We start from the raw sequence: 72,089 nt of genomic DNA on the forward strand, positions 1-72,089 counted from the left end.
ATGGAACCTTTTGCGGTTTTTGCCATTCCAATGGTGGGGAAGCTTTTTGCGTTGTAGACCTGCCAGCTTGTATGATCCCCCTTTGTAGGCTTCAAGGATAGTGTATGGCACTTCCCACTTAGGGCCAAGCTTTCCTTGGCTTTCTTTCTTGCTGACCTCATTATTTCGAAGCATAATGTCCCCAGGCTTGAAGCGTTCATGCTTCACCCGTGTATTGTAATATGATTCCATGTTTTGCTTGTACCTTGCTTTTTGTATGGCTGCTTGATCACGAGCCTCTTCGAGGAGTCCAAATTCAACATCGTCTCTTTCTTATTTGACTTGAGGTTGAGGTTGATGTTGAATGTTCTTTGTGCTGTTACTCTGATTTCAGCTGGGATTACAGCCTCTGATCCAAACACTAGGCTGTAGGGTGTTTTCTTGTGGCTCGTCTTCTCGTTTGTTCGAATTGCCCATAGCACATGGGGAAGTTCTTCGAGCTAGTTGTTGTCGTATCTCCCCAATCGAGATTTAATCCCTTCAACAATGATGCGGTTTGTCCTATCAACCTGGCCATTGGATTGTGGGTAAGCTACGGAGCTGAATACTTGAGTATTCTGAACTCCGTACACCAGGAGCTCGAAAACTACTTCCCGTTATCCGTGACTAGTACTCCTAGGAGACCAAAACGACAGATTATGCTTTCCTAAACAAAATCAATGACCTGTTTCCCTAATATTCCGTCAACTCAAACTGCAGATCTCTAAACACAACATACATTTCAACCAAATCACAATTTGAATGAATTCAAACCCTAGCTCACAAAATATGTCAAAAATTGTGTGATTGGTGGATAAATGTTGAATAATTTATCTTCTAATAAGGTGTTTGATAGATCTGGTGAAAAATTAAGGTAGGTGAGAACGAATTTGTTTACCCATAGGTTGAACTGGAAAGCCCTGTTTACAATCAATCTATCAAATAATCGATAACATTATCTGCGAGACTCAAGCAATTCGATCCAAACCCTATCAATACAAAGTGACCAACACGAGATAGGATTTGAATCCGGCAAAAATCGAACCATCTTCTATGAGGCAGACTAAATCTGGTCATCTTGAAAACCGAGAAATTGAGGTGGCGAACAACTTGAATCAAAGTAGAACTGAAGAGATATATCAGTAGCCAAAGACACAAAGTGAATGATGTGGATTTTGAATAGATTTTGCGAGAAGCGGCAAAGTGAAAGTGGTAGATTTTGAGAGAAGCGAGCAAAGTGAAAGTGTGAGATTTTTAGGATTTGAGATATTTTAGGAGAAGCGGGAGGGTGAAAGTGATCAAATAGTTAGCGGGAATCATAATTTTTAAGGGTTGAAATTTATGAAATACTCGGGGGAATTATAAACTTTAAGGCTTGTATTAACTTTAGGGTATAAACAAGGCGGGGCGGCTCGATAGTTACTCAATAGGAACGCTAAAAAACTCAAATGAACCTAAAATATGACTCGTTACGAATCATATACCGAGCTTTACATAAAAAAAACTCACCTACGCTCGCGTGCGAACTTATAACCTAAACATTGGTGAGCCGAGTTCTAGCCGATCTTTGGCTTGTTTAAGTTATCGAAGCGAACTTAAGCCGAGATTTTAGTTCGTTTATAATTGTTATCCAATTACCTTGTGTCGAGCCAATAATGATCCACTAAGAGCTATGATATTCATTAATATCTAGTGTGGTCCATTAAGACATATATGGTCTAGAATGTTTCACTAAAAACTACAATATCAAGCAACAACACAAAATACATCAGTAATCGGTACATATTTCCAACACCGAATCTGTTCTAACTAGAATAGCTCAATTAAAGGAGAAAATATGAGTAAGAGATACAAATATTGGAATACAATGCTACAAGAAAGAGAAAGGGGTAAGCAAGCATACTAGGTTTGGTCTTTGAAATGTTGAAGACGAGAACTCATAGCTTGTGTTATGCGAGAATCCATGCTCTCTTCCTCTTTTGGCGTCACAATAAACTACGATATCAAGAAACAACAGAATGACTTTATTACATCTCATTAACCTACAAAATAACTGTGTACCTCAAAAGATAACCCGTTGTCGGAATGCGGCATCGTTCTCTTTACTGGATTCATCGATGTCATATCTACATAATCCATCTTCAGGCTATTAGCAATTGAAATCGTCACCTAAATCGCTGGCCTCGGTGACACAGGGATTTTACATCGTCTTCGTCCATAAACTTAGGGTTCCTAATTTCTTAATTTCAGAAATTGAGAAAGGTAGGCGAAGTCGACGAAGCGGAGGGATGAGTAGGCATGGTAAAAAGGATAGAGTTGAACCATACTTTTGGCCACACATAAAATTTATATATGGCTAATAAAACCTACTTTTGTCACACGACCTAATATAAATGGCCATTATGCAGTAGCTTTTAGCCACACCATAAAAAACTATATTTTAGTCGTAGATCACATTTAGCCACACTTTTTACGTGTGACTAATAAATAACACAGTTTTTTTCTTAAATTGTGGGTAAAGGTTTCGAAAACATGTGTTTTTGGTCACATGCAAGAAATACTATGTCCGTAGATTACATTTTGCCACACTTTTTTACGTATGACTAATAAATGTTATAGTTTTTTCTTGAAGTGTGGCTAAAAGTTTTGAGCTATTATACAATGGTCACATGAAAACGTAAAATTGTGTGGCGAAAAGTGGACTGGAAGTTTTTCAAGTGTTAGAAATGACCTTTAGCCACACATTTAATCAAAAGTGTGGCATGGGTGTTTTGGGAAATGTGTGGCTAAAACCTTATTTTGGCATAGTGTTATAAGACCCTAGTGTCAAGTGTCCTATTAAGTTATGTTATAATAGAACTGTAGCGAATAAGAGTCCTATAAAACTGATGGTTTATGACTCAAATATCAGATGTCCTATTACAGTCTATTATAATAACACCACAATGATCAAGCGTCCTATAAAGGTTAAATTTATAAGACCCAAGTGTCAAGTGTCTTTTTAAGTTATATTATAATAAAACTCTAGCGAATAAGCGTCCTATAAAACTAATGTTTTATGACTCAAATATCAAGTGTCCTATTACGGTGTATTATAATAACACCATAATGATTAAGTGTCCTGTAAAGTTTAAAGTTATAAGACCCAAGTGTCAAGTGTCCTATTAAGTTAAGTTCTAATATGACTTCGACTAGAAAGGGTCCTATAACATTGAACATTTATGACTTAACTACAATGTGTCCTATTAAGTTATGTTATAATAGGACCTTAGATGATCAAGGGTCCTAATACAGTACCACATAATGGGACACTAACAATTAAATGTCCTATAAAGTACTTTATTAGGATCTACATTTTAAGTGTCCTATTAAATTATATCATAATAGGACCCTAAAAAGTCATCCATTATATTAAATAGCTTTTTAGGACACCGTTTTAGTAGAGTATATTATAAAGGGACCCCAAAAGTTCATTAGTCCTTTTAAATAGTTTTTTAGGACCCTTTTTTACAAGCTCCCACAGAAAAGGTCCTAAAAGCCATTTTTGTTGTAGTGTCTGGCCACTTGGTGAAGTAATCTACGGCTACCAATAAGAACTTGACTCCTCCTTTGGTGGGAATGGACCAACAATGTCCATTCCCCACTTGTGAAATAGCCAAGCCGAGGAGATGGGAACGAGGTCATGTTTGGGGCTTTTGGGTATCAGAGCATGTAACTGCCAAGCTTCACATTTTCGCAGTTGTTCGGAGGCATCTCGATGCATGGAAGACCAAAAGTGTCCGAGGTTTATCAACTTTGACACTATCTTGGACCACAGTGAGCCCCACATATCCCTTCGTGAACCTCTTTGATCAGATATTGGCTTTGTGCTGGGACAACGCATCGAAGTAGTGGTGCAAGGTATCCTTTTTTGTAAAGGATGTCTCCTTGTAACACATACTACCTTGAATTGATACGAACCCTTTCAGCCTCAGTCTGGCCATCAGGTAATTCACCATTTTTGAGGAACTTTTCCATGGGAGTCATCCCATTTGGCCCTTCTTTAGTGATCACATCCTAAACCTCAAGTTTTTGGATGGATGGGGTTTTTAATACCTCAACTAGTACCTTTTTGGTGAGCTGGGCAAATGTAAGATATGCAAGCTTGCTTAGTGCATCAGCTCTCTTGTTTGAAATATGTTCATCAATTCCTTTGATTTCTCTCGGTACTTTTTCATTTTGGGTTCTTTTGCTATGTAGTTGTTATTTTCATGGCTTGAGAGAGTCTATGAGGACTTGAAGCTTTTGAACCCCCATTTCTTTAGCTAGCTTTAGCCCAGCGAGCAATGCTTCATACTCGGCTTCATTATTGGTAGTCTGAAATTTAAGCCGAAGAGCATATGTGAATTCTAACCCTTCAGGGTTAATTAAAACTAGCCCAGCCCCTGACCCTTCGATACTGGAAGCTCCATCGGTAAAAAGCTTCCAGGTTTCAGGGTCAGATGGTTCAGCGGTTGTTGTGTTAACTTCCGTTGTAACTTCTTTAGGGACTTCTACGATGAAGTCAGCTGGGACTTGGGCTTTGACAGCTTTTCTTGGGACATAGGTGATTTTGTGTCCACCTAGTTCCACAACTCATTTGGCTAGCCGCCCAAAATTTTCTGGTTTTTCAAGCACACTCCTGATAGGTTGGCCAGTGACCACATGTATTAGGTATGCCTGAAAATACCTTCGAAGCCTTCTGGCTGTTTGGACTAGGGCTAGAGCAAGTTTTTCCAAAGGAGGATACTTGGTCTCTGCTAGCTCTAGAGTTTTGAAAAAGTAAACGGGTATCTGAACTTTGTTTCGTTCGATGATTAGAGTCGTACTTATGGCCTTTTTAGCAACCGAAAGGTAGACAGAGATCGTTCCTCTTGTTTCCGGGGCTGAAATGTCTGGGAGTGAAGCCAAGTGTTGCTTCATTTGGTTGAAGGCTTCCTTTTGAGGTAAAACGCTTCAAAGCTGTAAGCTTTCCATCGAAAGTCTTTCTTGTTAGCACATCCCTTGAGGGTTGGCTTTTTTGCTTTGTTTCCCCATGATGTGCCCTAGAAACTTGCCTTCTTCAAAACCAAATGAGCACTTGACTAGATTAAGCTTCATGTTGATCTTTCTCTAGTTTTGGAAAGTTTCTTGTATGGCATCGAGCATTTGGTATTCCGTTTTGCTCTTAATCACCAAATCTTTAACATAAGCTTCCATGTTCTTGCTAGTTTGTTCGATAAACGCTTTGTCAACCAGACGTTGATAAGTGGCACCTGCGTTTCTTAACCAAAAGGCTTTTTTTGATAGCAAAATATACCTTTATTTCAGTGTGTAATGCGGTTTTTTCTCCGTCTTCTTCTTTCATTAGGATCTGATGGTAACCCTTTTCGGCGTCAAGAAAACACTTGAACGGGAAGCCTGTGGGCGAGTTAACCTTGAGGTCTATCTGGGGCAGAAGGTAGCAATCCTTTGGGCATGCTTTGTTCAAGTCTTTAAAATCGATACACATTCTCCAAGACTTGTTGGGTTTTCGAACCATTACTGGATTGGCCACCCATGATTGATACTTGACCTCTCGAAGGATTTTGGCTAGAACAAGCTTTTCCATCTCTTGGCACTCTGCAAGGCTTCTTTCAGGGGCTTGACTCTGTTTCTTTTGTACAATGGGCTTAACATCAGGTGGGATCCATAACTCATGTTCAACAATGCTACGAGGGATGCCGGTCATATCTTTGTCACACCCCGATATTTCCACATATTACCGGTGGGCCCGGTGGGGAGTATCGTGACGTAGTTGATATCATCATAATCAAATAATCATAGTTCAGTGCACAGCGGAAGTCAAAAGTGAATATATTACAAACTGATTCAAAAGTAACATCAATGTTACAAACAGATTGTAAGGTGGATCCGCAGGCGTATCTTAAAACAGAAAGATAAACACTGTTCAACAGACTTTAGGCATCTAGAACTTGCAAGATTCCCTATTAACACCCTGAGCTCCCAGCCAATTACGTACAGTACCTGTCACTTAATCTTTTTGGAAAAATACGTCAGTTTACACTGGTAAATACAATTAACTGACTCATTTTAAAAATGTTTTAGAAAATTGATTTGAATGCTCAAGGCACAAAATTTCTTTTATAACGAGGGACAATTATATAAAAATAATCTTGTATACAGATTTACATGTTCGTTATACATTTAGGGCCCGATGTTAGAAACCGGGTCAAGATTAACAGACACGCCACAAGTATAGGCCCACAAGAGAGTGGGATACCGTTTCCCTTATGCAACTGTCAGGTGTATGCCTACACCCCGTGCTTAAGACGTGGCCATTTCTTTATAATGATGCCAAGGATATCCGGGACATGGTCATTAACCCCTAAAGGCCTTTATTTCAAACAAGACAGATTAAAACGGGTTACCTCAATAATTTAATCACAATTCGATTAAACATTCAATACCCGACCAAGCGGTATTGTTATAATACCGTATCCCAAGCCCGTATAGGGAAAATAAGTTAAGAGTATTTACATGAGCTAAAATGCAATTTATACTCAGCCGTATATTCTAATCAGCAAGCACAAGTACCTCTACTGCGACTCTCAATCTGGAATAAAGGTTTTATTAACCTATTAGATTCCTAATGGGTCTTATTTAAGTTGAAACTTAGACCGGTTAGTTTTCAGGAAAGGTTTACGGTTCAAAACGCAAGATTAAGCGAAGACCGGATTAGAATGTGATTTAGACCCAACAAGTATGGAGACTCGTATAATATGGGTAAACTAAACACATTCTGGATTTTGAGGTGAAAATGATAAGGTTTGACCAGTTTCAGTTAATTTATGCAAACTAGTTACATAAATCGTACCGAACGCGAAAGATGCATAACGGGTAACCAAAAGAGTCATGAACATGTTTCACAAGTTGATATACCTTAAATATGTTGTGATATCAGATACCTTCCATTATGCCCAAAACGAATTTAAAATCAATTTAAGCCCCAAAGGGGTATTTTGGTCATTTTAAAGATTATAAAAGAGGTTAAATAATAATCTGAGGTTCTGGTCTAACATGATCAGTAAAAATATTTAATTTAATAAGTTATATCAGTAAAATATCTCATATATGTGAAATTTATCATTTATGGCCAAACTATACACCGTAGGGGCATTTTGGTCATTTCACATATGCTTTAAGGGTTAAATTTGGAAATCTGAGTTCAAAACTTTTACTTACTATTAAAGTATAAAAACTTATTCATAACATCAGTAGGTATCAAGCTTTAGGTGCCTAATATGGTTTTAAACCATACTATGCGCCTAAATCGCATAAAAGTCGGTATTTGACGATATTCGGTTTAAATAGGGAAATCTGAGATTTTGACTAGCCTTTATAGTTTAAAATAACTTATTTATCATATAAAATTAGTAGAAAAAGGTTTGACATGTAAAGGATGTATAAAACTCATTTTATTAGCAAAAAGGGCGTTATCGTCAATTACCGAGCCTATGCGAGAATTCTATGTTATGATTATCTTAAAATTTAATAAAAATTTCCAAAAATCTCAAAATATTATATCACATCAGTAGGTAAAAGGTTTGATGTCAAAATTTGGGTTTAAATAGGCTTTATGCCGAAAATGCCGTTTAATTAATAAAAAGCTTTCAATTTACGCTATTGCGCATAACTCCCATTTTAGACCACGAACTGATGTGAAATTTTATGGACATGTTTATAAAGCAGTAATAAAGTTTTTGTCCTTTCACATTTTCAAAAATCTCATTTTAATCTCAAAAGGGCATAATAGTCAATCTTTAAGCATATAACAGAAGCATGCATATAAACTCTAATTCTAAAGGACCAAGTAGTATAACTTCAGGGGGTTATACTAACATATAATATGGTCACAAAGAAACCCTAAGGCATAATCAGACTAAGCTAATTTGAGTCAGAACTGAAAGTCAAAGCAAAAGTCTACTTTTCCGACTTTCGGTTTCGAACCGATTCTAAACGTAGAATTGTCGGGTTGAACATGCTTAGACATGTTCAACTAATATTTACCAAGTTATTAAAGTGACAAAACTGATTTTATTTCCTTTACATCATTAGTTATGAATTTTATTTAAAAACCGACTCGTTTGACTTTTATTTTAATTACTTTGACCCGACTATTAACTAAGCAAACGTGGTAATTAGGAGGTGCCCTTTTGAGGGTTTAATACCTACCTAATTACGATCATGTAGCCATGTTCGTTGCGAACAATGGCTCGATCGTTTAAAAGTCAAAGCGTTTATCGCGAACGCTTGACTTTTCCACTTTAAGAGCCAAACAATTAAACTAAGCACGAAAGGACACTTACAAAGGGTCCAAGCAAGGATGGAATTGATCTAGAATGCTCAGGTATGAAGCATAGAAACTCCAACTTAGAACAATTCAGATCAAGTGTGAAATGAGAGCAAGAACAAGTGGGTTTATATAGGATTTCAAGAAACGTTAGGATCGTTTCTCGTAACCCGTGCTTCAATATTGGCCCTCCATGTGTGCCCATGTTTTCTAAATACAATGGGGGTTCAAAACCAGCTCATGGTATTGAGAATTTTACATAAAAGCCCTTGAAAAATGACCAGAATGCTGAAAATAAGAATCTGCCCAGACCTGGGCGTAGGCTACGCTGCAGGGGGCATAGGCTACGGCCTGCACAGATCAAAAAACTTTCAGAAGTTGCAGTTTTGGTCCCTGTTGATCAAATAAGTTTAGTTTTGCGCACCAAACACCTCTAAGCCTATTTCTAAGCTATGTAAAGGATATTTAGGGCATGTTTAACTTATGATCATATTCCGGAAGGTTTGATACCATACGAATCGACAGACTTTTGCAGTTTGACGTAAATAGTCCCTCTAATGCGCAAACTTGCGCATATCATCGTTTAATAGCATCGTAGCCTTATCTAATCCATATTAGGCATTCTTGAGAGTATTATTAAACATCACGATGCTTTGGATTCGTAAAAAGGTCATTCAGAGGTATGATTAAACATATTGACGCTTTTAACCCCTTAAACTTGCAAAGTTGCGCGTAACGTCACTTAAAGGCATAAAAGCCTTAGACGGCCAATAATTGCCATTCCCGAGAGTATAATCAAATATCATGAAGCTCCTGGTTTGTTAAAAGGTTACTCAGAGGTAAGAATTAACATGTTGATGCTTTTTACCCTTCATCGCGCAAACTTTCAATTAATCACGCAAACAGCTACTCTCGATCAATCAAGCGGCTCATTTGTGAATATGAATACCATAATAGGTTATTCAGAAACTTATTTTAAGTATGTTAACACTTCCAGTCCTTCCATAATCAAAGTTTTCAATTTTTCGAAAAATTAGTCCCTAAAATTCAACGTTTGACTTTATTAGGGTTTATTATACGTGTCAATACATCATTGGACGTGATTTTACGAGGTGTTACAATCTTCCGGGCACCAAGCAATGACGTCGACATAGTGCAAGAGCAGTTTTTCAAGGTATGAGGGGGTTTCATTGGAAAGGTTAGTGTTTACCCTTATACCCTGTTGAGGATATTTTGGGTTTATAACCCACCCTTGTTCATCGTCTTCGTTCTTTCTTGAGCTTTCCTCTTCAACCAAAAAAGCTTCTTGGGTAGGTTGAAGGGCTGCTATCCCTTTTTAGTGGGAAACTTCACAGTGCCTTGACCAATTGAAACTGCCATTCCGAGCACACTTTGCCCTGGCCTTCCTATGATGATATCATAGTTGGAAGGAATATTGATCACCGCAAAAGTGAGTTATTCGGTTCATCCCTTTGTTCCTTTGCTGAACAAACACTAAGGGTTGTTTGCCTAAAGGCTTGATAGGTATGTCAGCGATACCCTTGATGGAGGATTCAGACTGTTGAAGCTTCGAACGTTCATCGTCTCCGAGATGGTTAAAGCATTTCTCAAACATGATTTCGGTGGCTGCACCGGTGTCAATGTAAGCCTTTTGTGTCTTGATGGTTCCTATGTTAGATTCCATCACCAGAGGATTTGAAAGCAACTCTTCTTCCGGTGGTGGGAAGCAAACATATTGACGTTCCCATGCCTTGAAATGATGGTGTTTGTGGGAAGCTTTGTTTTCAAGGTTGACCATGTTCACTTCCTACTACTTTTTTTCTTCAACCATCTTGTCCTTGACCCCTTTAACCAAGTGAGCCAGTTCGGACTTGACGGCTTCTTCGATCCTCTTTTTGAGTTGGAAGCAATAATTGGTATGGTGACCTTTCTCTTCGTGAAACTCACAATACTGGCTTGATTTTTCCAATCTTTTGTTTTTTGGCAAAGGTTGAGCAGGGCGAAAGCTGTGTTTTACCTCTTCGGTTGCCAAGATCTCTTGTGGAGTGTTGGTTAAGGCTGTAAAGTTTATGGTTTTTTCTCGGCTTGGAGGGTTTCGGCCTTCAGGCCTTCTGGAATCTGAACCTTTGAACCATTTGTCATAAGATCCATAGTTTCCTCTTTTCCTGTTCGGACTATCGTTTCACCAGTTAAGAGTTCTCTCTTTTTTTGTTCTTTGATGTCTACAGCTTATTCTCCTCGAATGTGGGCTTCAGCCCTTTCGAGTGCTTCTTCAAGGGTTTTGGGGCAAGCATTTATTGAAGTGTCTTGTGAGATATTTGGAATTTATAGCATTCATGAACCCTGCAACCCTAATTTTTTCATCGGCGTAAGTTAAACCTTCCTTCTTGTACCTTTCGATGAAGTCTCTAAGACTTTCATCATCACGTTGTTATGGGAAACCTTTGCTAAGATCTTTAAAGGTCTGAATGCTTCGTTCAGGAAGGTCATTGAACCATATCGTGAAGACCCTTCAAGGGTTCGCATGAACATGAGACAACATCCGGGGTTGGGCCATTTTTCAATTCTTACAGCCCTGGCGAAGATTTGGAGGTAGTCTTCAGTACCGTGATGGCATCTTTATCTGGGTTTGAAACTCGAAATCAACGATTTGTTGGGAGAAACAAGACAAGTTGTTGGGCTTGTAGGGTTTTGAGAGGTCTTCTACTACCCTTGAAGCTGGGTCACCGCTTAAGGTACCCTGGTGAGTGGTTGGCACTTGATTGATGAAGTGCTGCAAAGGAAATTGTGCCATCATTTGTGTCATCAGCTAGGGCATAAGGTTAAATCCTTGAAGGCATTCTGATGGTATTGTATAAGGCATTCCCAGGATGTGCTCATGACCGCACCTCTAGCCAAAGGCAGGGTGGCCATGGCTTATTCCCACGAAGTAGCAATGGGAGGAGGAACACTTGAAGCTGGTGACTACCATAATTGATCAAGAGTGGTTTCATGCCCAATAGGTGCACCGGTTGTAACGGGTTGGGAGGCAAATAAGGGAAAAGCAGTTGGACTTGGCCTCCCAAAAGCTCAAGGGCTTGAGTCGTTGGTCTGTCACACTAGGACCAGCTTCAAGGTAATATGTGGCTGAACGTGAGCTGCTAAAAGGAAGAGATGGATGGCCAGGTGACAATGAGGGTTTAGACTCCTCATAATCTAATCTTGTTCTCACCCCTTTTCCCATTCTAGGCTCACATGCTAGTTGAGAAGAGATCTTAGTTGTAAGAAATTTCTAGTTACTCCATCGGGTGTTAGATCTGTGCGTTCCGGTGTACGCATTGCACCGATTTGAGGAGATGCAACCCCTGATCGAGATGGAGTCGGCGTTTGAAAAGAAGTGAACTACGGGAACATAGTCCCCGTTGGAATACTTCCGAGAGTAGAGAAAGGTGACCAAAGTTTGGTGTTAAATCGGTGTTGTTAGGCTCCCGATTTACCTCGCCGGGAGATTCGCTTTCAGACATGATGTAAAGAGAAAATGGAGCTACACAACTGGTCTTTAAGATAAAGTAAGCGGCGTAGCCCCACGGTGGGCGCCAACTTGTTGCTACAACAAATACAAAACCAAGGACTGTAGCAATATCTCTGGGGTAAAAGGGTTCAAGGTTTCGATTAGCCTAACGCAGGTCGTGGGGTCCCCCCACGTTTGTAGAACGTGGAGAGAGATCACTGCTTTTATTGTTGTTATTCACTTGTTGATTTTGGATTGAAAAGTATTCAACCCAGAAAGCTAGTACCAAATGTTATGGTGTTGTGCTAAGAGAAGAAAGAACTAGCATAAAGCGAGTTCTTGAGAGGAGAAGAAAGATTAGAGATTGAGAGCAATCTCAGGTGATATCGAGTGGGCTCCTGCATATCAAGAGGTTGTGATTTATAGGGAAAGGATTCTCTCTAAGAGGAAACCTTTGACTAGTGATCTTGTCTGCAATGAGGGACTTGCCCATTTTGGAAGGTTGAAGGGTTTGGATATGCGGGTAAAAGAGTGTGCTCTCCCACATGCTCTGGTTGCGGTTGGGCATGAGGATTCACACGCAAAGGGTGACGTGACAAGGCTCTGACTCGTCTTTTTTACTGTTCATGACAGCTGACAATTTCCAAACCTTTTAACCTTTTAAGTTGTTATGTACTCTAATCAGTTTATTAAGGTTTTAACTACTCACATCATCAATATACAAATTATAACTTATAAATTTTAGACAAAGTATACATTTACGGAACCACCATATGCATAATAAAATACCGATAAAAGCAAAAGAATGGTCATCAGTTTAACTATTTGACTAAAAGCCTTAAGTGTACTCCATTCATTTTGTCTAATAAACCACTGGCAATAATGTAGCATTTACCAACAATGTTGGCTTTGTGGATAAGCATGAAGTAAGAAATTATATAAAACACACACCTGGCTTTGCGGTTTTGTTTGGGCTAGAAAAAGAAAAGAATGTTATGGTGGCGACAAGCAGGGCTGACTCTGAGAATTCGTGTATATTGTTCGAGTTTGAAAAAAATGTGCCCTTACGTTGTGTTCCAGAATTTTATTTTCAAGAGAAGAGAAGAGATTTGGAAGGAAAGAAAAGAGTTATGGTGTTCTAGAGATTTTTTTATGGATAGAAAGAAAGAGAGGAAGAGATGGAGATGTGGGAGAATGAAAGAATTTGGCTTACTAAAGATCTAAACCTAATGCCAAAGAGATTAATAACTAATCTAAACCATAAGAATAGTTTTGTAAGGGGGCCTATGTTGGCGTTTGTATGGATGTACCCGATTAAAAAAAATATTTTACCTATACATATCGGTTTTTTTTCATAAAAAACATGCCCCTCGAAATATCGGGCCCTGACCGGTGGTCCCCCCGCCCACCTCCATGGCCGGCCATGGCGACAAGGGTGGCAGGTTGGGATTGGATATGCACACTGAGTTTCAACATCAAATGTAACCAGCTGCAGCACATCACAGGTCTCTTGCAGGGAGTATCGATGTCCACTCGAGCTGATAAATGGCGATGGGAAGCAGCGAGCAACGACATGTTTTCACTGGCCTCATTCCAAGCTATGCTCTCCAGGTTCGCGGTTTCGTTTTATCTATACGAATAGATCAGATGGGTCCCTTAAAAAGTGATCGTATTCGGGTGGCGTGGGGTTCAAGATCGGCTCGCAAACACTACACGGATTTAAAAAAAGACGTACCGTTTAAGGCTCGGCTGAATGTCCATTGCGGGGAGCATGAGGAGGACGCAGGTCATTTATTCACTGCATGTTATGTGGCATCCGTTCTATGGCATAAGGTGAGTCCGTGGTGTAACATTTAACCTATGCAGTTAATATCGTTGATATGGCGGTCAGAATATCGATACCGATATCATCAGAAATATTGACCAATATAACTGATATATCATCGATATAACCGATATATCACCGATATTTACCTGATATAACTAATATTTCACTGATATTTGACCTACATAACCAATATATCATTGAATTATTGGTGTTAAATTGTTGTATATATAAATTTTGCATTATATTGAAATTACCGATATCCCATCGTATCTCACCGAGATAGCTTATATCTCAAATATCGGTCCTTGACAGATATCCGATATTTTACCGCATTAAGTGTATAACATTCAAAAACTGTTCGCCTTCTCCATGAAAGATCTTCTGGAACTACATAAAAGTATGGTGACCGAGACAAGCAAAAAGAGATATGCGCAAACTATCATCTTGGCGATGTGTTGGGGAATATGGAAGGCAAGGAACGAAAAAAAATTCGGTGGGAGATGTAGTTTTTGAGGAGATGCAAGCGACAACATTCCTCTTGGTCAAAACCAGGGCAAAGCAGAGGACACTCGAGTGGTCTAAATGGGTGTGTTTTGATGTGTAAAATTAAAAATTAGAGTAAACTTCCGTTTTGCTTCATGTGGTTTGGTCGTTTTAACGGTTTTGCCCAAATCTTTTAAAAATAGTCATTTTACTCCCTAATATATAAAGCCTATCTCTATTTCACTCCCCACCTCTAACGCCATCCAATTTAACTGTTAAATCCTGATTACATGTCCTTCACATGAGGGGCATTTTTTATACACGCATTTTTAACATCATTTTTATTGATAAGTAATACAATTTATTTATTGATATATTATAATTTTACTATTATACACGCATACATATATAAGAAAAAACTCATCTCTCTCTCTCTACCTGCTCTACCTGGTCTACCCGTCTACCAGCAACCACTAGCCACCCTACCAGCCACCACACCAGATGACCAACACCACCACCTCCTCTTCTTCGTCAATTTGGAAAATAATGGTCTGGAAACCAATTTCTCCTTTAATTAACCAGATCTATAAAGGTTATTCAAGTCCAAAAGACTTGTTACGATTTGAATAGAGGATTCAAGCCCTAAGATCCTCATTTCATTCTACCTCGTCTGGAAGCGATGGTGGTGGATCTGAACCAGAGCAACCTCCACATACACTCTCTCAATTTGTAGGCTAAAACTGATAGATCTGAATAGAGGATTCAAGTCCAATTTGTAAGCGATGGTGGTGGATCTGAACCAGAGCAACGTCTGGAAGCGATGGTGGTGGATCTGAACCAGATTTGAACCAGCAGTGATGGTAGTTTAAGTTCCGGTACCGACGAAGTTTGGCTTGGATCTCAGAAATGATGGAACACGACGAAACTAATGATGATTCCAGTGTTTTTTGGGGCTAGGGTGGTGATTCTTGGCGGTGGTGATGATTGCCGGCGGCGGCACTTGCAAGAGAAGAGTTGGCGGTGGTGATTGCCAACGAGGCACTTGCAGAAGAAGAGGATGGTAAACTCCAATCTTTGCTTTCGATTTCAAAGATCTCATGGATATTCATAATGCAAATAGGGGGGGGGGGGGGGGATGAAGAAGATTTTACGAGTGTTAGGTTATTATTCCGTTTTGGAGTATCTTGAAAAAACAGGAACCAGTTAGTTTTCAATCACATCAAGAGAAGTCCGCATGATATTTTGATTGAGATTAAATTGAAAGGTTTTGGTTCGTATAAAAATAGATCAACATGTATAGATATTACTTGGAATGACTAGTGTAAATATCCTATGTATATATTGTAATTTGACCCTTTGCCCGTTTAAGTCGGAGGCTGTGTGTTGTATTAGTCTTTTGCCTGTTTGGGTCGGATGTATGTTTTAATGAAGTGCTATTAAAAAAAGATAAAGTGGGTGAAACCCTAGTTGATGAATTATCACTGTTTGATTTTAATAATTATGTTAATATTTACTTATCTTTTATTTTTATTTTTTTCTCAATAAAGAAGGGAAATTAAAAAAATATATGGGATGGAAAAAGACTAAAATGCCCCTCATGTGAGGGGTATGTGACTAGGATTTAACAGTTGAGTTGGATGGGGTTAGAGGCGGGGAGTGAAATAGAGATAAACTTCTTAAATCAGAGAGTAAAATGACTATTTTTAAAGGATTAGATCAAAACCGTTAAAACGACCAAACCACATGAAATAAAATGAAAGTTTACTTTAAAAATTATATGATTTAGTTTTTCTGTTTCTTGGGGTGTAATGAATGGGGGTTGGTCTAGTAACTTACTAGCCTAGTGTACTGTGTATAAACTTTGGAGATGAAATTTGCTGTTAAAAAAAAACTATTTTTAACAACTTCTGATACCACATGTTTTTTTTTTTTTAAATGTATACTTCATTACGAAACAGACGACTTAAACCGGGCCAACAAAACAAACTAACAAACAAGGAAACTTACATAGAACATAATAACTATTGTAGGAAATACAAAGAAGCTCTAGTTTATCACATTTTTTTTGAACGGTGACTTTCTTTTTGAGTGATCCAATGTCACACCGTCTAAACGGCTACTCTAAAATAATTAGATAAACTTCCTTTCACTACCAAATACCAATAAAAAGTTTGGTTACAACAACTTTCAGAATGCTTACCTAAATCTGAGCATTTAACTTTAAAATAATAATGATTGAAACCACTTTCTTTAAACATTCAACAACCGTTTAATATGACTTCAAAATTTCAGACTACACCTGGAAAAAAAAAGTAAATAGTTAATGATTGAGTTCTTAATTATTCGGTTTTAAACCGATTAAGCTAAAAAAATAAATATTGGTAAAAACAATAATAAGAAGTTTATTAAGTTCAAACGGAATAAGCTAAAGAAACTGAATATTAAATAATGACTATTTATTTACAATGTAACCTAACCCGATACAACCGGTCCTGACGGGTTGAACTTTAAGTTTATTAAAGTTTTTTGGCACTTATTTGAGGCAGATTTTTTTTTAATATTTTTGAACACTTCTATGAGAATGGAGCTTTTAGTAAAGGTTGCAGTTCGTCGTTTATCACGCTTATTCCTAAGATTAAAGATCCATTGGAGTTAAAAAATTATAGGCCTATCAATCTTATAGGGATTATTAGCAAGATGATCTCGATGGTCCTTGCGAATAGATTGAAGAGAGTTATTGGTTTGGTGATCTCGGATTCGCAGTCGGCTTTCTTGAAAGGAAATTTCATTTTGGATGGTCTTTTTATTATTAACGAGTTATTTAGCTGGAGTAAGAAGTTTAACAAAAAAGTCTTTTTTCTTACGATTGATTTCGAGAAGGCTTACGACAATGTGAATTGGAATTTTCTGATGTCAGTTATGGAGCAAATGGGATTCCCGTCGAGATGGTGCAGGTGGATGAAAGGTATTGTGGAATCGGCTAGGTCGTCTGTTTTAGTTAACGGATCGCCCACTTTTGAATTCAAGTGCACGAAAGAGATTAGACAAGGTGATTCGATTTCTCCGTTCCTTTTCATTATTATTATGGAGGTTTTGTCTTGCATGATTGAAAAGGCGAAAAATGAAGGTATAATTTCAGGTATTCAAACCCCTTTGAACGGTCCAATGGTTTCTCATTTGTTTTATGCGGATGATGCCATGATTATGGGTGTTTGGTCGAGATCTAACATTGCTAGCGTGGTTCGTATTCTTCGGGTCTTTCATATGTGCTCGGGATTAAAGATAAATATTGCTAAGTCTTATTTATACGAAATTGGAATTAATAGCATGGAGCGGAAAGATATGGCTAACATTATTGGTTGTCAAGAGGGGGAATTTCCGTTTAGATATCATCTCGGCTTGACTGTGGGAGCTAATATGAATAGGGTAGCTAATTGGAAGCCTGTTTATGATATTATTGACGCTAGACTTGCGAGATGGAAAGCGGTGTTGTTGTCCATGGGTAGGAGAATCACGTTAATTAAGTCGGTTCTAGAGAGTTTACCGAATTACTTTTTTTCGCTTTATAAAGCCCCCGTTCAAGTTATTAAGGACCTCGAAGCTAAAATAAGGATTTTTTTTTTGTGGGGAGGGGACAACTCAGTTAATTAAGTTCATTGGGCGGCTTGGTGTCACACCCCAACCGATGGCAGAATCATCGGGGCGCGGCACTGAGCGAAACAGATTGTCCAGAAGTTTCCACAACAACTATTATATAAATTCAGTTTAAGTGACACGTCCCATACCGTATCCCAAATAAATAACAAGTTATCATAGAAAGCAACAAGACAAGTAATTACGTTCCGACAACTCAGGTTTAATTATTACAGACAAGTGTTTATTATTTCTAGACTCCCTAGCCTCGATTTCATCACCACGCGCCTAAGCATCCTAGCAACTTAAGCACCTGTCACATACGTTAAAATAAAGTCAATACATATAATGTAAAGGTGAGCACACAAGTTTGATAATAGCATATGGAGTTCGAATAGTTTACGCATAACCAGCACGTACACAGAGAGCAATGATGCATGTAAATTATCGACATGGACCTATCAATACCAGTGACTGCAGGTTGACTGTCCGAGACAGTTCGCAATACATGATCACCACCGTAAATCATGCAAGTAGATTGTCCTTAACAACCCCCGTGTGAACGGGTGCTGAGTCCAAACTATAGTACTATGTTGCTAAGGCAGGTAGACAGCTTTCCACGTGTAAACATAATAACAAGCATACATTTAATCATGTAATACATGCAATCGGTTAGCGTTCAAATAGTTTGAATAGTGTGTTCGATGTGATTTGGATAAGTAACGTATGTAACACCCAAAAGTGCTAAAGCAAAAAGGGTTCGAGTATACTCACAGTGATTGATTGTGGATTGAAGGGAGCGCTGAGTGTAAGATTAGGCTGAATAGTTCGATAGCATAACGATAAGTAATGCGGAAAAGTAAATAAGTTTGGATGGATCGAATGGGCTGGTCGATCGAACGACAGGTTCGATCGAACGGCCTGTTCGATCGGCTGGTACATCCGATTGGACAGTCCTGTTTGATTGGCCGGTTGGCTCGATCGGCTGGACCATTCGAGTGGATTGTTTGTTCCTCTGGTGTGTTTGTGTTAGAGGATTTGAACTTTTGAAGTTTTCGTTGCAGCATTTGAGAACACTGAAGTGTTCCTACCTTTCAAGTCGATCGATCGAACGGTTCGTTCGATCGGCTAGCTCACTCGATCGGCTAGCTCACTCGATCAGCTAGGAGCTTCATGGTTAGTTCCCAACTGAATGTCACTCGATCGAATCAGTCTGTTCGATCGGCTGGCATTCCCTACTACTAACGAGTTGTGAAAACGATTAAGTGTTGAAGCATAGTATCTCATGATCCGAACAGTAATGTTCACCAATCGAGTGCCATGTTCGATCGAACATTACTTCGTCAATACTATACCTCATGAAATTTTGAAAGTGTGGGACCATGTGCTAGCCGATCGGCTGGCATGTCCGATCGGCTGGGCTGTTCGAACAGCCTAACTGTTCGGCCAGCATTTCTGACCTGGTCGGCCTTTCATCTAACACTTGGCTGTTTGTTTATTTGTCATTCTTTCAAGGTAACTTGACAACGTGTTGAACTATGATAACCTTCGTTCCTACTTGTTTCCTTGGCTCGAACATGAATCACCCAAGTCCGGCCGGTGAACGGTTCGGAATGTCGGTTTAGAGTTTAACCCGAAATCGGTGAACCTTGTTCATAGAATCTGAATCTTGAACCTTTTAACTGTTTGAATGATTAGTTAGCCGGTTCAAGCTCCGTTTCTATCGGTTTGAAAGCATTGAGTGTAAAAGAATTGAAAGAAAGTTGGAATTCCTTCTTTCAATCCTTCACAACTTGTGGATGTTTAGATCTTTGATAGATCTTAACTTGTTTATGTGGAAATCGGTTAGATCTAAGCTAATCATAGTTGAATGAGGCCAAAACATGATGTTCTTCAAGAACACCATGATGACATCACCCAAGAATACTTAGATCTTGGTGATTTCACGGTTAGAATCCAAGTTTCGAAAGATAGAAAGGTGTAGAATCAAGTAATGATCAAAATCGTACAAGATTTAGAGTGAAAACTTATCGGGATTGAGAGAAATCTGAGAAAAGATGAAGAACAAGAGCTGGCCGGTCAGAACTTTCCAAAAGTGGAAATGAAGACAAGGACAACCCTATTTATAGGCTTCCAAAAGAGGAAAGTGGCAGCCGATCGGCCAGGAGCTCCGATCGAGTGGGCTGCTCGATCGGCTGGCAAGATGCTAGCCGATCGGCTGGCCTGTTCGATCAGGTTGCCTCCTGCTCGATCCGCGACACACTTCGAGTATTTTGCGACGATTTTCGACGTTTCGATTTCGATGGACGATGATACGAATACGGTAGGGTTCCTAGTCAAATTACTTTTAATCCCAACTACTATATCTAACATATAATCTCCTATAAGTCACGTTTCGATGTCGGTTTCGATTGAGTTCGATTGCTTTTCGAGCTTCGATTCGATTTTCGATTGATTTGCTTGAATACCACACCAAACATAAAGTAAACATGCACAAGTAACACATAAGGCACACACACACGTATAACAACACCACAATTCGCATAATTCGAGTCTCGAGTTCGATTGATTGTTAGATCGGTTTGATTACTGATTAGTTAACTTTATCGCATTGTTACATCCTACCATTCACAGTCGTAGATCGGTTCGCTTTAAAACACATTCGATTACTTCGATTCTTGCTGATTACAACACTTACTCCACATAATACAACTAAAACATAAAATCGACTATTTACAGTCAAAGAAAGTCAAAGTTGACTTGGACTTTGACTTTGACTTTGATATTCGAAAACACGGGGTGTTACACTTGGGATCGGGTGGCTTTACCGTTGGATAAAGGTGGGTTAGGCCTTAGTAAACTTAAGAATATTAACATTTCTTTACTATCTAAATGGGGATGGCGGTTTAAGGAAGACAAGGATAAGCTGTGGGTGAAAGTGATTGAAGCGGTGCATAAAACGAAATCCAGGTGGGATGTTTTTCCAATGAGAAAAATGATTGGGGGGGGGGGGGTTGGTGCAATATAGTGAGTTTGCTGGAGAATATCTCGATCGATAACAAGCAGCTAAAAAATTTCTTTAGGGGGGAGGTTGGAAACGGGGAATCTTTGCAGTTTTGGATTGATCCGTGGACGTGCAACGGGCCTTTGAGGTGTCTTTTTCCAGCTTTGTTCGACCTTGAGGTAAAGAAAGATTGCAGAATTCAAGACAGGATTTCTAATGATAATAGGGGTTCAAGATACATTTGGCAGTGGTCGAGACCGCCGGCGGTCGGTCGAGAGGTCGATGAATTAATTGGTTTATGCAGATTGCTTCTCAGCCTAGACTTAAAGGATGTTAAAGATAACTGGATTTGGACGGGGTCTTCGGATAAGAATTTCAGTGTTCATTCGGTTAAATCTTTATTGATTAACAACACAGCATTACCTTGGATTATTGCCCGAGTAGGTGTAAATGGCTCCCCCGGAAGTGCAATGTTTTTATATGGAGACTTGGTTCGAATAAGCTGGCTACTATGGATGGGCTTTTCAAAAGAAACATTGTTAGGGGCGACATTTCTTGTGTGCTATGCGCAGAAGGGGATGAAACTGCGGAGCACTTATTCACCTCGTACAGGGTCGCGTCGACGTTGTGGCCTATTATTAGCTTGTGGTGCAAGATTTCGGTTATATTGGCTTTTTCGGTCAAGGATTTACTCGAAACTCATGAAAGCATCGGGTTAAAAGGGAAGAAGAAAGAGGTGATTCAAGGCATTATTAGAATCGGGTGTTGGAGCATATGGAAAGCTAGGAACGAGGCTAAATTTAACAACAAAGAAACGAAGATAGAGGGGATTATTCGGGAAATCATGACGGTTGGTTTTATATGGCTTAGTTCTAGATCGAAAGATATTGATGTTAGATGGGAAGAGTGGTGTAAATCTGTTTATATGTAAAGTTTTTGTTTGTCTGTGTGGTGCCGCCTCGGTTTGAAGTCTGGCGTTTTATTTTAATGAAGTTAACCTTTAAAAAAAAATATTGGTAAAAACAATAATAAAAAGTTTATTTAGTCGAAAACCGAACTGGATTCGAATTCGGTTTAGTTTTGAACAGTTTAGGTTTCAATCCAGTAAGGTTCTAAACCTATTAAAACAAAAATCAAACCGAACAAAATTTGTATATTCAATTTTAGTTTAAGTGGTTGTTTGTTTAGCTCTTAATGGTTTAGACTTCTTTTTACTGGTTCAACATTTAATGATTCAGACTGTTTGTTTCACGAGCATATGTCTTAATGGTTCAAACATTTGCTTCTGAATGGTTAAGCATTATACTGAGTCTGAATGGTTAAGACCTCTAATCTGAATTGGTCATGCATTTGCCTCTGAACGGTTAAACATTATACTGTCTCTTAATGGTTCAGACCTCTTTTACTGGTTCAGGTTCAACACTTAACCATTCAGATGTTGGCAAACAACCCCTAAAACCTAAACTGAATTGGATATTCGATTCGGTATTTAGAACCAAATAAACCAAATAAGCCGAATAGTAAACGACAACTATTTATTTTGGTCAAACACTGAAATCCAACCAAATTTCAATTCGTTTATTCGGTTCGGTTTTAAACTTTTAGAATTCAGTTCAATTTCAACCAAATAAAATTCCAAACCAAACAATGGCGGAGCTTGACCAAAAGTTCTGAGGGGGCGGAAAGTCATGAGACCCAATTTATATATTATATAAATATTTAGGCAAAATAATTCGGGGACAATCCTATATAGTTTTAAAATTTTAGGATAAAAAATAGAAAATTTTATACTTTTAATCGAAACATTCAGGGGAGGGGGTGCACCCCCACTTTACAAAGCTACACGCCTGAAACCAAACAAAACCGAAAACCGAACCGATAAACACCCACCCGACAATACCAAACTAGTTAAACACCATTAAACCAAAAAAGTTATAAACAAAAAGATAAAACTGTGTCTTTTCAACACACCCAAAAATCTCCTTCTTTCCTCTTTTCAACATCAAACTCACCCATGCTCATTAATCACCAATAACCACCACTTTCCAAACAATTAACCCCAAAATTCAACAACAAATCGGCATCCTCATCCGTCAAATTGCTTCAGGTAACCTTCAATTCAATATTAATATCTTAATCGATATTTCAATCGAAGCGTTGAATTGTTAGAATTTTGAAAAATTTAGGGTTTAGGTATCATTTTCAGGTGATATATTTGAGCAATATGCAGAGCCAAATAGTGTGCAGTGGTTGTAGAAGCATTTTGTTGTACCCTAGAGGAGCTTCTAATGTTTGCTGTGCGTTATGTAATATTGTTACTTCAGTTCCTCCACCAGGTACCATTTATTGACTGATTAATGTGTTTTATTTAATTATATAATATAATTGAATTTGTTTTGTTGTTAATTTTGGTTAATTGTTGGTTGAATTGTTATATAATTAACAAGTTAGCATACATTGGGATATTATGAATTGAAGGGTTTTTAATTTTGTGTGTGAGGATTGAAAATGTGTAGTTTCTTTTTATGATATGGTAAATGTTAATGTGTTTGCATGATATTTTCAATTCATAGGGAAGTTCCAAGTAATTTGGAACATATTGTTTTCCTATAACTTTTAAGTTAGGGACTTAGGGTTACTTCTTTATCGGTCATGATCGATACATAAGTTAGCGGTATTGATTGGGTCGAAGGGATTTTTTTTGTTGTTCTATAATCGAATTTGTTTTTTTTTTCTTGTTAAGTTTGATTATTGTTGGTTTAATTGTTAACAAATAACAATTAACAAGTTTGCATACATTGGGTCATTGGGATATTATGAATTGAAGGCTTGTTAATTTTGTATGAAGGGATAGATGACAATGTGTAGCTTCTTTTGTTGATATAATGAACCTTAATGTATTATATGATGTTCACCTGCAATTCTGCAAATTTCAATGTTTTCCATTTAGGGAAGTTCCAAGAAAATTGGAACATTTTCTTTTCTATAAGGGGGGAGGGGGGCGTAGGGCTCAGTGATGGAATTTCCGTGGCCACCATCACGGTAGTGAAGAGCTTGAGATTGTTTGAAAAGGTCACAATTTTGACTGTTGGGGTTTTAGAAAATAAACATAAATCACTTTTAAACAATATATAAACCGAATGTTTACACATTTTTTCACACACACTACAACACTCTTTAAAAAAACACTACGCTACAACACTCTTTTAAGAAAACAAATGGAGGGTTGACCCGTCAACTTATAGGTTGTTTTTTTCATCTTTATGTTGTTTTTTATTTATATTACTAATGCTTATTTTTATTTTTAATGTATTTTTTTTTAATTAATAAAAATGCGTTTTTACTTTATTTGACTTTCATATTTAATTTTATGTATTTAAAAAATGCTGTTTTTTAATTTATTTTATTTTATATCTACTTTAAAAAAATCAAGTGATGGAAATGTGATGAGTGCTGCAAGTGATTTAGTGATGGTGTGATAGAATTGGGTGGAATGAGGTGGCAACTTGTGATTGGTTTGAGTTTAGTGATGGTGACCCTCCACCTAAAGGGTTATCATTCTCTGTTTCCAAGTACCCTAAAACTTTTTTAGAAGCAAAATTACCCTTAATGGTTAGATTTTGAATCCTTCAACCGGTGAGTGTTACCCGATTCCACTACCCGCACGCCCTACCCGATTGGTGCCCTGCCCACCCTAACTTTAGTTAGGGTTATTTATTTAACCGTCATCATCATTACATAAAGTTAGTGGTAATGACCGAGTCCAAACGATTTTGTTTATTTTGTATGTATTAAAGGGAAACAGTTTCTGTTACATTTTATTTTTCTTAACGACCAACAAAACTTTATATGTATACACACACACACATGGGTTAACATTGCTAAACCTAAACACCAGATTATTTACATCACCACCATGAACTTGTTCACCAAAACTTACATTAAATCTCCATACATTTCAAATTAAACAAATGCCAATCCTCCCAGTTGATCGCTTTCACCTTTGACTGGTTTCGAATCCAGAGGAAACCAAGGGCTTTAATTTCTTCTACAATTCTGATACGGAAGCCAGCGTCTGATTAAACACCAATTTATTTCAAGTCCTCCAACTAAAGGGTATATACAATGATCTTTAAGACCAAAATGTGTAGCTCATTCTTTATGCTAGCTATACTAAACCTAATTGTGTTACAAGATCACTTGGGAAATTTCTAGGGAACTAAGGAAAGTCCCATGAAAATTGGAACACGTTGTTTTACTAAAACTTGCAAGTTAAGGTTACTTATATATCTGTCATCATCATTAGATAAAGTTAGTGATATTGATTTCGAAAGGATATTTTTATTTTTTTTATATGTACTAAAGAGTATATACAATGACCTTTAAGTTCAAAATCTGTGGTTCAATTTTCATGCTATACTACGCCTTGCTTGGTATTGGTGACTTCTTATTTCTATATTCTTTGTCTTGATGTGTTGGTATGCTGTTCGTTTTGGAGCCGAGGGTCTCTCTGGAAGCAGCCTCTCTATCCCTAGGGATAGAGGCAAGGTCTGTCTACATCCCACCCTCCCAAGACCCTATAAGTAGCTTTCTATTTCCGGGATTTACTGGGTATGGTTGTTGTTGTTGTTGTACTACGCCTTGATGTATTGCAAGATACTCACATGCCACTCGCAAATTGCATTGTTTTTCATTAGGGAAGTCGAGTTTCGAGTTATTTTTACGTGTTTACTTGTCACCATCATTACATAGAGTTAATGATATTGATTGGGTCGAAAAGATTTTCTTTGTTTTGTATTTATCAAAGGGTGTACACTATGATCTTTGATGCCAAAATGTCTAGTTCATTTTCTATGCTGAACTAAACCTTAATGTATTTATCATATTTGTTTTTTGTTTTTATTTTATTTCTATCATAAGTGTTGGTGGCAAACCTTTCAGGGATGGAAATGGCCCAACTGATCTGTGGAGGTTGTCGCACATTGCTAATGTATGCACGTGGTGCTACAAGTGTTAGATGCTCATGCTGCCATATTGTAAATCTTGCACCTGGTATACTTCGATGATTTATTTTGCAATCTGGAGATTCTCTATAATGATATTCTAATGCTTAGATTCCACGAATATTATAAAATCGTTAAGCGCGGTTTATAAAACTTGTTTTACTTTTCTTAAAAGTTCCAAACCAGCTTGCCCAAATCAGCTGTGCAAATTGCCGAACAATGCTGATGTATCCATTTGGTGCTCCTTCGGTTAAGTGTGCAGTCTGTCACTACATTACAAATGTCAATGTGAGTACAATATATCTAACATAGTTGTCAATAGCGGCTATAGCGACCGCTATGTAGCGAGGCGACCAAGTGTCGCTATCTGGGTCACAGCGACCAATAGCGTGAATAGCGACGGTTAGGTTTTTTTTTTTGATGTAAATAGCAATTAGATATAGCTATAAAATAGCTGGATTTATAGGTTTTTGTTAAATATACATGTAAAATAGCATATACACCAAGGTATTTTGATATAATATACATATAAAAATTTTCAAAATTCTTTTTCTATTGTATCGCTATTTATAAAATAGCGGTCGCTAATTGTCGCTATTCGCTATGTAGCATATAGGTCCCTTGTCGCTATTCGCTATTAACAACTATGATATCTAACCTATATTTCTGTAGTTTACCTTATTTCCATACGGCAAATTGGATTTTAACAATTTAACGTTCCGATTGAAACAATTTTTTTTTCAATCTCATATGTGCACGCCATCATCCACGCCAGCGAAAAACTATCCACTTCAGCAAAAAAAACTAACTGGGTTAAGTTTTTTTAACGGGGGTCCATTGAAAAGAAAAAGTTCAGAAGTTGGGACCGGTGATTATTATTGGCCAACTAAGAAAAGATGGGATTAATAAAAAATAATTTGCCTTTTCATACTCGTTTATTAGTTTATTTTATTCAACTTGAGTTGTTTGTTGACGAAAACTTATTGTAATGAGCAATTACATAATTTAACTTCTGAATTTACTAAATAAAAGAGGAAATGTTGCAGTTTTTCGTTAATATTTGACGAGTTACCATACTTATGAATTATATGTTTGTCTTTATCACAGACTAGCAATGGAAGAGTTCCCGTTTCAGCGCCATTGCCATCTTCTTCGACAGTGAGTTGCTTTTTTTTTTTTTTGCAAAAAAAGTGACATTTTTGTGCATTTTTGTAAGCATATATATAGATTTTTAAGCTTGGCAAAACAGGCTGTTTTAAAAAAGTATCAATTTAATACATATTATACAGGAAATGCCTCATCGGGTTAAACAATTTAATACGTATTCTACAGGAAATGCCTCATCCGCAGACTCAAACCGTTGTCGTTGAAAATCCCATGTCCGTTGATGAGAACGGGAAACTGGTACTTTCTTAATCCTGTTCTTTCTTCTTTAATTATTTCTTTTAAAAGTTTGCCATTCTTTAATCTTGGCACGCTTTTATGATGAGTTAGGTAAGCAATGTTGTTGTCGGGGTTACAACGGATAAGAAACCAAATTGAAACGATTGGCATGACGGGTTGGTCTCGTATTGATTATTTGATGAATGAATATGGGTCATTAGTAGTTGAATTTGTATACTATTAGAACAGGAAAAAACGGTCCATCATATTATGTTATTGTAATTTAGATTGTTGAGAAAAATGGATGGCTTGATGTGTTGATTTGTGATGGGATATCGTTAATAGAATGCGTTTTGCCGGATTTGGTATAAACAACTAAGGCTGTGCACGATCCGGTATGGTCGGGTTGTCGGTTTATGTTTGTACTGTTTTCAGTGTCCGGTTTGGTTCATTGCAGAACTGATAGAACCTGAGACCGAATTGATTCCAATAAAGATTATTGATTCACTTAGCTAGCCAACAATTTTGAAACAATGCTGTAGTATCAGTGATCGAAACCTCTGATCTTAGCTTTCCATTTGTCTGTTCCAACTTACAACAACTGATTTTCCTGGCCCAAGAATTTACAGCCCAACCAAAACATCAGTTTCGGTCAGCGGCGGAACTAGTCCAAAAATTTAGGGGTATCCCGATTTTTTATTTTTTAGACCAGAGAGGTATCCTTTGTATAACGGAGACAAAGTTGCGGGGTATTTTTACACTAAGGAAACGGAGTTAAGGGGTATTTTTACACTACGAAGACGGGGTTGAGGGGTAGCCCGTGCTACCCCTACTAACATTGTAAGTCCGCCACTGGTTTAGGTCCAACGCAAACAACCGGTCGAAGCTGAATGGAAGTAGTTAGATGAGTCCCTGCTAGAAGCAAGAATGTCTTTAATAAATTCCTCCTAGTTAACCAATGAGATAAATTCTTCCCAAACAACGTTTAGACTTCCATGAATTATTGAAGCCTTCAGTTTTCTTATTGTTTCCTAATCCCATAAGCCATTTTGTAAGATTAACCATCTGAAAACAAGGAAGCCCATCACTAGTAATAATGAAAAACCTGCTATTTGGGGTCAAAATGTGGAACCACAGTTTAGATTTCCATTTGTGCCACATATGCGCCATTGCCTTCTTCTTGCTATTCTTATTTATTGGGCGTATATTTTCTTGATCTGATAACCCAAAGCATGTTGTCTGGTAACTAAAGGTAAAGTTTGGACTTGACCTAAACAAGAGATCAGTCATATAGCATACTTGAGAATATGGTCTTGTAACCGAATCCAAATGAGTTGCTTGCATTGCTTTTCAAGATCTTTGATGAAACAATTGTAAGAATGCCTTTAACACCACATAAAAATCAGCAGGGGCGGCTCTTATAGTGTGCAGGGAGGACTTCCGTACAAGGCCTGTGATTTCGAAGGGCACAAGATTTTAAAAAAAATCGATATATATGTTATTTAAAGAAAAAAAATTGTAAACACATACAAATCCAATATAGAGGCCCATTATCAAACACTTATTTATGCTTTATAATTTACCCGACTAAACATTAGGTTTATTGAGACCAACCCAATACTAATATGATTTTAAAAATAAAAATAAAAAACACGGCTGGCAACTGAAATGGCGGATTGGTGAAGAAGACGCTGGAAACACTGAACATCAGAACCTGTATCCGCTGGAATGTGAAAACACTGAACTGCTGAAGACGTCTGGATTGCTGGAAACACAGTAAATTATTTCTTATATATTGTTGATCAAGCTATAGCTTCTTTAGAGAAACGATTTGACCAATTCAAATGGTACGAGAGGTTATTTGGTTTTTTGTTTCCACAGAAGTTGAGGAATATTAAAGACGAAGATCTTAAGTCGTCTTGAAGATGCACTCAAGTTTTAAGGGACCTCAGATATTGATGCCGAGGCGGTATATATGGAGCTTAAGTTATTTCGTGCATCGCTAACCAATAAATTTAGCAACCATATAGATGTTTTGGAGTATATGAAAGAAGATGATTATTTCCCAGAAGCATGCATTGCATATAGAATATTGTTAACTATTCCAATCACTGTAGCATCTGCATAAAGAAGTTTTTCAAAGTTGAAGTTGTTAAAATCTTACTTACGATCTACAATATCTCAAGATAGACTTAGTGGGTTGGCGATGATAGCTATCGAGAACGAAGTCTTAGATAATATAAATTGTGAAGAGCCGATCCAACAATTTGCTATGAAGAAAGCAATGAGGATTGCACGAATCATTGGTTATCGATTATATTAACTTATTAGTTATTACGGTGTGTAACTCATTAGAATAGTATGATTTTGTCATTATCATAATTGCATTGTTTATCAAATACTACAATTTGTCATTTTTTCGTAATTATATTGTTTATCGTTAAAGCATATGGGCACCTTTTTCGAGCTAGAACATGGTAAGTGAATTCTCAGAGACGCCACTGAAAATCAGCACACAAATCTATATGCCCAATTCTTTCAAAAGCAACACCACCATAAAGGCCTAAGGTGAACTTGAGTAATTTTATATCGAAAAATGCTCCAGGCCAACTCCCCATATCACTTTCTAAGACAACAGTTGGAGCCATAACAGGAACATTGGTCAAGAATTCATCTAATTCATTGCCTTTTGCACATATGTTTAAATGTTTTACCTTAGAATCATAACAAGAATGCATTGAGTTGTTTGACACATAAAACAAATCTTTCTTGACGATCGATCTTACGATTTAGAAACTCAAGTTCATTGTTCCTCACTGCTATGGAATTTTCAACAACATATTCATTGTGATCTTGTTGAACATTCCTCATTTTTCCACCCAAATAACCACGCCAACCTGGTTTCCATTCAAAAGTTTTAACAACTATCAATTTAGAACCTAATTGCCCGGTTTTCTTAGTCTTGATCATGCCAACTTCCTTATCTTTATCTTTTAATGCAATTCTATGGTTTCTATCCAAAACTGAATGTGCAGCGTTATCTTCTTCAATTTGTGCTAGAGGTGCATGACAGGTGGTCCGTAGGACAACCCTTAAACGATCTAAATATACGCATCTCATGCTTAAATTAGTTAATTTGTGGAACTTGTTAACTGCGAGGTAATTGGCTTTGCAGGTGATAAAGAGCATAAAAGAATGCTTTTATGGTGCTTGGATGAGAGCTCAAAGTTAGCGGAAACAAGTTTGAGGGATCAAGATGTCACAAAGGAAAACAAGAAAAGAATCTTAGCCACCGCCGTAGCCTACGGCCCTAGCCGTAGGTTACGTCACTCATTGTGTCTTGTGTCCACCGTAATCCAGTTCCTCATCTTCGTAGAACTTTGCTAGGCGCCGTAGCCTACGGCTGGCGCCATAGGTTACAGTGCTGCCCTATTTGCCCAACGACTTTGTTTGGCGCCGTAGCTTACGGTCACCGGCATAGCATACGGCGCCGAGTGCAATTAATGTCGTAACTGCTCATTAAACTGCAATTGAAGGTGTCTTTTGATGTTCTATCATTGTCATTCGGTTACTAAGTGTTCTAGAGGCGATTTTGAGTGTGCTTGGTGCTTGAAGACAATTTCTAAACATTCGGTTTATGTTTTTAATTGTTATAAACATTGAAATTTGTGTGAAGATGATTGTCCAAGCCATTTGTGGCTAAACTTATGGTGATCATCCTGGATTGAAGGTTTGCTTGAGACATTTCGTGTTTTGATCTTTATTTCTAGAATAATAGACTTGCAATCTTTGTTTGTTTATTATGGTGTGTTGATATTTGTTTGTAAATGGTTAATTGATGCTTTGATCATAGTTTAAACCATACATTCTTGGTGCCGTTGGCAATCGAGATATCATGGGAGGGATTAGGATTGGGTATTGATTGATTGGTCATCGGGTAACAACCTCGCATTAGTGTAATCCGAGTACTTCGTTCCCTTTTATCACAAACAAGTAACTACACATGAACCATGTCTATGTGGTTCTTTCTAGTTGGATTAAAACATGAATGTCAATTGAAACCGGAATGGTCATTTGTCTCTAAATTGTTTACAAAACCGATTCTCAATTTTCAATTTAATTAGTAATCTTAGTTTTTAAAATCAGACAATCCAACTCCTTGAATTTACTTTTCTTGCAATTAGTTTAATCTTAGTTAATTTAGACGTACATTTAGATAACATACATTCCACAAACTCCGTGTGTTAGATACCCCCTTACCGCTATCTAATAGTTGTATTTGGTTTAAATTTGATTGAGACTTCGACCTCACGTCAAATTTTGGTGCCGTTGCCGGGGAGTAGTGTGCAACGTATGTTATCTTTGATACTTTAAGTTTGTTATTTTTCTGGTTTACGCTGGGTGTGTTAGTGTGCAGGTATTTACAGGTGCATGCATACAAGAGGTTCTCACAAGATATTACCACTAGCGTTTGATCCGGAGATTGAGCGAACTTTGAGAAGAAATCGAGTTCTATTGAGAGAAAACAAGATTCTTGGTTCACCAACAACACCTACAACACCAGTTTCACCGATTCAAGAAATGGATCAATCACAATTACCACCCACTACGGGTTAACCTACACCTTCCATGCCTTCACCAAATACTACCATTCCTACATCCACACCCGAAATTAAACCAACCAACACCACATTACCTGAAAGCACCCAACCTGAATACTCTTTAGCTATACCGCTACATCATTCGCTGTTCCATCCTTTCATCATTTTCCCAACTTCCGGCCAATCTTCATCATCACAACAAAGTCCACCACCCAACTTATTTTAACCCGGTCCATCTATCATCCATTCCACTCCATTTCAACCACCTCTCATTTCCTGTGTTCGATACCCACTTACCGCTATCTAATAGTTGTATTTGGTTTAAATTTGATTGAGACTTCGACCTCACGTCAGTGCACAAAAAACCCGAACCCAGGTTTTTTCGTACACGGGTTTTCAGCGTAGCTAGGTTTTCGTAATACCCGGACCTGTTGTGTACAACAACTTTTTTTTTAACGTTTAGAGCTTGTGTGAGGCTTTTTTGGGCATATTTCAAGGCATACAATATGTATAAATAAAGGTTTCCATTATATATCTATGTTTTTGATACGCGGTTGAAAACCCATTATTTAATCGGTTTAAAGTTTGTGTTTTACATAAATTTGAGTTTCGAATAGTTCACTTTGATATGATTTGTGTTTTGCAGGTCTAACAGAGTAAGGAGCTATTCGGGAGCTTACGGAGCATCGGGAAGCGATCGGAACCAACCGGACAAGCGGAATGAAGAAAACAGAAAACCGGACCAGGAGGACACGTCGGCGACGACCTATGGCTGCGTCGCCGATGCGTTTTGTCGTTCAACAATGCCCATAAATAGTAGCGTAACACGTCAGAAGGAAAAGCAAACTTACATGTCGCATCGCCGACGCGGTGTTTACCCATCGCCGACGCGACCTTTTGCACTGCTACGCTGATTTTTGTTATTTGACCAATGTTGACCGATTTTGGGGTTATGTTTTGAGGTATTACGAATTTAAAACAAGAGGACTTAGTTCTTGGAGCCTCTTCTTGGAGAATCACCATCTACAACCCCTCTCCATCATCATCTATCAGAACAATCATCCTTAATCCATAACCAAAACCTAATCCCACCATTCCGATCATCATCATCATCCATCACTCACCATCATCATTTCCAACCCTAATTCCACCACCACCACCACCACCATCATCATCTCATCATCATCACCAAGGTCAAGCTTCAAGAATCAAAATGAACTCGTTCGTGTTTCCAACATCCGGTGATTGTGTTTCGTCCACCGTGAGCGGCTAATCTCTCAGGTTTCACCCCGGTGTACGTTTTTCTAAGAATTTCTAGGGCTTCACATTATGTTTATGATTTGATTTGTGACAAGTTGTTTAAGTATTTGAATCTTTTGATAATTGTCTTGCATTTGTATTGAATCCATGAATTGTCGAATGAGTTATGAAATTTGATTTTTTGAAATGAATATGTGCAATTATGCCTTATCATAGGATATGATTTACATGTTCTTGGTAACGAAGTGCAGTGCGGTCCGTTGTCTATGATGTTGATGGCTCTTGGCACCTAAGCCACGTGACACTAAATCCGTTAATAACTAAATTCAACTAAATTGAATCTAAAAAGTGTAGGAACCCTAGATTTTACAATTACCGAACCGGGTGTGAACCTTGTTCCAAATTACTGCTTTCAATCAAGTTTTCAAGATTTTGCATCATTTCAAGCAACTCGATTTTAGTAGTTAATAAGAAATTGTTCTTTAATTGACTAAATTATTTTAATTAACTCCTAGGAAAACTTCAGTATGGATGCAATTGAACTTGATATGAAAGCCGGTAACTTGCAAACCGACATTTAGCATGTACATTATAAGTGGTACTCTAGTTGCAAGTACGATGCTAAATTTAAATTTATTGAATTTGCAGGGTACGAGGATGTTGAAAGAGCAAGGGCAACCCACCCCGAGGATATGCCTTATGATAACTAGCAGAAAACAATTGATCATTTCTTAATGTCAGGATATCGAGCAAGATGTGAGGCTAACAAAGAAGTTCGCCAGCGTCAACAATACCCAAACTGCGAGGGACAACGTCATACAGTAGCACCGCTTACAAATAAGTAATGCTTTATATATATACGTGTGTGTACGTGTGGGTTTATTTAATGTCTAATCTAAGTTTTATTGTTAAACAGGGTTTGAAACGACTCGAGACGTTCCGTCAAACTCACGCCGATAAAGATGGAAATTTTCTAGACCCAACATCCAAGCAAAAATATGTAAGTATTTATTTATACTATAGTTCTCCAATTTATACACACACACACACACACACACACATATATATTTATGTTTGTGTGTGTGTGTTAAATCATCTTTGTAAATACAGTTGGCTTTAGAATAGGAGTTTATTAAACAAAACGAACATTCCGGAGAAGCCGATAGTTCTCAAACGTCGAACGAGGTTCAAATGTTTCAATTGGGATTGGGTGAGCGGCATAGATGGAATTGGGGGATTAGGTATAAATCTCCTTCAACTACGCCCTCGAATGCCTTTGGTGAGCATCATCAAGCTCAACAACAATCTTCTTAGGTAAACTATCATATTTTATTTTAAAAAGTTATACAAGGGTCAATGAATGCTTGTTACTTTGGTAAAAAAATGTTGGGTTATGTTAGTTTGCAAATAGGGTTAATGTGGGGTCAAGTTGTTAGTTTGCGAATTGGGTTAATGCTGGGTTATGCTGTTAGTTTTGAGAATTGGGTTATGTTGTTAGTTTTGTGAATTGGGTTAATATTGGGTTATGTTGTTCATTTGCGAATTGGGTTAATGTTGGGTTATGTTGTTAGTTTTGAGAATTGGGTTAATGTTAGGTTATGTTCTTAGTTTGCGAATTTGGTTAATGTTGGGTTATGTTGTTAGTTTTGAGAATTGGGTTAATGTCGGGTTATATTGTTAGTTTTGTGAATTGGGTTAATATTGGGTTATGTTGTTAGTTTGCGAATTGGATTAATGTTGGGTTATGTTGTTAGTTAGAATAATTGGGTTAATGTTGGGTTATGTTGTTAGTTTTGCGAATTGGGTTAATATTGGGTTGTGTTGTTAGTTTGCGAATTGGTTAATGTTGGGTTATGTTGTTAGTTTGCAAATTGGGTTATTGTTGGGTTATGTTGTTATTTTTGCGAATTTGTTTCTGGGTTGTTCCAAACCCCGTCATTTGTGAATCGCCTTGACGACTATCTCGCTTTGAGGGGAATGCAAGTCACGAATCAAGACGACGACAATGATGGCGATGACGACGATATGATACGATGTAGTTTTTCACGTTGTATGTAATTTTTGAATGTTAATGAGCGACCAATAACTTGTAAGTAATTTTAGAATGTTTATATAATTATAATTTTATGTAGTTTGTTTGTGTGTTTTGTAAAACTGGAAATTGGTAGGTTTTGTGTGGCTTAAAAGCTAGAAATTATTGTAAATGCAAAATAGGTTAAAAGCTAGAAATTATTGTAAATGCAAAAAAAAAAAATGACTTTATCTTAAAAGGTAGAAATTATTGTAAATGCAAAAAAAAGACTTTTAGCGGCGACAGTTGCCGCTAATGATACCCATCCTGTAGCGACGAAATGTAACAGCGACGACTTTTTATCGACGGTATGTCGTCGCTAAATGGACCATTACGATGACAAAACTTTTAGCGGCGACAAATGGACCATTGCCAGTCAACCTTTACTGGCGATTTTTAGCGGCAACATGAGGTATTAGCGGCAATGATCACCATCTTTAGCAGCGATAATAGTCGCCGCTAATACCTCCTTTTCTTGTAGTAACCCAATGCCCATTTTAGTTTAAAAAAAAAAGAAAAATAATAATAACAATAACAATGAGTGGCTATAAAATAGTTTACATTAGTTTTGGGTATTGTTAAATACACCAAAAAAGTCAATTTTTTTACCTTTTCCCACAAGTCAGCCATTTTCAACTTTTCAAGTTTATTTCAAGTCTCCATAAACCAACTTTTAAAGTCAATGGAACAAGTTTCCATAAACTAACTTTTACTTGAACAATCATTTAATCAAGTCAATGGAACAAGCTTTTAACCCAATATTCCACCACCCGTCCGGCCACCACCACCCACCGCACACCTCCGGCCACCACCACCCACCGCACACCTCCGGTCAATGGAAGAAGATGATTTTATCATGATGACACCTCAATTTGTCACTAATCAGGTATAAAAAAACTCAATGGAACAAGTTTTTTACAACTAGATCTTTAAAAAACAAGCTTTTTACAACAGATCTATAAAAAAACAAGCTTTTTACCGGAGTTCTTTCTTGCTTTGTTGTTACGCCCCATTTCTCTAATTTCGACATATAAAATAAATAGGAAAATTTTAGGAAAAATTCGGCATGACCTATTCGTTTAAAACCATTAACCCCCTGTTATACATACCAAACTTCAACGTTTAACATTCTTGACAAAAACCCAAAACGAACAAAGCCTACATTGGTCACGACATGACTTCGACTACCAAGTTTTTACCCAACAACGAAGTTATCAACATACTACATAAACCTAGTTACATATGACCAAAACTTAACCCATTTTAAAAGACTTAATAACGGAAGCGTAAGGCGGGCGTAATCCAAGTGTGCACGTCCCAAGCCGTCCAAACGTCTAAGTCGAGGATTTACCTACATTAAACATCAAACTTTTAAAAGTTAGTAAAGATACTTATTTAATCCATAAAACCAATATGGTAATTATAATCATCTATATGCTTCCATTTCTCATACGCATTCGATTACCCACTTTAGTGAGTATGGCATTCAATCTCATATTGAGATTCAAGTATCTTGCATTCGATTACCCACTTTAATGGGTATGGCATACAAACTCATGTTGAGATTCAAATATCTCGCATTCGACCCGATAACATCGGGTTAATTTCTTTTAGCTTAAGAATCTTTCGTTCTATCTGTTTAATGGATTGAACCTTATGCATACGGTTATTTGCTTGCATGACCACCCATTCTAGACGGATGGTTTCATATCCTTACTCGACCTAGTTGCAAGAACCGGTCGTTTTGCATAAATTAGCATAGTCCGTTTTTAGCTTAGACGAATCCACAAGGGATTACCATTCATTATTAACACTTCAATAACTAAACATAGAATGATTCTTATAACAAGGGTTATTCGTTATAATTACTAACGATTAATAAAAAGAAGTAAATTTTCGTATGTAACGGATCATACCTTTGTCTTGCGAGCTTTCCGACTTCTTAGAACCCGAGCCCTCTTCCTTTACACCTATATTAACACATCCGTTCATTTGTTTAGTATCCGGAATTTCATTCCTTTACATGCAATATTTCACATAGGTGTTCATTCAAGCATTTCATCAAACACATGGCGGGTTTCGCATTTTTGAGGAATTTACTTATTTAACTAACATATATAGGTAAGCTAATTTCTTTAATCATTCAATAACATTCAATTAAGCTTTACTCTAAATCAGATTATCTAGTGATTATTCATCATAAACAAGGTTATTCCTCACAACACACATACACATATCAAATCTTGATCAATTTACCCCTAGCAACTTCTCCTCAACTTGGGTTTCGGCTATTAATCACATTTCTTTCAAAAATTCAGACATAATCCTGATCCTACATCATAACCTTAACTAAATTTCATAAATTTCCTACCATGCATTCAAGATTAGATCAAAACCCACTTGCTACAATTTGTTAAATCACAAAATCGAACTTACCCTTTCAATGGAATAGTTAAGAGCTTGCAATTTCCTGATTATGCTTTCAATTTGCTTGAATCTTTATGATTTTCCTTGTGAATTAGATAAAGCTAGGGTTTCTCCCTCCCCTTGGCCCTTGTTCGATCGTACAGAACCCCACACACGTACTGTGTGTGGGTTTTTATTATTAATCATTTTAATTAATCTCATTTTTAGGTATTTACAGCTTTAGTCCTTGTATTTCCTTCACAACTTTAATTCTAGCACCACCCTTTTAGTGTTACTTTTTAACTTATATATAATAAATATTTTTGGGGTGTTACAAGTCTACCCCCCTTAAAAGAGGTTTCGTCCCCGAAACCTGACACAAACATATTTTTAAAAGTGTACTTACCAAAAAGGAACGGGTAATGCTTCTTCATCTCGTCTTCCGCTTCCCATGTAAACTCCGACCCTTTTCGGTGCTGCCATTGCACCAACACTTGTCGGACAACCTTGTTGCGCAGCTTCTTCACCTTGACATCTTTAATGGCCATCGGTCTTTCGACATAATTTAACCCTTCGTCTAACTCAATGTCATCAAGAGGTACTAACGCGGTTTCATCCGCAAGACACTTTCTTAATTGCGACACGTGGAAGGTATTGTGAATTCCGTCTAGAGTAGGCGGTAATTCTAATCGATATGCAACCCTTCCAACACGAGCCAAGATTTTAAACGGCCCAATATACCGAGGGCCTAATTTACCCCGTTTACGAAAACGGATTATGCCTTTCCATGGTGACACCTTCAATAAAACGAAATCTCCAACTGGAAATTCAATAGGACGCTTCCTTTTGTCTCCATAAGCTTTTTGCCGATCCTGGGCTGCTTTCAAACGAGCTCTAATCAATTCAATCTTCTCATTTGTCAATGCTATTAAATCATTTGGTGCGAGCTCCCTTTGCCCTACTTCACCCCAACATACGGGAGTTCTACATTTTCTCCCATACAGTAATTCGTACGGCGCCATTTTAATGCCACTGTGGTAACTATTGTTATAAGAAAATTCCACTAGCGGTAAATGGTCATCCCAATTTCCTCCAAAATCTAAAGCACACGCCCTCAACATATCGATAAGTGTTTGGATGGTTCTTTCTGACTGACCGTCAGTTTGAGGGTGGTAGGCGGTACTTATGTGCAACCTCGTTCCCACACTCTCGTGAAATCTTTGCCAGTAGCGAGAGGTAAATCTAGTATCACGATCCGAAATGATTGACACGGGCACCCCGTGTCGAGATACGACTTCGTTCATGTAGACCTCCGCCATCTTTTCGGAAGAATAAGCTTCTTTAATGGGTAGGAAATGGGCGCTTTTCGTAAGTCGATCTACGATTACCCATATTGTATCATGCCCCTTTTTCGTTCTTGGAAGCTTGGTTACCAAATCCATTGTTAGTTCCTCCCACTTCCACAACGGTATCCCCAAGAGTTGTGATTCCCCGTAGGGCTTTTGGTGTTCCGCCTTCACTTGAGAGCACGTTAAGCATTTTGCGACATACTTAACGATATCGCGTTTCATGCCCGGCCACCAATAATTGGTTTTTAGATCTCGATACATCTTTGTAGCCCCAGGGTGGACCGAATAACGTGACTTATGTGCTTCGTCGAGTAGTGCGGCCTTGACTTCACAAAATCGGGGTATCCAGATTCGGCCGAATCGCGTTTTGAGTCCGGTCGAATTTTCTTCTAATTTATCAATTACGCCTTTTAATCTTTCTTTCTTTAAGTCTTCTTCTCCAAGAGACTTTATTTGAGATTCACGTATCGTTTCGAACAATCGTGGCATAACTATCATCTTCATGGACTTTACACAGAGAGGAGACGGATACTCTTTTCGGCTTAACGCATCGGCTACCACGTTTGCTTTCCCCGGGTGATAGAGGATATCACAATCATAATCTTTGATAAGTTCCAGCCATCTTCGTTGCCTCATATTCAAATCTTTCTGCTCAAAGAAATACTTGAGGCTTTTATGATCCGAGTAAATTGTACATTTCGTACCGTATAGGTAGTGCCTCCAGACTTTTAAGGCGAACACTACCGCTGCCAATTCCAGATCATGTGTTGCGTAGTTTACCTCGTGAGGCTTTAATTGCCGCGAAGCATATGCAATAACCTTTCCCCTTTGCATCAAAACACAACCTAACCCCTGGTGTGAAGCATCTGAATAAACAACCAGGTCTTCAGTTCCATCTGGTAATGTCAGGACCGGAGGACTCGACAACCTCTCCTTTAGTATACGAAAGGCCTCTTCCTGTTCCTTACCCCACACAAACTTTTCTTTCTTTCTCGTCAGCCTGGTTAAGGGTAGAGCTATCTTTGAGAAATCCTGTATGAACCGCCTATAGTATCCCGCGAGGCCTAGGAAACTCCTTATTTCAGTCGGGCTTTTTGGGGAAAGCCATCTTACTACAGCATCAATCTTTGATGGATCCACTAAAACACCTTCCGCATTAATCACGTGGCCTAAAAACTGCACTTCCCTGAGCCAGAAGGCGCATTTTGAAAATTTTGCGTAAAGTTTCTCCTTGCGGAGAATTTCGAGTACTTCACGCAAATGCCTTGCATGCTCAGCTTTGCTTCGCGAGTAGACTAGGATATCATCTATGAACACGATTACCGATTTGTCTAACATGGGTCGGCACACCCGGTTCATAAGATCCATAAACGCAGCCGGCGCGTTCGTCAATCCGAACGACATGACTAGAAATTCATAGTGCCCGTAACGGGTTCTAAATGCAGTCTTTGGAATATCCTCTTCACGTACTCTAACTTGATGGTACCCCGAACGCAGGTCTATCTTGGAGAACCAGCTCGCCCCTTGTAATTGATCGAAAAGGTCGTCGATTCTCGGTAAAGGGTAGCGGTTCTTTATGGTCAGTTTGTTTAATTCTCTATAGTCGATGCACATACGCATCGACCCGTCTTTCTTTTTAACAAAAAGGACGGGTGCTCCCCAAGGCGACACACTTGGGCGTATAAAGCCTTTATCTAGAAGATCTTGCAACTGTGTCATCAGTTCTCGCATCTCGGAGGGAGCAAGTCTATAGGGAGCTTTTGCAACTGGCTTCGCGTCCGGGTTTAATTCGATGCGAAACTCTATCTCCCTTTCGGGAGGAAGTCCCGGCAATTCTTCCGGGAATACATCCGGAAATTCGTTCACGACCTCAACGTCTTCAAGCTTCGGGAGAGTTTGTTGGGCATCTCCTACATAAGCTAAGTATGCTCTACTCCCGTTAAGTACGTACTTATAAGCTTGGACCAAGGTACACAACTTAGTTTCCACGTTTCTCTCTCCTTGAATACTTAATTGCTTTCCACTTGGAGCTTGAATAACCATTACCTTGGTTTCACAGTTAATCTCCACATGGTGTCGCGCCAACCAATCCATCCCCACGATCATTTTGAACTCCCCCAAAACCATGGGTATCAGGTCGATGTCAAATTCTTCATCTTCTACAGTGAATTTACAATTTCTACAAACCTCATGTAACATATACATCTTGCTATCGGCTATTTCTACTTCTAAAGGCATTGGCATTCGTTCGAACTTAAAGGACGGATGTTGTATAATTTCATTCGAAATAAATGACATAGTAGCTCCAGTATCGAATAGAACATAAACCGGTATGGAGTTTAGTAAAAAGATACCTGAAATCACATTCGGGTGAGACTTGGCTTCTTCGGATGTAATTTGGAACATTCTACCCTTGGCCCTAGAACCTTCTTGTTTCTTATCTTCCTTCTTCGACTCTTGCTGGAGTTTCGGGCACTCAGATTTGATGTGCCCCTTTTCGAAACAATTGAAACAAGTTTTTGGGCTACTCGGACATTGATAAGATGAGTGTCCCTCCTTACCGCATTTGTAACACTCTTTCTTGCCTAACAAACATTCCCCCGTATGAAGTTTTCCACAAGTCTTGCACGGCGTGATACCACTCTTCGACTTATCCTTTCTTCCTTGCTCTTGATACTTCCCCTTTTTGGTCGGGGTCGAATTTCCACCTTTTTCATTGGGTCTCTTTTCTCCACGCTCTTCTTGCCTCTTGATCTCAATTTCTCTATCCCGCGCTAGATTGATGAGCTCATCAAGAGTCTCACACTTCGAGGGAGTGATGAATTCCCTAAATTCTGCCTTTAACACGCCATAAAAGCGGTTAATCTTCATCCTTTCAGTTTGCACAAACTCTCCACAAAACTTCATCTTATCCAAGAAGGTGCTTGATATCTCATTTATCGTCTCGTTCTTCTGTCGGAGGCGTAAGAAATCCTCTTGAATCTTATCAACGGCGGACTGAGGGCAGTGATATTTCATGAAAGGATCCTTAAACTCTTGCCAGGTCATTGTTTGGAGCCTTTCTTCACCTATCTCTTTACTGTGTGCATCCCACCAATCTTTTGCCTGAAAAGTGAGTTGGCCGGTGGCGAACATCACCTTATCTTCGTTATCACAACGACTTCGAATGAACACCGCTTCTATATTTGAAATCCATCTTTGGCATGCGATCGGATCAATTTTACCATCATACGTTGCCGGATTGCACGCCATAAAGTCTTTATACGTGCATCGTCGTTCCTTGCCTTTACTTCTAGACCCCTCAATTAGTTCTTTCAATTCCTCGATCTTACTGGTCATCATAGCATCCACAACTCCCAGAACTCGGCTTTCTACCTCTTGAGCCAACCGTGGAAGATTGGCTTGCATAACTCCTTCCGCTACTTCCGTAACTTTGTTCTCGAACGCTTCTTGTCTAGCCACATCGTCATTATCATTAACGTTGCTTGCATCAGCCATCTATACAATAGCATATTTTCGTTTAATACAAATCACAAACTTTCGGTATATATCATTGTTCATTAATCAGCATTTACTTATTCCATTTCATGTCATTTGCTTCATTTCTTTTGATTCTTACGAATCCATTCTCGTTGTGATCGCTAATTGTGATTACATACACTTGTTAAATCTAATATAGACACTACGTAACCATGAAATAAGCTTTCGGACAAACTGGTAACACAAAGCATGAAAAACAAAACAATTTCAGCGTTTCGGCAATATGTAAGCCGTCGGCGACGGCTATGTGCCCGTCGGCGACGGGCTTGAATGATGGCCGTCGGACGTCTTTTCCCGTCGGCAGGTAGTTTAGGCGTCGGACAAAATGATGCCGTCGGCGACGGGGGTTAACCCGTCGGCGACGGGCTTCCTTTTTGCAAAAACGCTGCAGTTCCATTTTTAAGCATTCTATTCGATTCTTTCCATTCCGTTCAGGTTCTACAGCTCCTGAACTTATCATGTGACCTTCTCATAAATCTTTTTAGTTATTTCCATCATACTCACAAAAAGAACACAATTGCAACTTAATTATAACTTTAAAGTTACCTCTTGGGCGATCTTGGAGCGAGCACTCTTTCGAACGAGCCATCGGTTTGAGTTCAAGCACCGCGTTTAACGCTCGAATCCCTCAAACCTTGGCTCTGATACCAACTTGTTACGCCCCATTTCTCTAATTTCGACATATAAAATAAATAGGAAAATTTTAGGAAAAATTCGGCATGACCTATTCGTTTAAAACCATTAACCCCCTGTTATACATACCAAACTTCAACGTTTAACATTCTTGACAAAAACCCAAAACGAACAAAGCCTACATTGGTCACGACATGACTTCGACTACCAAGTTTTTACCCAACAACGAAGTTATCAACATACTACATAAACCTAGTTACATATGACCAAAACTTAACCCATTTTAAAAGACTTAATAACGGAAGCGTAAGGCGGGCGTAATCCAAGTGTGCACGTCCCAAGCCGTCCAAACGTCTAAGTCGAGGATTTACCTACATTAAACATCAAACTTTTAAAAGTTAGTAAAGACACTTATTTAATCCATAAAACCAATATGGTAATTATAATCATCTATATGCTTCCATTTCTCATACGCATTCGATTACCCACTTTAGTGAGTATGGCATTCAATCTCATATTGATATTCAAGTATCTTGCATTCGATTACCCACTTTAATGGGTATGGCATACAAACTCATGTTGAGATTCAAATATCTCGCATTCGACCCGATAACATCGGGTTAATTTCTTTTAGCTTAAGAATCTTTCGTTCTATCCGTTTAATGGATTGAACCTTATGCATACGGTTATTTGCTTGCATGACCACCCATTCTAGACGGATGGTTTCATATCCTTACTCGACCTAGTTGCAAGAACTGGTCGTTTTGCATAAATTAGCATAGTCCGTTTTTAGCTTAGACGAATCCACAAGGGATTACCATTCATTATTAACACTTCAATAACTAAACATAGAATGATTCTTATAACAAGGGTTATTCGTTATAATTACTAACGATTAATAAAAAGAAGTAAATTTTCGTATGTAACGGATCATACCTTTGTCTTGCGAGCTTTCCGACTTCTTAGAACCCGAGCCCTCTTCCTTTACACCTATATTAACACATCCGTTCATTTGTTTAGTATCCGGAATTTCATTCCTTTACATTCAATATTTCACATAGGTGTTCATTCAAGCATTTCATCAAACACATGGCGGGTTTCGCATTTTTGAGGAATTTACTTATTTAACTAACATATATAGGTAAGCTAATTTCTTTAATCATTCAATAACATTCAATTAAGCTTTACTCTAAATCAGATTATCTAGTGATTATTCATCATAAACAAGGTTATTCCTCACAACACACATACACATATCAAATCTTGATCAATTTACCCCTAGCAACTTCTCCTCAACCTGGGTTTCGGCTATTAATCACATTTCTTTCAAAAATTCAGACATAATCCTGATCCTACATCATAACCTTAACTAAATTTCATAAATTTCCTACCATGCATTCAAGATTAGATCAAAACCCACTTGCTACAATTTGTTAAATCACAAAATCGAACTTACCCTTTCAATGGAATAGTTAAGAGCTTGCAATTTCCTGATTATGCTTTCAATTTGCTTGAATCTTTATGATTTTCCTTGTGAATTAGATAAAGCTAGGGTTTCTCCCTCCCCTTGGCCCTTGTTCGATCGTACAGAACCCCACACACGTACTGTGTGTGGGTTTTTATTATTAATCATTTTAATTAATCTCATTTTTAGGTATTTACAGCTTTAGTCCTTGTATTTCCTTCACAACTTTAATTCTAGCACCACCCTTTTAGTGTTACTTTTTAACTTATATATAATAAATATTTTTGGGGTGTTACATTTGTTTTCTTGAATCATCATCGTCGGAGCCGTCGATCGGAACCATTCATGTTCACCGGAGCCGTCGTCCTCTTTGATCGGAGTCGTCGTCCCTTCTTGTCTTTTCGCCAGAACCGCCATTTGATCGCCAGAAGGTTCACCGGAACATCCATTAGATCGGAGTCGTCGTCCTCTTTGATCGGAACCGTTGAATTCTTAGTTTGCCGGAGCCGTCGTCCTCTTTGATCGGAGTTTCTCTCACCACTGTTGGCTCTCTCTCTCTCTCTCTCTCTCTCTATCTGTCGTCTACCATAATGTGTTGATTTGGTTTTTTGATTTGTTTATATATTCAAACAGACCCTTTAACATGTGTTCTTTATATATAATCATGGTTGCAAAAGTCGCTAGGCGCTCCCTAGTCGGTCGACCGGGGAGTTGAGAGTACTCGGCATAGGCGGAGAGTACTCGGGGAGCACTCGGACATGTAAAATTATAAAGAAATTAGTTTTGGGAAAATAAATATATGTCTAATAACATAAATTTACTAATATTTGTATAACAAAATACGTGAAAATGATACTAATTATTTAATATGATAATCATATAAATTATGTTTTATTATTTTTTATGTCAAACTCGGCCCGAATTGACCTACTAGATCCGATTCTGGCCGAGTTTGACCGCGTTTGATCGATTCCTAGTAATTAGGCAGAGTTAGAGAAAGTCGCCTCGGAAGCCTACCTTGTAGCGACTACTCGGGGAGTACTCGGCCTTAGAAACCTTGTTTTATAACCATGTATATAATAATTTATTATATACAATTTGTTTATTGATTTGTTTATATAATTTGTTGCATTTGATCGTTTTTTGCTCAGTATAAAAAGTTGACATACTCTTGTGATTTGATTATTATATATAATTTTTTTATTGATTTGTTTATATAATTTGTTGCATTTGATCGTTTTAATTTATTATATATAGAGTTAATTGCTCGGATGGTCCCTGTGGTTTCAACTTTTTTCACGTTTAGTCCTCACCTTTTGAAAATAGCAGGTATGCTCCCTATGGTTTGTCATTTTGTTACTCGAATAGTCCCTGAGTAGATGTCAGTTAGTTTGAAAATAGCAGGTATGCTCCCTATGGTTTGTCATTTTGTTACTCGGATAGTCCCCAGAGTAAATGTTGGGGGACAATCCGAGTAACAAAATGACAAACCATAGGGAGCATACATGCTATTTTCAAAATGTGGGGACTAAAATTGAAAAAACGTGAAACCACAGGGACCATCCGAGCAATTAACTCTTATATATAATTTGCTTATTGATTTGTTTATATATTGGTTGTGTTATTTCCAAATTTCGTTTATAGGTATTCAGGTCTTGTGAAGAATTGATGAATTGGGTACAAAAGTTGGCATACTCACTCGGTGTTGTCGTCATCAAAAGAAGGTCGAATAAAAGACCTTGTGGTTTCGTGTATAGGGTTGTGCTCCAATGTGATCGTGGCGGCGAATATAAATTCAAGGATTCAAGTAAAGTTACCGGCACCAAAAAAACTAATTGTCCTTTTGAACTAGAAGGAACATATTTAGATGACTATGATTGTTGGACCTTAAAGGTGACATGTGATCGACATAACCATCAACCTGTACTATTTATGGAGGGTCATTCATATGCAAAGCGGCTTTCCGAAGATGAATTTAACTTGGTTACAGAATTGGCAAGGATGAATGTGGCGCCACGTGATATCACACAAAAGTGTGTGTATATATATATATGTGTATATCTTTTATATATATCTCATACTGATTTATTTTGATTTTCAGGTATTTTAGCATATGTAAATGAAAATTGGTTAAACGACTACAAGGAAAGGTTTGTTTCTGTCTGGATTGATCAATATCTCAACTTTGGAAATAACACAACCAATAGAGTAGAGAGTCAGCATGCAAAGCTTAAAAAATATTTGGACGGTTCAAATTCTAGTTTGGATAGATTTCTAGGTTGTATTCACCGAATCGTGAAGTCTCAACAACTAGCAATTAAAGAAAGCTTGGAAAGTAGTAGAATTGTCCGCATTCATCAACAGAACCTACGATGTTTTTGTTGGAAAGTATATAACATCACGTACATCAAATAAGACTCTTCATGTTAAAGTTTCAATAAAACAATATGTATTTGTATTTGCATGCAGATCAATATGTTTCCTTGGATTCGATTGATATTTTTTGGAAGAAGCTAGATATTTCACCATCGGTATCTTTTCAAAATGACGATGTTAGTTGTGATGATGAACTACTACTTTTTAAAGAAAACTTTAACAAGTAGTCTAAAGATGGGAAAAAAGTTGGTTAAGAAAATTGAAGGATATATTTCGTCCAGGTAAAACCGACATTCAGGAACCTCAAGTTCAAAAAAAAAAAAACTCGTGGACGACCAAGCTTGAAGAAATCGCAACAACAAAGTGCTAAAAAGGAGCCGGAACCTCAAGCTAAAAAAACAAACTCATGGACGACCAAGCTTGAAGAAATCACAACAAGATAAGCCGGCCAGACATAGTTCATTAGAATTTGACTTGAACATGGAACCTGTGATAGATTGGAACGAGGTCCCAGATAACCCGACCAGACATAGTTCATACACGATAGACTTGAACGAAGTGCCACTGATGAATGACTTGAATATAATGGGTGATATTCCAAAAGTATTTCATCCATACATTACAAATATACGAAATGTTAAACCCGATGGAAATTGAAGATTTCGAGCACTAGTTGTTTGCCTCGGACTTGATGAACATGAATACTATGAGTACATTCGACAGCAAATGAGAGAAGAGTTACAAAATCGATATCATATCTACGCGGACATTTTTGTCAGCGATGTAAATTCATTATATCATGACTTGTGTATCTTTGGGTCGCCTTTTCCAGAAGAACACCGGATGAAAATGCCTGAAGCAGGTGTTCTGATTGCCAATAAGTTTGGTGTAATCGTCCATTCTTTAAGTATGTCAGGCAGTTTCACTATTTTCCCGTTTTGGAGTGGTCCAGAAGAGATTCAACATCACATGGTGGAATTACAAGGAGGGTACCCAATGCCTACAATCACGCCTTACTAGAATTTTCATAACATTAGCATGTCTGCGGCTGGATGGCGTCTAGAATTATATACCCCACTTTATCGTCGTGAAAGTGGTTTTGTCGATCTAGGTGATTAATTGTTTTAATGTTTGCACGTTTACTGTTTTATTAGAGACTCATTATTTATTTATTTATGATGAACTTTTTCACTTTCGTGTTTATAATAAAGTGTCTTGATTATTTATTTATTAATATTGATATTAATACTAATAATAGTATAACAAAATATAAAAAAGTAACAAAAGTATTAAAAAATAAAATAACATAAAAAACATAATTATTACTTTTGACTTTATAACAAAACATAATTATTACTTTTGACTTTATAATAAAATAATGTAATAAAGTACTTAATTATTACTAAATTTGAATAATTGGTGTATTAATCCATATCTTGTATTTATCACACCCCTTAGTTATTTTGTTATGATTTAAAGGACACTTTTTTCCATGCTCAGACAGACACCTGAATTATGCTAATTAGCTCAAGGTTTGAGCAAAGTCTTTGTAGTGGTGGATTGAATGGCATGGGTCGAAAAAGTGGTTTACCATCCCAAAAACGAAAGACCCGCAAGACCTTTCTAATTTTCGCCCTATTTCGTTAGTAGGGATCGCTTTATAAAATCATTATTAAGGTCCTGGCTAATAGACTTAAGTCAGTCATTGGCAAGATTTCTTCTCCCGTCCAATCAGCCTTCGTTGGAGGGCGAAATATCCTGGACAACCCCCTCGTTTTGAGCGAATCGGTGGCTTGGGCTAAGAAATCTGAAACTAAGCTGCTCATTTTCAAAGTTGACTTCGAGAAGGCCTATGACTCTATTAACTGGAAATTTCTTTTTCGCATGATGGAGAAGATGGACTTTCCGTCGAAATGGATTTCTTGGACACCCCTTTCTACTGTTAATCGCTTATGCACACAACCCGAAAAATCATTATATGTGAATTTCATTCCATATGAGATTTAGAGTGTTCGTAGCTAATGATCCAATTTCCATTGCGTAGCGCGGATAACTTACGACTGAATTACCTCCACGTAACGCATGTAATTTTACTTGTTATATTATAACTATATATTATAATATAACAATATATACCAAAAGGAAACTCGTTTTTATGATTTTGTCCATAGGGGAAGGTTCAACTAAAAACCACTTTTAACGTGAAAACTCGAAAACTAACTAAAAAAGCCTAAAAACATACCAAATTTATTTTTATAATTTTTTTATTAAAAATCGTTATTTTTTATATATAAAAAAACTTTTTTTCAGAAAAAAAATTGTAATGCACATGTGTAATAATACACATGTGTAGGTGTAGTATGAAACATGTGCACTACAATTTTTTTTTTAAATTTTTTTTAATATACAAAAAATAGCGAAAATTTGTAAAAAAAAATTGATATGTTTTTAGGCTTTTTTTAATTAGTTTTCGAGTTTTCGCGATAACTAGTGGGTTTCATTTGAACCTTCCCATTTGTCCATATTAAATTATAATATAGTATAATATAACAATATATACCCAAAGGAAACTCGTTTTCAGGATTCTGTCCATATTAATATACAAAAATTATTATATTATATTAATATTATAAAAATATAACAATATACAAAAAAGAAAACAATCATGATTTTGCCGAAAACCATAACAATTTTTAAATTTATATATAGATAAATAGGTTATAACCCCGTGTAATACACGGGTTGAATAAATGTAATTTTATATACCAAAAAATAAAAAATATATATTTAAAAACCTCGTTTATTACACGGGTTGAATAAATGTAATTTTATATACCAAATAATAAAACAATATATCTTTTAAAACCTCGTTTATTACATGGGTTGAATAAATGTAATTTTATATATTAAATAATAAAAAAGTTATATCATTAAGAACCCCGTGTATTGTACGGGTTGAGTAAATTTAATTTTATATATTAAATAAAGAAAAAGTTACATTTTTAAAAACCTCATGTATTGTATGAGTTGAGCACATGTAATTTTATATATCAATCAATAAAAAGTTATATCTTGTTATATCTTTATAAACCCTGTGTATTAGACGGATTGAATAAATCTAATTTTATATACCACATAATAAAAAAAGTTATATTTTAAAAACCCGGTAGATTACACGAGTTGCATAAATGCAATTTTGTATTGTAAATAATAAAAATATTATATCTTTAAAAAACTTTTTTTATTACACGGGTTGAATGAATCTAATAAAAAATTATATCTTTAAAAAACGAACGAATATACTCGATATATGATGGATGGGGTGATTGCGGTGATGGTTCGTATAAATACCACGTAAACATAGTGAATACCGTATTTGAGTTGAGAATTGAACACGAAAATAAAAGTATAGAACCAGTAAACATTGATTAATGTTTTTGTTTACCTTTTATAAACATTTTTTAAATAAGTTCTACCCTGAACTACTTTAGTTTAATAAATAAATCAATCATTTACATTATATTAATTTATATTTAGTGTACCGCTTTTTTTAATTTCAGGATAAATGATTTTGAAATCTAATAAATATTTCAAAATATTATATTATCTCCTATACGAGTTGTTTAAATTTATATTAAATTTAATTTTATAATTATCTTTTAATTAATATTAATTATCTATAATTAAGTAAGAGAGAAAAATTAGATAGCTCCAATGAATGACATGTGTCTCTAAATTGGTTTCTTTTATTATATAGTACTAGCGGTAAGACCCGTGTGCAAACACGGGTCGTTTCTTAGAAAACCATGCATAGCCCATATTGACAGAGAGTAAAAAAAATAATTAGTGCAGACCTATAAAAGAGATATACACTAATGATCAATAGGTTTATTCAACACCAATTCCATTATGTTGATAGCAAACTACTGTTGTCTATTAACTGTTAAAAATTTCAGTTGCTTTCCAACAGACTTTCCTAAAAAATGTTATCCATTATCTCCAACAGAAATTACCAGATAGATAGGGTAAAGTGAAACCACTGTTTTCAAAACCATCAGAGATCGAAGACAATTCTTGCAATAAGAATGAGAAATATATGGTACTTGTAATTTAAATTCAAATAAAGTTAAAATCGATTTTTGCGGATATACGTTGACCAATTCCATTGATGATTGCTTAAAGTGAAATCACTGTTTTCAAAAAGTCTGTTTGACCAAAGTCAAACCACTGTTGGCAAACTATAATTCTTATTGGTTCAAAATCTGTTTGACTTTTGGTCAACATCTGTTTAACTGTTGGTCAACATCTGTTTGTTTTTTTTGTCAACAACTGTTTGACTTTTGGTAAACATCTGTTAGACTTTTGGTCAACATCTCATTTAGAATTCAACAGAGAGTAAAAAAATAATTAGTGCAGACTTATAAAATTAATATGCACTAATGGTCAATAGGTTTATTCAACATCAATTCCTTTATGTTGATAGCAAGCCACTGTTGTCTATTAACTGTTAAAACTTCTGTTGCTTTCCAACAGACTTTACTAGAACTGTCATCGATTATCTCAAAGAGTGCTTGCCAGATGATGTTATAGATAGTAACTATCAGATGTTAGTCGGCCCATGTTAAAAAGGTCAGTCAACAGAAATTACAAAGGTTAGTAAACAGATATTAAGAGAATAATGTTATTAACAACATGTGTTCTCAGGATAAGCTTAATGCAGAGCAAGTATCAGATGCTTTCAAAAAGTTGTATTGCTTTTCAACAAACATTTCCTAACAACAGTTCCTCCATAATACCCAACAGACGTTGCCAGGTTGACAGATGTTTAGTATCATCATAGATTTTGTAAAACTTCCTTGTAAACCACATTAGTAGTGGTTGTACAGACTCGTTTCTCTTTATCACAAATCAAAATTTTCAATCCCTTCCTACTTTTTACTCTAGATACAGCAACATAGAGCTGGCCATGACTAAACACTGGACGTGGAAGATATAAACCAACACGCTCCAATGATTGTCCTTGACTTTTATTCATTGTCATAGCAAAACACAGTGAAAGTGGGAATTGTCTTCGAGAAATCTTCACTGGTATTCTTTTATCTGAAGGTGTCATCTTTAGTCTTGAAATCAAAGTATGATGACCTATATTAGTCCCTGTGATAATTTTTGCTTCAATCGCAACTTTTCCGAGCTTCGTGATTTGTGAACGTGTACCATTACACAATCCATTTTCCTGATCAATGTTTCTGAGTAACATCACCGGAGCACCAACTTTCAGTACTAATTTATGATTAGGTAAACCAGATAAACGAAGATTGTTTAACACATCAGGAGGAAACAACGCCATATTAAGCTCTGATTCTTCCTCCGATTGGCATAAACTATCTGAACTAAAATAAACCTTTTCTTCACCAGGCAGACTCTCTAACAACTCTTTATTTATTGAATCCACTACTTCATTAGTTGGAGCAAGAATCGCTCTTTGTTGGAAATACGTTAAATCCAACAAAAACTTATTCATGTCCGGATATATATATGAAATGAGAGAAGAAATAGGATTGACTTGGTCATGAATAAGTAAATCATCTGGTATTTCAATATCAATCTCACCATCGTTTTCTTTACCAAGCAGACCATCACCAAGCTTTAAAATCCATTCTCCAAATTCCTTTATTTCTTTCAAATCCGCTTCCTGACAACCAACTCTTAATCTCATATTCTCAGTTAACTTTAGTACTTTACAGTGCCGCCATATGTAAGAAGAACTCAAAGAAGCATTGACTATCATTGTTTTGGTACCTTTAGGGATGACCAGAAGAATTTGTCTAAAATCACCACCAAATAGAATGACCTTTCCCCCAAATGGCTTCGATTGCATGTTCGGTTGACTGGAACGTGATATGTCTCTCATTGTTCTATCAAGAGCCTCGAAACAATGCTTGTGAGTCATAGGTGCTTCATCCCAAATAATCAATCTTGCTCTTTTAATTAAATCACCTAACTCAGTATTAGGCTCTATCGAACATATTGAATTCTCGTTAATGTTGATTGAAATTACAAACCTTGAATGAGCAGTTCTACCACCATCCAGCAAAAGTGAAGCAATTCCACTGGATGCAACATTTAATACAACTTCACCTTTTGATCGTAATGCAGCTGAGAATGTCTTCCAAAGAAACGTCTTTCCAGTTCCACCATAACCATATACAAAAAACACACCTCCATCACCTTTTTCAATCACTTCCATAACAATTTTATATATCTTTTCCTATTCAGCTGTTAAACACTTTACATAACGATCATGTTCCCTTTGAAGAGCTAGTCTGTCATACGATAATTCTTTCATTATCAATCGATTGTTCGACGATGAAACATAATTGTCCGGAACACTTGGCATATCATCAAAATTTCTCACTGTACTTCCATTGGTAAGAAGCAACTTTTCAATTTTAGATAGACAGATATTTTCAAGTTCTTCCTGTTGAAGATCCAAATCTAAAACAAATGTTGAAAAAAGTATTAGTTTTTTTACAAAAAGGTCCTCAAGAAATCTCCGGTTGACCATGTGCTAGCTTCTTTGATAGCATTAACATATTTTTTATCATCATCCAACAGCCCCAGTGCAAAACATGCATCTTTAAATGTTTTAAAAACTTGCCCATCAACTGTTTTTATATCTTCAAAACAGGTTGGTTCCTTAATATGATTCAGTAAAATCCTTAGGTAATAACAATCACCAAGTGATGGTGGGACATAATGTACCCTCCCAATTGATCCATACGGATGCTTTCTTCGATTCCATTTGCGATTTTTAGCATTCCATACATAATATCCCGGAAACTGAACATACCTCAATGTCCTGGAAAATTCATTGACTTTATTACAATTCATCCACTCTGTAAACATTGTCATTTTCACAGTTGGATCAGTAACAATATCACACAAATTATCATGATCGTTATACACAATACTCTGACCATCTTCATAATGAAAAGGTAATACTTCAACAGCTGGATATCTATAATGTATATCATACATGAATATTCTCCAAGCAGATTCACAAGCAAAGATATATCTACAATCAAGGTATGCTTTTATCTCATCTACAGCTACATTCTGTTCCGTATTATTTTTGGTGCTATTGGCTTGAAAACAGAAGCAGACACTCTATCAGGCCCCTTATTAATATATTTAAACAAATATTTGATATAACCTGACTGGTTGCACCATTCAACGTTAATGTGGCACTGATACTTTCTGAGTAGGAGAGCATTGTAAGGAACTACAAATCTATTATCAAGTGTCACACCATTCTTTACTACCGTATTACTTGTTTGACGGCGACGATAGAAAGGATATCCTTCAGAATCAACACAAGTCTCATCTACATATTTTTTGGGAAACTTTTTAGAACATTTTTGCTGAACTATACATGGACAAAGTGGGTTGTCTGTACCACATGGTCCATGAATCATAAATTGCTTGACAAGATCATATAATTCAGGATCTCTTTCTTTATCTGGTATCTCAGCAGTAATAACACGATCAATATCAGATGCATTTGGAAATTTACTTTCAGCACCCAAGAACAAACATATGTGAGCATGTGGGAGTCCACGCTTCTGAAATTCCACTGTATACATAATTGAAATTTTTGAACAGTGGGCTGTTAAATAAATATAATTAGATGTTCAAAGTAAAAAATATAACTAAAGCGTACCTGCTTGTATATCACCAAAGAATTTATGTTTCTTGAAATCTTTTATAAGATGATCCAATTTACACTTGAATATTCTAGAGATAATATCCGGTCTGTCTTCAGCATTAAGAGCTTTATCGTGCAAACACCTGTAAATCTCAGGCCAGTTTGGATTACAAGTCACCGTTATGAAAAAATTGGGATATCCAACAGACTTGTAAATTGCCATAGCATCCAAGTACTTTTGCATCATATATCTAGAACCACCAGTAAATGATGAAGGTAAAAGTATAGGTTTACCACAACTTGAGGCATTATTCTCTCCACTTTCAACAGTAGCATTCAAATTCTTAAGATTTTGCACTCTAAGTTTAGGTTGTTGTGTCCTTGTATAATTCAACATGGCAGATTCTATCATTATGTATCCATCAACCAAAAACTGCTGAAATAGTTTTTTTCGCATTAACTAATAACGAAAACTGATTCTGTCTATCTTGAATTTTGTAACAAAAGAATTCTCTAATTGTAAGATTGGTTCTAAGTACCTCATCATCAATCGCAATCCCTCTATGTTTAATACCAACTCTATAACCATCTTCAGCATATGGGAAAATAAGTGGATATTGCAAAGCAAGGTAAGAGGGATGAAGCTCATTAATTCTTTGAAGACCACCAGACTTCTTTCTAACAACAATGTCCCGTTTATCAAATGCTCCATCAAAATCACCATGTATTAAAGTAGCAATTTCTGATGCTGTTGGCAAATTGTGAACTCTTCCATCCTTATCTCTTGTTCCAATAAGCTTCAAGCTTACATCTTGAAAATCATTTTCTTGAAAACAATCTCTTACCATTCTGAAGGATTGGACAAGAGGATTGCAAGAATCCAACATATCTTTAAGACCCTCTATGGTGGTACTATCAAGCTGGTTGTTTCTTGTAGTTTTGCATTCTATCTGAGAACTGCCATAAACATAAAATGTTAAAATTTACATTCATTTCAAATGATAATGAATGTCAATATACTGAAAAATAAAATATATATATTCTTAAATGCCACAATTATCATAAAGAAATTACATTACTGCTTTTTGACGATTTACAACTTCGTTTTGTGAATCATATATGTAAAGCTGGGAGAATTTAGGTTCTTCGCCATCGTCCGGAAGTAGACTACCCATTCGATGATAATTCTGACCTTGTAGTCTAAATACATAAGGACCTTTACCTCTCTGATAACTTTTGTCAACCTTCCCACCAAGAGATGTGAAGGAAAACATCATGTTATATGCTCGAATATTATCCATGAAATTACGAGACTGTGAGGTACGACTTTTATATAAATGACGTAGTAATGGAGGAGGTGTAGGCGGTCGTGGTAGCTCAACATCTCCATTTGAACAACAAAGAGAATAGGATGTTTTGTTACGTTTTTGATTTCCCCTAAGCATTTCATCTTCCCATAACATTGCATCACATTTACAACACACAAATATGGAATCTCCATGATCAATATAATCTACAAACTTAGTAAATTTATAAGTTAACATAAGTTTTCTACATATTGAAAAGTTAACAGGAATTTACATTCGTATCTTATACCTTTAGAAATTCCATGAATCTTCTTAACCACAGAATCTGGTAACATCTCATCACTCATTTGTAATTCAATTTTAGATATTCCACCTATATTGAAGCTTGTAAAATAAGATATATATAACAATTCATAAAACTTAAGATTAAACAAATCTTTTGTTTTATAAAACTTAAAACATACAATTTGTAATATCTGATAACGGAGTCCTCTTAACAAAATTGGATATTTGCTTGGTACTTCCAAAAGGAGTGTGATGGACATTCCTTCTTTCGACATTGTTGGTTGAACCTTGTAAAATAGAACATATATAAGGATTCGAAAAACATAACATATACATACATATTTCTTTTAAATTTTGTTTGCAAAACTATAATACATACCACTTGAAGTATTTGAAAATGGAATCCTTTCAACACAATCAGATGTTGATGCAGGATGACAACCTCTGTTGTTTCTCTTTTGTTGAAGAACATACTTCCTTTTTTCTCTTTCTTCAGCTCACATTTGACGTTGAATTGCTTGAAGGTCAACTTCATACTTACTTGAAATTGTGTTATCTATATCCATATTTTAAAATACTTGAATGGAAAAGATTGTTGACAACTCGAGAAAAGAACTTTGAAAGTATTGTGAAAATTATTTGAAATTACCAAAAAAATATCTGCAGTAAGTATACCTTTTACTTGTGTAGATGAGTGAAACAAATTACTACTAATATTTGGAGTAGCATAAACAGGAAGATGATACACATTCCTTCTCTCAACATTGGTGGTTGAAACTTGTAAAATAGAACATATGTAAGGATTCCAAAAACATAACATATATGACATATTTCTTTTAAATTTTGTTTGTAAAACTATAACACATACCACTTGAAGTATTTGAAACTAGAATCCTTTCAACAGAATCAGACGTTGATGCAGGATGACAACCTCTGTTGTTTCTCTTTTGTTGAAGAACATACTTCATTTTTTCTCTTTCTTCAACACACATTTGACGTTGAATTGCTTGAAGGTCAACTTCATACTTACTTGAAATTGTGTTATCTGTATCCATATTTTAAAATACTTGAATGGAAAAGATTAGTGACAACTCGAGAAAAGAACTTTGAAAGTATTGTGAAATTTTTTTGAAATTACCAAAAAATATCTGCAGTAAGTATACCTCTTACTTCAGAAGATGAGTGAAACAAATTACTGCTAATATTTGGAATAGCATAAGCAGGAAAATGATACACATTCCTTCTCTCAACATTGGTTGTTGAAACTTGTAAAATACGAAACATGTGTAAGGATTCCCAAAAGATAACATATAAATATATATTTCTTGTAAAATTTTGTTTACAAACCTACAAGACATACCACTTGGAGTGTTTAATAATGGAATCCTTTTAACAGAATCGGATGTCGATGTGCGATGAAAACCACTCTTGTTTCGCTTTTGTTGCAGAACACGCTTCCTTTTTTCCTTGCTTTGGCACAGACTTGACTTTGACTTGGTTGAAAGAACAGTTCATACTTACTTGAAATTCTATTATCTGTAGCCATAATTTCAAATATCTGAATGAAGAAGAACATTGAGTACTCAAGAAAAAGACTTTCAAAGTACTTTGAAATGGTTTGAATTTTTCGAAAATGATTTGACTTATTTGAAAAAGAAAGCTATATTATTAGGGGTAAAATGTAAGTTCCTTATCTCAATGGCGGTAAAATGTAATTTATTATCCCAATGGCGGTTTACCTTTTTACATAGAGGCAGATAGAAACATACTTTACCTTTTTAACGACTCTCCAAATCCCCTTTACAAAATTGTTTGTCTGATCTCATAAAAAGTGCTTCAAGTTTTAATCACCGATGTCCATTTGAAATATTGAATCACTCCACTTGAATTCTTCTTACTTTTGACATCATCAACAACTTCGATCAAGGTATCATAATATTTATTAAAATTTGTATATACATTAGTTTCATATGCACATGATTAACAACTGTTATGAAGACTGTTCTCAATGTATTGCATGTTTTAGATGATATATCAATTTAATTTTACAAGCTTTTTTATTTTTTATAATGTTTCTGATTTGAAGTTTTGTTCGATATGGTCTTACATTTGGATTCTTGAAAGCAATCGATAAGGTATATTTTGTTGTTTTTCTTACTTCATATTAAAGAATATGATTAAATGACAAATCTTTTATTTATTGTTATACTCTAGATAAATCGATAAATATTAAATGCGTTATCTGAATGACATAGATATGTTAAACATTGTTGGTTCACATTTGTTATCACATTCTTTATAAATAATGAAGTATCTGATAAAATACATTGTCTCATTTTTTCTTTCATTTTTAACCAGAAACATAATATCTTGGAAGATGTCTTTTTATAAATATCCGAATTCTCTTAATTCTAAAATCTTGGTAAGATTATTACATTAAAACCATTTTCTACAGTTTTATTGTTAACAATTAATTCACATATAACATTTGCCAATACTTAAATACTTGAACTCAACAGATAATACCACAAAACTTTGCAAACAATCATTTACTCAAAGAAGTTCCTGGTAACGTTGGCGTTATAGAGTGTGTAAACGGTATGAGATGGGATTACCGATTTTCAAAACACAATGGAACTTTTGCTCTAAAAGAAGGATGGTCCTCAGTTGTCTCTGACCTTTCATTGAAAAAAGGATGTCTGTTGGTATTTAAAAAAACTGCACCATATACATACCTGCTGACACCTTTTGAAAATGTTTATCATTATCCAACAAAACTTCCAATGATTTCTATGTTCACATCAATATCATTTGAGAGGAAGTTTGGATGTATGGATTCATTCTCCCATAGTTTTACTGATGTTTGTAAAAATGTGTTGGTATGTTTTGGTATTTTAATCCAATACTTAAATGTTACTTTAGTAATTAGTGATATATTTGTTAATTTTATTGTACCTTTGTTTGATTTCATAATTTTATATGTTTTTGTTCAGCTAATACCCAAAGAGTTAGTCAACGTCAGTATTGGAGTTGGTAAACTTAAAAAGACATTTCGGATCTATGTGAATCAGTGGGACTCTTTTGATGTACTACTTCAACATGATCCTCTTTGGAATTGTTACTTTATAACCGATGGATGGGAAAAGGTTGTACACTACATGGGTATCGAAACAGGAATTGTACTTGTTTTAAGATACGCAGCGGATTACATCTTTCTGCTTACTGCCTTTGATTTGAATGGATGTGAGATTGTTGCACCAAAATCCAATGACAGTCCGATAGACGATACTTCCTCACCCAATTTGGAAGTTCCTCAAATTACCGAGGATCTACAACACCAGTCGGATGTTGAAGAATCCAATGACACAGATTCTGATAGTGATTATGTTGTATCTAATTAATCATCAGATGATATCGACGATGCAGATTTTGATGCCGCTGTCTCAGATTATGAAGCTGATACTGATGAATACCCCTTACAAATCGTATGGTACTGCAACAAACATTTTGTAAGTTTATTCTGTTAATATACTATTCCTCATTCAAAGGATGTTAAATGTTTGTTACAATTAAGCTGTAATTTTTGTTACTTTACTTAAATACATTATGTATTTCTTATTAGTTATCGGTATTTTATATTTATTTTTAAGCGTCTGAATGTGAAAGTAGCTTCTTTATCAAGGATTCATAGAACATTGAAGATGACAGTTGAAAATCTGAATGGAGTTGACACTGTAATTGACTTTCGACGGGAGAAGCATGGCAAGGTGTAACACCCAGAAAATATAAAACTTTATATTAGAATTATAAAGTATAAAATAAATGAGAATGAGCTAACTAGGAATAAATAACCTAGTTAACTACAAGTCTAAAAATAACTTGAAATAGGGTTAAATAACCAAAACTATATGTTAAACAAAAGTGGAGGGGCCAATGATGCTAAAATTGAAACTTATGCTACTAATTTTAATAAAAACAAAAATCAAACACCCCATTTGGGGGTCTGGTCGATCAAGAACAAGCAGGGGGCGACACCCCCACTCTCAAACCCTAACATCCACAAAATCTCATAAATTGAAGGTGCAAATCTGGTCCAAAACGAAATCCGAGCTTAGAATTGTGATCCTCATCGCAAGAGGATTAGAAGGTATGTAAAATTTGATGAGAATTCTCTACTTGAAATTCTCATGAATTTAGGAAATCTGAAATTTGATGATGCAAGTTTGTTACTTGGGTAGATTAGAAAAGATAAAGTGTCTAGGAGCAAAACCTAGACAACAATATGTGAAATCATGATAAAATTCTGAAAATTTCATAAATGCAATGACGGTGATTCATGGGTTTTGTGAGATAATGATAAACACTAGGATAATAATGGTTGTTCTACTAATGTTTGACATGTATGAAGTGATTTCAAAATTTTAGAAGATAAAGTTCATGTAAAATAGTTGATTGATGAAAAATTAAGGCTATATGATAAGTTGAGAACTTGATAATAAATAGTGTAAATTTCTGCCCTTAAAGTGTTCGCATATATGCCTCAAACAAGGCTTAAATATAAAAATTTAAGCTAAACCGCATGATTTTGATGTTTAGGCAAAATATGCGAATTATGAATTGAAAAGAGTTCTAAACATGTTTTGGTTGAACTCAATAGGAAAGGATACCGGAGCTTCAAGCGGACAAGCCGGTGGCGACTTGCGTTTGAAGGGCGTGCACAAAAGGTACGTAACTTTCGGTTTCGTTACAATACGCATAAACAATAGACTTAAAAATGTTGATGAGATTGTAGTGTCGAATGTAAGTTTGGTATGTCATAGAAGTGACGAAGTTCACTCGACGAACCAAATGGGTCAAAAAGTTAGTTAGATATGTTGGTTGACGATATGGCTAATTAGTTATTTTGGAATGTAAATAAAGTGATATAGCTCACTAGATAAAGAAATGGGTTAAATGTTAGTTAGAACAAGTTTGGTATGTTGTAAAATGGTGGTTCCCAATAAACAACCAACGGGACAAATAATGATCGAATTTTGTAGTGTTGAAGTGATTAAAACATCACTTATTAAAATTGAGTTATAAAAACGTAATCCATGGAATGGACGAGATACGCTAAGATTGACAAGCCCGGTAATGGGTAATTATGGTTAGAAACCAATGTCGATGAATTACGCAAGTATGTAACTTGATACGTTACATTGATGAATTGTTGTTAAACTATGCGTTGTTGATAAAAATTGTGTTGGTTGTAGCGATCATGTACGTTACTTAAATCCGTAGGTTAAGAATTGGTTTGCAGTCGTTTGGTAGTCATCAAAATGGAGGATTTTCCGTAGATGGACCAAACGGGTCGAATAATGATACTTTGTAATATTAATATTGTAAGTAGAAAGAAGTGGCGGAAATGGTCACAAGAGCACGAAGCCATATGTTTGGTAATGAAGTGCCAGTGATAATAAGCCCCGGAGTTTGGGTAAAAAGCGCCTTAGGTTTACTAGTTAAATGGTAGTAAAATGGCTAAGTTAGAATGGGTCGAATATTTGCATATGGACATATAGTCTTTCGGTCTGTGAACAAATTTTTCGATATGAAATTTGTAATAGACATGTCGGTAATGAAATTACAGACGCATAGGAAAAAGAATCACTTAAAACGGACTTACGAGTCAAAAGTTATGGCCAATTTAAGTTGGAACTTGGTTAAAATTGAGCTGGGAATCTGCAGCATCAAAGAAATAAACATTCTGAGAAAATAGGGGCTAGGCGTGACGCTAGGGGCCTTGGCGTCACGCGACGCCCCTTCCCGATTTTTTTTTTATTTTTCTTAGTTGTTGACTCTTGGAACTTGTTTGTATCCAATTTAACTTGATCAAAACTAACATTTGTTATGGTTTTGATCTTAGGTGATGTTGAAAAGTAACCGGAAGATGATCGAGCTAGATTTTGAAGGACCGAACACTACTTACAAGCTTCCGCAATATTTTAAATCTTTAATAGACTATGTTTATGGGTTGTAAACAATAGTTAAACATCTTTTGAAATGTTTTAACTTAGTCGTTAGTTGACCAAGGTTTATGCTAGTTATGAACTTCTCTTATGAAATCTATGTTAATTAGCATCGTTTTAAAAAATGGTATAAACTATTATTAAATTCAAGTAAAATTAGACGGGTGTTACAAGTTGGTATCAGAGCTTAAGGTTGTCAACAAAGTGTTCGGTTCAAGCTTGATCGATCGTCCGGTATGGATTAATTATTTATTTCAGTAGATCTTATCCTATTTAAGTGAAAGAGATGGAAATTAATGTGCACGGGAAGAGTGCATTAATACACTCAAACCCGGAAAGTGCACTAAATGAGTACGGTCAAAGCAAGTTACGAACTTGGCTAAACCGAAGCAAACAAAGTTATGTTATAAATGAGATGTTTAATAATTGATGTAAACATTTCAGTTTCAAGACATCCGGTAAGAGTTACTTATAATTGAGATTAAACTATATGAATTATGTGAAAAGTGTATGGGAGGGGTGTATAAATACGCTCGAACCCGGGAAATACACTAAGTAAGAAAGGTAAGGCAAGACATGTACTTGACCAAACCGAAAAAAGAATAACACATTACTTATGATTAAGTAAGTGTGATATAAATTTCCGTATAATAAAATGGAAAAGGATTAAATAATTATTGATTAACCATATGGATGTTTCAGTTAAAGAAATGTCTGGAGTAACCGGAGATGATGCGACATCTCAATTGACCGAACAAATGAAAGCTAATATTTCCGAGGCAGTCGGAAAGGCTCTAGAAAATAGTCTATCACATTATATTGATAGATTACAAACCACAATCGTGCCGGTGGTGGACGATATGATGGCTGAATTGAAAGACAGCATATTACAAGAGATAGAAGAAAGGAGGGTGTTGGATATCAATCCAAGTTCCGTAAAGAAATCCAAGTCTAATAAAGCTCCCAAGAAGGGAGTTACAAAAAGCGTGTTACATCAGTGCAAATTTTGTGGAAAAATTCACAAGGGCACATGTGGTAAGCCAAGACATAAGAAGTCTAAATGTCCAGAGAGGCTTGGAACCAAGGACACAACTGACAAAGAGTCTGATGCCCAGAAATCAAGGACAAAGTTGTTTTATATAACAGCCACAGAGGCCAAAGCTGAACCTGATGTCGCATCAGGTATACTCTTGTAAATTAAATTTCAGCATGAATTTTTAATTATTACGAGTGTAAATAAATCGGTTGTTTTATATCGATTTATTCAACATCCTACATTCGCGTGAACGAAATTACCTATGCTTTGAGAAATAGAAATAGGTAATAATAAAAGTTCTACTGTTTATTAGAAGTGCTGAGACTGTACATTGAGCATCGAGGTAAAAGTAATCTCGATAGATATTGCAATGGGAAGGAGTGCATGTACACTCGAACCCGGAGAGGGCAATGAAAGACAAGTGTCATAATGGGAAGGAGTGCGTGTACACTCGAACCCGGGAAATAAAAGAAGTGAATAAATTTTGTGTTGGGAAGGAGTATAATTACACTCGAACCCGGAAATTGCAATAATAATAAACAACGAAGACAAGATTATAGACTTCGCTGAACTAAATAAAACGCGTAGGAGCGTCATTTACATCAACAAACGATGTAGATAAATTTTATGCAACGATAAACAATAGTAAAATTAAATGAATTAATTCTATTATTGTTTCAATGGGATTAAGGTTAAAAGATGAGAAATTAAGATTCGGACCGAGAATGTCCGTGAAAAAGAAGTTAAATGAATGATACGTATTATTCGTACTATGAATAATAAAGTATCAATAAATGCAAACTTAGAAACTTGGGTATGGGTAACCATCCAAGTAATATATTATTAATCAAATCCTCATGAGGGAGAATGATGATCGCAGTGATGAATGTAATTATATAAAAGCCTATTAAAATAAACTTTATGAAAGCATTAGAATAATAACGAGTAAACCCCAAAAGCCGTATAACCATAACAGTGGTTTTACCAAATAAAACTCAAGAAATGGGCTTTTGAAATATTAGTAAAAGAGACAGACCTAAGGGTCGCTAACAACAAAAAGGTGGTGTTACGATCAAATAACCAAAATGCTTAATAATAAAAGTAAACGGAATACGCTAACACTAAGGAATAAATCAAAACGAAATTTTAATACATGCAAGAATGGCTGCTTTGATAGTGACTTCGGTAAAATACCCGATAGATGGGTAGGAATACGGATCTATGCGTAAGCCAAGAGATGGTGACGCAGATTAAAGGTCAAAAGACTCGGATTAATAGTTAGGACTAAAAGACGATAAAATTTCACAAAACAGAAATTTCGATAGTTATGTTCGACTCTTGCAATGCTGGACGGACTGAATAAAGTAAAATACTTGACATTCCAAGTAAGCGCAATTCGAATAATGAAAGTGCGGAGTATTACTGAACCAATGTGATAGGCCGTAAGAGATTATGGAAAGGAAAACGCAAACCAATAAAACCGGGGTGTTAAAAACATTAAGATAATGAACCCGATAACGGGTTGACAGGAAATAGGGGCATAAACCAAGCAACGGTATAAGTAAAATAAACCGACGCGAAGGTGACGTAAGAAGTCATAGATTCGGAAAGATAATCTGAAAGAAAATGAGTGTAGCCTTAGACTACGGTCAAGGTCAAACGAATAGAATATGATCCATGAGATCACCATAACCTCCAGAATATAAACAATGTAAAGGTCTACGGGACCAAAATGACCATTGGGTCGTAAATACGAAGGAACAAACTATGGGGTCCACCCTAAAAAGGTGAAGACCTAATAGAATAGTCTACAAGGCTAGGTAAAGGAACCTGCGGGTCGGTAATATAAAGTGTGGGAACCCATTATGATTTCTCGCGTAAAGTGATGACGGATAAGAATAATCCTTGTCGTCAATTCCTTGAAATGATTAATCGACATGTGTTTAAGAGAAAAACATTAAACTAAAATTCAGTTTTAGTAAAGAAATAACATCCTAACAAATATAAATACTAAGAGAAAAGTTAGAAAATGGATAGTACTAAGAGTATAAGTCTTAACGCCGATAAGTGTAAGACGATGCATTCGAAAGAGGACTCATAATAATGAAAAGCTGACAAAAACCTAAACATGACGTGATGTGATCACGGACCCAAGAGTAATACAGAATACAGCCACGCTGTAATATGAGTTACTAGATACAAAATGATAAACACGCAAAGGGCCGATGATGGCAATATTGCATACCCGAATGACAGGGTATGGGGTAAAATGGTGACCAATTAGTTTACGCAATAAAACAAGTTGTAGTCTAAATAACGCTGTGACCTATGTAGAGCGCTTGTCAGTATAAGACTAGCGTCAAGTAAGTATGCTGACGGACTCAGTGACTTGATGGTCAAAAGGCAACCCGGTCAAATAGGCGACAAAGATAGGAAATAGATGATAAAAGGTTACGGTCCAATAAGACATATGCCTAAAAGACGAACATGCCAATATGAATAAAAACCTTATGCCGGAAAAGAAAGAATGCCTCGAAAAACGAAACTAAGATGGTTAGGTTCAAACCAAAGGCCTACTTAAAGGAGGTTTCGGGGACGAAACCCTTTTAAGGGGGGTGGACTTGTAACACCCCGAAAATATAAAACTTTATATTAGAATTATAAAGTATAAAATAAATGAGAATGAGCTAACTAGGAATAAATAACCTAGTTAACTACAAGTCTAAAAATAACTTGAAATAGGGTTAAATAACCAAAACTATATGTTAAACAAAAGTGGAGGGGCCAATGATGCTAAAATTGAAACTTATGCTACTAATTTTAATAAAAACAAAAACCAAACACCCCATTTGGGGGTCTGGTCGATCAAGAACAAGCAGGGGGCGACACCCCCACTCTCAAACCCTAACATCCACAAAATCTCATAAATTGAAGGTGCAAATCTGGTCCAAAACGAAATCCGAGCTTAGAATTGTGATCCTCATCGCAAGAGGATTAGAAGGTATGTAAAATTTGATGAGAATTCTCTACTTGAAATTCTCATGAATTTAGGAAATCTGAAATTTGATGATGCAAGTTTGTTACTTGGGTAGATTAGAAAAGATAAAGTGTCTAGGAGCAAAACCTAGACAACAATATGTGAAATCATGATAAAATTCTGAAAATTTCATAAACGCAATGACGGTGATTCATGGGTTTTGTGAGATAATGATAAACACTAGGATAATAATGGTTGTTCTAGTAATGTTTGACATGTATGAAGTGATTTTAGAATTTTAGAAGATAAAGTTCATGTAAAATAGTTGATTGATGAAAAATTAAGGCTATATGATAAGTTGAGAACTTGATAATATATAGTGTAAATTTCTGCCCTTAAAGTGTTCGCATAAATGCCTCAAAGAAGGCTTAAATCTGAAAATTTAAGCTAAACCGCATGATTTTGATGTTTAGGCAAAATATGCGAATTATGAATTGAAAAGAGTTCTAAACATGTTTTGGTTGAACTTAATAGGAAAGGATACCGGAGCTTCAAGCGGACAAGCCGGTGGCGACTTGCGTTTGAAGGGCGTGCACTAAAGGTACGTAACTTTCGGTTTCGTTACAATACGCATAAACAATAGACTTAAAAATGTTGATGAGATTATAGTGTCGAATGTAAGTATGGTATGTCATAGAAATGGCGAAGTTCACTCGACTAACCAAACGGGTCAAAAAGTTAGTTAGATATGTTGGTTGACGATATGGCTAATTAGTTATTTTGGAATGTAAATAAAGTGATATAGCTCACTAGATAAAGAAATGGGTTAAATGTTAGTTAGAACAAGTTTGGTATGTTGTAAAATGGTGGTTCCCAATAAACAACCAACGGGACAAATAATGTTCGAATTTTGTAGTGTTGAAGTGATTAAAACATCACTTATTAAAATTGAGTTATAAAAACGTAATCCATGGAATGGACGAGATACGCTAAGATTGACAAGCCCGGGAATGGGTAATTATGGTTAGAAACCAATGTCGATGAATTATGCAAGTATGTAACTTGATACGTTACATTGATGAATTGTTGTTAAACTATGCGTTGTTGATAAAAATTGTGTTGGTTGTAGCGATCATGTACGTTACTTAAATCCGTAGGTTAAGAATTGGTTTGTAGTCGTTTGGTAGTCATCAAAATGGAGGATTTTCCGTAGATGGACCAAACCGGTCGAATAATGATACTTTGTAATATTAATATTGTAAGTAGAAAGAAGTGGCGGAAATGGTCACAAAAGCACGAAGCCATATGTTTGGTAATGAAGTGCCAGTGATAATAAGCCCCGGAGTTTGGGTAAAAAGCGCCTTAGGTTTACTAGTTAAATGGTAGTAAAATGGCTAAGTTAGAATGGGTCGAATATTTGCATATGGACATATAGTCTTTCGGTCTGTGAACAAATTTTTCGATATGAAATTTATAATAGACATGTCGGTAATGAAATTACAGACGCATAGGAAAAAGAATCACTTAAAACGGACTTACGAGTCAAAAGTTATGGCCAATTTAAGTTGGAACTTGGTTAAAATTGAGCTGGGAATTTGCAGCATCAAAGAAATAAACATTCTGAGAAAATAGGGGCTAGGCGTGACGCGAGGGGCCTTGGCGTCACGCGACGCCCCTTCCCGATTTTTTTTATTTTTCTTAGTTGTTGACTCTTGGAACTTGTTTGTATCCAATTTAACTTGATCAAAACTAACATTTGTTATGGTTTTGATCTTAGGTGATGTTGAAAAGTAACCGGAAGATGATCTAGCTAGATTTTGAAGGACCGAACACTACTTACAAGCTTCCGCAATGTTTTAAATCTTTAATAGATTATGTTTTTGGGTTGTAAACAATAGTTAAACATCTTTTGAAATGTTTTAACTTAGTCGTTAGTTGACTAAGGTTTATGCTACTTATGAACTTCTCTTATGAAATCTATGTTAATTAGCATCGTTTAAAAAAATGGTATAAACTATTATTAGATTCAAGTAAAATTAGACGAGTGTTACACAAGGGATTTAGATACGCGGCTTGTCAATTCACCAAGAAGTAAGCCCAATGGTATCTACAGAAATATGAGATGCAAATTTGTCTACTCTGAAGAAGAAGCCAAGCTGATCTTAAAGAAAGTCTACAGATAGTTTTGGTGGTTGGTATTATCTCATTTGAGATAAATTATGGGATGGTGATGTATCAAACTTCTATATTTTGAAAACTTACGACTTCCGAATATTTAAATTATAATCATGTATTCCTATCTTATTATTTATATTAACTTAAACCTTTGTTGTACATTCTCCATATATTTTAATTGGCTCTTCATGATAAATTATATATTGAATTATACTCTATAAATTTATACAGTCAACCTATATATTTAGATAAAATGTGACAAACCAAAAGTTATGTCAAACAGAAAATCTATTCAAGCAAAGTCTGTTGTTCTAAACAACATCTGCTGATAAACACAAGGACTGTTATAGCAAATGACCTCTGCTAATAAACACAACCTCTGCTAATATACACAAACACTGTTATAGCAAATAACCTCTGCTGATAAAACAACCTCTGCTATTAAACACAAAGACTGTTACAGCAAATAATCTCTGCTGATAAAACAACCTCTGCTAATACAAAAGTATCATAAGGCTAACATCTGCTGTTGAAACAAAGGTCTACAAAACATAACATCTGCTGATCATTCCACAGTATAAATTGCTAACATCTGCTGTGACTTAACAGTGATACACTTCAACAGAGGATTTCAAACGTCTGTTTACACATGCCTCATGATGAACATCTGCTAATAAATACCGCTCCGGTTCAAGAAAAGCTCTACCAAAGAGAACCTCTCCTATGGACTAACAGATGATGTAGTTCAACAGAGAATGTTTAAGAGCAGTGCTTTAACAGACCACTATCAACAGATGATAATATAATAACAATAAGTGCTTTGTTAAGCAGTGTTGTTACTGAGCAATGGTTTTCCTTTGGTTGATCAGGCCTTAGGTACATAAGTGCTTCCTCTTTAACAACATTCATACACCAATGCAAGCATCTGAATAAACAATAAACAATCTATACAAATCAAAGACAAAATCAAAAGCTACAAACATATCAAACAAATTTCATAAAATCATTTTATAACCTTGATCACATTCGGAAGCTTGGCCAACGAACTCAGGACTTCAACACCAAATAACAAATCCAGCACGATCTACCTGAAGAACATTTAGCATACAAACTCTCATCTGTCATGATAAAAAGAAAAAATCAAAAAATATCATAATCAAAAGCTACAAACATATCAAACAAATTTCATAAAATCATTTTATAACCTTGATCACATTCGGAAGCTTGGCTAACGAACTCAAGACTTCAACACCAAATAACAAATCCAGCAAGATCTACCTGAAGAACATTTAGCATACAAACTTTCAGTTCATGATAAAAAGAAAACATCAAAAAATATCATAATCAAAAGTATCATAAGGCTAACATCTGCTGTTGAAACAAAGGTCTATGATGGAGAGTGTGAAACACGAGCCTTAAGGGTGTTGTTTTGTGTGTTTTAATGCGTTTTATATGGTTATATGTTTCGAATGTGATAACTACGAGCTTCTGGTGTTTTACAGGTTAATCGGCTTAAAACGGCAAAATTAGAGAGCGTAGTGGTGAAACTGAACAAGCACGGGTGATTATTAGAGAGATATCATGTTAAACGGGAGTTGTTCGGGTCAGGAGATAACTCAAATGTGCGAAATATGTGTTGAAGTGAATTTTAGGGACTTGGAAGTAATGATTTGAAAGTTGATACATTTGTGTGTGAGAGAATCATGAAACAATGAAGACCAAGGGGTGATTGGTAATTAAATGAAAGATGAAATTGAAGAAACTGGGGGTGCCGTGATTTTGACAGAAGATACAAAACGGAACTTACGTTTTGTGCTGTAACTTACGGCTTAGAAAGGATTGCATGTTGACTTTGGAAATTATTAAAAGGTTAAAAACTTAATACATGGGGGCTGACATATGCATATGGTGGCACTGACATTGGTGAAGGAAATTCCATTCCACTAACAATAATAGTCAACAACAATAGAAATCATACACACATTGACGGAAGTTTTGAGAAGAGAGACAAGTGGGCCGCAATTATCATATACGTGGACTGCTTTTTGGGCTTTAACTCAATATCATGCACACATGGGCTCAAAGACAGGAGACATCATCATTCGGTTTCATTATGATCATTCTCGATATTGGCGGCAACAGGAAGTCAGCGAATGGGATTTATTTTTGGGAATATTAAAGAGGTAAAAAGACAGTTGGATTCAAGAATTGTGAGGATTGGGCTGGACTTCTGGACGCATACATTAGAAGACGCAGCCATATGGAGGAGGATAGTGGGCCGATTTAGGGAGTCCACGTGAACAAGAGTTTTGGGCGATTTCTTATTGGCAGTTATACACACACATCTAGAGGATCACATCTTCGACGGCGGACAAGCGGTTTCAACTCCGAATCAAGCTTTCGATGATCAACCAATCGAGATGAGCGGCTAATTCTTTAGTGGTTTCCTTCGGATGAAGGGTTTTTGTAAGTTAAGTAATTTTATGTGTTTGGTGACAATCGTTTGACTCAGTGATCTAAGCACTCGATGCTTTTCACTTGTGATTTAGTTGATTAATTGTAATCGATTGCATTTGCTTAACCTTAGTCTTTGATCATTCAGTTCCCGAGAGTTCTAGTAATTGGGATATATTTGTTATGGGATTAGGGTTGGTAATTGTGATTGGTAACCACTAGATAACCTCCCGTTATGTATTGACCGGAGTACTTAGTCTTTGGTTGTCACAATTAGTTGATTAGGTTAGTCCACTTATGTCTATGTAAGTGTTCGATTAAACACATAATTGAAGTTACTGCAAAACCTGAAATCTGGAGGAACCATTGTTCTCTCTATTGATTTAAACCTCACTTTTAGTTTGTAATTTTAGATAATCAATCAACTCACAACAAAGTTTTATTTTTTTTATAGTAGTTAATTAATACTTTTCATTACAACACTTTCCACAATCCTCCTCTGGTTCGATATCCGACTTACCCTATCTACTGGTTTAGTTGGTTTTTGCATGTCCTTAACGACAGACATCAAAATGGCGCCGTTGCCGGGGAGGCGTGCGCAAAGTGTTTAGTGTTAAGTTTTAGTTTAAAAAAAAAATAAAAAAAATAAAAATAAATAAAAATAAATAAAAATCCAAAAATAGTGTCTATTTTGTTTTGTTTTGTTTTGTTCAGATTTATGCGTGGTGCTTGTGTTTTTGTGTTTGTGCAGGATGACAGATCTTACGATATTATGCACCTCTCTTAGATGCATTTTGTGCAGGGAACCACTTCACCCGTGTATCGGTTGCCACGAGGCCCGATTTAGACGGGAAAGAGCGAAATTGGCAGAACCACCGATGCCTTGCTATGATAATCCTTCCCCTCCACCATATTTTTATGATTATGATACAACGGTGGAGGATGGTTATTACTCTGATGGATGGGATCGGGACGAGGATACTTATTATGAGCTAAGGACGGATGGACGATGTTTCTGTTGCGGTCGTTATCATACTTCTTATGATGAGGATGTGTGCGCGGTGTATTTGGAAAATCCAGAGTATTGGAATAAAAAAATGATGGATGCATACATCTCAACACCGTATCAGGGATACCGACAGTATCATCCCGAGGAATATCCTGAGCCCGAGGGTGTCTATACTTATCAGACCGAGGAGGAGAAAAAGCTTGCTACGTTGGAAGCGAGTTTGTCCAAACTCGAACAGTATTT

The 72,089-nt window shown here is 36.4% G+C and overlaps 4 protein-coding genes across 7 annotated transcripts; 2 read left to right on the forward strand and 2 right to left on the reverse strand.

The window, feature by feature from the left end:
• The first annotated feature begins 21,317 nt into the window (after positions 1-21,317).
• Positions 21,318-21,737, forward strand: LOC110932365. The gene has a single exon (XM_022175707.1). It carries the CDS (start codon positions 21,318-21,320, stop codon positions 21,735-21,737), a length of 420 nt encoding a protein of 139 aa, XP_022031399.1.
• Positions 21,738-22,739: 1,002 nt separating this feature from the next.
• On the forward strand, positions 22,740-27,567 carry LOC110930319 (protein LSD1). 4 transcript variants are annotated; one of them, XM_022173614.2, is made up of 7 exons: positions 22,740-22,913; positions 23,013-23,142; positions 25,748-25,858; positions 25,985-26,097; positions 26,917-26,967; positions 27,099-27,213; positions 27,304-27,567. In XM_022173614.2, exons 2-6 carry the CDS (start codon positions 23,031-23,033, stop codon positions 27,177-27,179), a joined length of 468 nt encoding a protein of 155 aa, XP_022029306.1. In that variant the 5' UTR covers positions 22,740-22,913; positions 23,013-23,030; the 3' UTR covers positions 27,180-27,213; positions 27,304-27,567. The 4 variants fall into 4 exon arrangements, with proteins under 4 accessions (XP_022029306.1, XP_022029305.1, XP_022029304.1 ...); XM_022173613.2 differs by having other exon boundaries at positions 22,742-22,913; positions 22,993-23,142; positions 27,142-27,213; XM_022173612.2 differs by having other exon boundaries at positions 22,742-22,913; positions 23,000-23,142; positions 27,142-27,213.
• An 8,891-nt stretch (positions 27,568-36,458) lies between these two features.
• Positions 36,459-42,377, reverse strand: LOC110932367. The gene is made up of 6 exons (XM_022175708.1): positions 40,553-42,377; positions 39,584-40,285; positions 38,725-39,481; positions 37,937-38,571; positions 37,041-37,094; positions 36,459-36,475 (listed from the first exon to the last, which is right to left on the reverse strand). Exons 1-6 carry the CDS (start codon positions 42,375-42,377, stop codon positions 36,459-36,461), a joined length of 3,990 nt encoding a protein of 1,329 aa, XP_022031400.1.
• Positions 42,378-51,727: 9,350 nt separating this feature from the next.
• LOC110932368 (ATP-dependent DNA helicase PIF1-like) lies at positions 51,728-53,140 on the reverse strand. The gene has a single exon (XM_022175709.1). It carries the CDS (start codon positions 53,138-53,140, stop codon positions 51,728-51,730), a length of 1,413 nt encoding a protein of 470 aa, XP_022031401.1.
• Positions 53,141-72,089: the final 18,949 nt, after the last annotated feature.

This window comes from Helianthus annuus, chromosome 3, assembly GCF_002127325.2.
Source record: "Helianthus annuus cultivar XRQ/B chromosome 3, HanXRQr2.0-SUNRISE, whole genome shotgun sequence".
Lineage (NCBI taxonomy): Eukaryota > Viridiplantae > Streptophyta > Magnoliopsida > Asterales > Asteraceae > Helianthus > Helianthus annuus.

What these genes read in the sequence shown, in the direction of transcription:
- LOC110932365 (XM_022175707.1), top strand. Translation starts at nt 21,318, where the DNA reads ATGGATGGGCTTTTCAAAAGAAACATTGTTAGGGGCGACATTTCTTGT.
- LOC110930319 (XM_022173613.2), top strand. Translation starts at nt 23,031, where the DNA reads ATGCAGAGCCAAATAGTGTGCAGTGGTTGTAGAAGCATTTTGTTGTAC. An exon ending in ACTACATTACAAATGTCAAT is followed by an intron (nt 26,098 to 26,916) that starts GTGAGTACAATA and finishes TCTTTATCACAG; the next exon opens with ACTAGCAATGGAAGAGTTCC. An exon ending in TTGATGAGAACGGGAAACTG is followed by an intron (nt 27,214 to 27,303) that starts GTACTTTCTTAA and finishes ATGATGAGTTAG; the next exon opens with GTAAGCAATGTTGTTGTCGG.
- LOC110932367 (XM_022175708.1), bottom strand. Translation starts at nt 42,377, where the DNA reads ATGGCTGATGCAAGCAACGTTAATGATAATGACGATGTGGCTAGACAA. An exon ending in CTGGAGGCACTACCTATACG is followed by an intron (nt 39,482 to 39,583) that starts GTACGAAATGTA and finishes AACTTATCAAAG; the next exon opens with ATTATGATTGTGATATCCTC. An exon ending in GCATTACCCGTTCCTTTTTG is followed by an intron (nt 37,095 to 37,936) that starts GTAAGTACACTT and finishes GTGTTAATATAG; the next exon opens with GTGTAAAGGAAGAGGGCTCG.
- LOC110932368 (XM_022175709.1), bottom strand. Translation starts at nt 53,140, where the DNA reads ATGGAAGTGATTGAAAAAGGTGATGGAGGTGTGTTTTTTGTATATGGT.